The 72,089-nt window shown below is 38.5% G+C and overlaps 4 protein-coding genes and 1 long non-coding RNA gene across 5 annotated transcripts in view; 3 read left to right on the plus strand and 2 right to left on the minus strand.

The window, feature by feature from the left end:
* Positions 1-23,389: 23,389 nt before the first annotated feature.
* On the minus strand, positions 23,390-26,335 carry LOC134749856 (uncharacterized). Its single transcript, XR_010128525.1, has 5 exons — positions 26,259-26,335; positions 24,928-24,958; positions 24,407-24,439; positions 23,924-24,007; positions 23,390-23,639 (listed from the first exon to the last, which is right to left on the minus strand). It is a non-coding gene; the product is annotated as an uncharacterized LOC134749856 (long non-coding RNA).
* A 4,109-nt stretch (positions 26,336-30,444) lies between these two features.
* LOC134750159 (probable ATP-dependent RNA helicase kurz) lies at positions 30,445-55,783 on the minus strand. Its single transcript, XM_063685281.1, has 19 exons — positions 55,582-55,783; positions 55,320-55,502; positions 54,697-54,877; positions 52,729-53,223; positions 51,823-52,038; positions 49,311-49,552; positions 47,899-48,045; positions 47,503-47,652; positions 45,760-45,925; positions 45,136-45,355; positions 42,902-43,130; positions 38,658-38,777; positions 37,956-38,096; positions 36,686-36,841; positions 34,801-34,996; positions 33,600-33,824; positions 32,567-32,708; positions 31,761-31,963; positions 30,445-30,592 (listed from the first exon to the last, which is right to left on the minus strand). The coding sequence occupies exons 1-19, from the start codon at positions 55,654-55,656 to the stop codon at positions 30,510-30,512; spliced, it is 3,570 nt and encodes a 1,189-aa protein (XP_063541351.1). The 5' UTR covers positions 55,657-55,783; the 3' UTR covers positions 30,445-30,509.
* A 1,151-nt stretch (positions 55,784-56,934) lies between these two features.
* LOC134749872 (uncharacterized) lies at positions 56,935-59,029 on the plus strand. The gene has a single exon (XM_063684870.1). The coding sequence runs from the start codon at positions 57,047-57,049 to the stop codon at positions 59,009-59,011; it is 1,965 nt and encodes a 654-aa protein (XP_063540940.1). The 5' UTR covers positions 56,935-57,046; the 3' UTR covers positions 59,012-59,029.
* A 2,100-nt stretch (positions 59,030-61,129) lies between these two features.
* Positions 61,130-63,225, plus strand: LOC134749875 (uncharacterized). Its single transcript, XM_063684873.1, has 3 exons — positions 61,130-61,251; positions 62,243-62,529; positions 63,127-63,225. Exons 1-3 carry the CDS (start codon positions 61,182-61,184, stop codon positions 63,181-63,183), a joined length of 414 nt encoding a protein of 137 aa, XP_063540943.1. The 5' UTR covers positions 61,130-61,181; the 3' UTR covers positions 63,184-63,225.
* Positions 63,226-70,644: 7,419 nt separating this feature from the next.
* The window catches only part of LOC134749874 (uncharacterized), a 3,870-nt gene continuing 2,425 nt past the window's right edge, over positions 70,645-72,089 (plus strand). The window contains exons 1-2 of the mRNA XM_063684872.1: positions 70,645-70,743; positions 71,543-71,829. Of these exons, the coding sequence (XP_063540942.1) occupies positions 70,674-70,743; positions 71,543-71,829 (357 nt within the window). The 5' untranslated portion in view covers positions 70,645-70,673. The remainder of the gene's footprint in view (positions 70,744-71,542; positions 71,830-72,089) is intronic.

Raw genomic sequence — 72,089 nt, forward strand, 5'->3', positions numbered from 1 at the left:
CATAGGCCTCCCCCAAGGCTCGCCACTCCGACCGATCCTGTGCCGCTCGCAACCACCGAATTCCCGCGACCTTCACCAGGTCGTCGCTCCATCTTGTCATCGTGTCATTTCTTACATGCCTGGGCTCAATCGTAACTAAAAACATTTCTTTTTTGTTTCGGAAGAGTCAAGAGGCAAGAAAAGTTCACCATTTCATTTAAGTATAATAAGTATTATAGAAGTAGAGGCTCCAGTCACAGCTCCAATAATCGACATTTTCAATCATAATGTCATAGCGATAAAGTTGACAGCAAGGTGTCGAATATTGGGTCTTAACATGTCGATTATTGGGGAGTTTACGCTAGGCCGAGATTTTCAGTGTCAACGTTTTCAAGATAGGCACTTTCGAAGGTATCAGTGGTCGTCAACAACTTTTCGAGTTTTGACTTGTGCTGTTTCATTGTTTTTGCTGTTTGAGTTTTGAAGACATGTATACTGTAGATAGATAAGAGTAAAACCTTTCTTAATATGGAAGCTAATCTAATTATCTGTCTCTCTCTACTCTGTTGTTTAATTTTATTAGTCATTGAGCAGTAATTTCACTCGATGTCGATGATTTGAACCCTAAGGCAGCACTCGCTTTAAAACTGCACTAGACATCTTGTACCAGCTGCATATTGTCCAACAATAGGTCGAAGGTTCTGCCTAATGGATACTGTCATTCAATAGCGTACGTACCGTCAGGTCAGGGTGGGCCCCAGTTACGAAGTTTAAAGGCCTTGGCACTAAAAGCAGATCGAAATAGGAAACCAAGTAAATGAGTACATTTTACTTAACTTCATTCCTTGTATTTGTTTAACCTACATGTCTATCAGTGGGTCGCCTTTTAATCCACTGAAAAAACTCTCTCCCACACTTTAAACATGTTCAGACTAAAAATTAGTTCCAGGCATAGGTGTTATGGGTCAAGTAGGTAAGAAGTAGACTAGTAAAATTGTAAACCAGAATCTTTTTTGGACACAATTTCTATTCAATAAATGGGAAAAATATAAAAAGAATGTAATCGAATAAACAAGACGTGACGTCGCCGCGTAGTATTTATTTCATTTAAGTATAGTAGCTATTATTTTGATAGTGAACCATCTGATTTGAGTTGCACAGAAAATTTATAAAAAGTCGTAAATATATCTATACAATGATATCTTGATTTTTGCGTCCCATATTTGAAATATATATAACGAAAACCCTAAAGTTTTACAACTGTAACTCATCTGTAAGTACACAATTGCATAAACCGAAGGGCATTTCTAACGTGCTACTCGTATATCTACTACATTACTAAGATATGTCGACACAAAAAGGTCAGCATTTTCAAGTCAATTCAGTACGCGTGACCAAATTAGGACAGTTTGAAAATAGCGACCTTCAAATGGTGCACTTGATCTATTATAAACAACTTAGCATAAAAAAGGCGCGTGAATGCGATCAAACTATTCAGGCATTGACATTATTTTACTAATCATACTTTTCAGAGGACTGTCGTTGACTCAATTGAAGAAGGGAAAAACCCGAGGAACGACACTTTACACGTGAAAATTACGGCACAGATCTACAATTCTACACTTAAAAATAATTTAATTGTGCAAAAGGGAAGCCATCACATATATAAACGTTTCATAAGTGCGAAAGAGGCGGACGACGCAAAAAAAAGTTTTCGAACACTTTTAAGCTTCATAGCGGCCGCTAACGGCCGCTTGAATGTACCAAAACGTATTGTTAGTGGACTGAAAAATGCTAAAAACTGTATTGAGGACAATGGGTGGGCGATGATAATATCTTAGAATATAAGTACTGTTGCAAAACCTAATATGAAATATACGAAATCACTGCATTATTTAGTTTCATTATTAATTAAGTCATAAGACTCATTAATCAAAGAATAATTAGTCATTTATTTGGTTATGAACAACAACCTACGATGTGGAGTGAGGTCTGTTTTTCCGTCTGTTTTAAATGTTAATGTTTTAATTAAAATAACGAGTAAAAGTTAAAAAAAAAGTGATAAGCACTTGTTATTTTGCTTTATTTCCAATGTAACTGCTACATAATTAATGGTATTAAAATACGAGTTTGGGTTTATGAAACGAGCTGAAAATGAGTTTGATAAAAACATCACACGAATATTTCAATGACTAATTAAATTATATACAAACTACATACACTTGTGTAGACAAACACAATCATAAGCTCGCTTTACACATTTCGGACGGTGCTTAATAGGAACCGCATGTTACGACCGCCATTGCTGTATTTGAAAACACACTTGTTTAGCGCCACTTGCACCATCCCACTAACCCGGGGTTAACCGGTTAAACCTGGAGTTAACATATTTACCATTCTGGCACTGGGTTAACGGTTTAACCGCTTAACAACGGGTTAGTGGGATAGTGCAAGTGGCGTTTAATAAAACATCGCCTCGATTGATACTAGAAATGAGGTCAAAAAATTCCTTTGGATTTTAGGGATTTGAATGAAAATTTGAATGTCGTTAAATCGATATCGACGTTATTATTACGCAATACGTGTAAATAGTTAAGAATTTCTTATAACAAAACAGCTTATCTTTATGCAGGCTTTATACGATTTTTGAACGTTTATGATACGCGGATTTCACATTTTTTTATTTACATTTCGCATTGTCAAACATTGTAAAATATTTTACAGTACATATGGTGCTACTTTCTCGCACTAGTGCGTAAAAGAGCACTTTTCGTGCATATGTCGAAAGTTTAAAGGGCCATATGTACTGTAAAACGTTGTACGATACACGTGCGAATAGGTAATTCGCAACTCGTGTCCATTTAAAACACTCCCTGCGGTCGTGTTTTAATTTATCGCCACTCGTTTCGAATTTCCTCTTTTCCGCACTTGTATCGTAAATAACTATTTCATGCATGTCCATTAGACGTGACCGGGCCCCGTAGACAACATGCCAATCGCTGACGCTACGTAGCGAACGAATCGCAACTGTCACTGTCACACTAATATGGAAGAGTGATAGAGAGACACAAAGCGATTCGATGGCGAAGCGATAGCGATTGTCACCTTGGCTAGGCCGGCTGACAGAATAGAACAGCTAACTTGAGTATTTCGTTCGCGAGCATCCCGAAGTAGCGAGAAGCAAAACATTGGACGCGGTCTCGTGCCGCGAAGGCTGAATACAATTCACATACACGTGATCATGGAGAGTGTATAAAGGAGCCAAATCTCTATGTATGAAAAGTGTCCATCAAAAAACAGTAATTAGGCGGCGCCACCATACACCGAAATACTACCAAAAACAACCTACGTAATTTGGTCGGGTTATTTGTTGCCTTATATGGTTCATGTTATACTCATGTCCCAGAGCCTAACTAGCGCCACCGGAGAGATTAGGAACTATTATTTAAAGCTTAACGCGGTCACTTTTACAACAATTCTGCCATAAGAGATTGCGATCCTTTCTATACCATCCATACACGTGATGTTTACTGCCGTCTCAAACAAATGCTAACTATATCTTAATTTCAGCAGAACACGACGTACCTATACCTAAATAACTTTATATATGTTTTGGGTTACACACGCGGAAAAACATAAACTTCTGTTAGGTACCGGAAAGTTAAGGTAGCTGAAATCTATTCCTATCCTGGGTGGAGTTTTTTAAAACGCTCATAATTCGCTATATGTTTTTTATTCTCACAAATACGGTTGTTGACTTATATTAGACTTATATAAGCTTATATTATATTGGCCTGTATCAAACGAGAATGGGCATTTGGGGCCAAAACTAGGGAATAAATACAAGCCAGTAAAATTTTTATAATATAATTTACTGAGAACCGATAAATAACCGGTATTTCTCATAATAAATACCGGTTGCATTTCTTAGCCAAAATGCAAGGGGACGATATTAAAAAAAACACCCGGTCTTGAATTTCATAATATGACGAGTCCGCGATGTCACAAGTCATTACCTCATTAAACAACATCGAATAAATATGTCGAATAGGCTCACCGCGACTGTAATATCGAGAATTAAAGTGTTAGATTAAATGCAATGAGGTCATGCATGTGCCTCGGAAAAATCACTTACAACGTGCGCTGATGTTAATCATTGTGGAGACTAATTCGAAAACTACGAATATGAAAAATAACCAGCAATAATTATTTACTAAGTAGAATTGATGGACATCTTCCAAAACATTCATGCATAACTTTTTTGGAGATGTCAATCGAATATACTTCCCGTGAGATTGACACAGGAATTTCCTTTGAACTCATATATTTTCTACTTATAGTATCAATCGAGATAACGTATTATTCGATTTCGTCGGTTGTACTCGTAACATGCGGTTCCTGAACACATCCTAGAAAGCTTATAATATGTGTATATAAACTGTGTACCTGTAGATACATAATTAGGCATTATGTAGCAGTCACATAAACTACTATTATATTTATGACGTCCGGTCTGGCCTAGTGGGTAGTTACCCTGCCCGTGAAGCCGATGGTCCTGGGTTCGAATCCCGGTAAGGGCATTTATTTGTGTGATGAGCACAGATATTTGTTCCCGAGTCATGGGTGTTTTCTATGTATTTAAGTATTTATATATTATATATATATCGTTGTCTGAGTACCCATAACACAAGCCTCCTTGGGCTTACCGTGGGACTTGGTCAATCTGTGTAAGAATGTCCTATAATATTTATTTATTTGTCCTATAATATTTATTCTATCGTCCTTCAAAAAATTTGCCTCAGAAACAGCATCTATATCACTTTCAGTATTAAAAGTTAAAACGTGCTAGTAGGTAATACATCGGTTAGTTGTTTTCGTCCAAGTCCATTGCACAATTGTGCCGTGTAAATGGGACATGTCGACGGGAAATGCATTTGAAGCCAAGAGCGAGCTAACCTAGCGACTGCGATACGGTCGTGTGGTGACACGGTTGTGTGGTGAAACGGTTTCATTCGCCTTGAGGCCAATTCTAACGTACATTTGACATAAAAATGATGTTATTTAGTTATCATTAGCGCGTGCATTTTGCTCATACTTGTACAATAGAGGACATTCCCGGTGAACCACTTGAGAAAAAAATTACCTCGATCTTTACGAGCGAGCAAAACTCCGCCTCCCATAGAGATAACTAATTACGATGCATTTAGGATTCCTTATCTTAGTTTGTAAATGCCGGCCGTCACAGAGCCAATGGACGGCAATAAACTTTACCTGAGCGAACCTTTTTTTAACACCCATATTTTTAAGTGCCATGCTTTTATGATATGGCCTGACCGTCTGCAAGACGTTTAAACGATCTTTGCCCTTAAGGTGGTTCACCGGGAATGTCCTCGATTGTAGGTACATGTATTGGCGCGAGCGAAACGCGCGGGCGAATGACAACAAAATAACATCATTTAGATATCATGTCTGACCGAGCATCAGCGATGGTCTCCGTTTCAGCTTGGCCAAAAATGCTTTCGTATTTCGTGGTGTTCTCCTCTGAAGGTCGCATTTCTCATCCAATTCTAGAGATGAGCGGGTTCGATAGTTAGAATTTTACTGTCATTACGTTTTTTAGAAAATGTTCAAAATAACTGAAATTGGTATAAAGGACTTGAGCGCCAGTAGGTCTATGGCGCTTAAGACTATTGTGAGTTCGCTATGAATGCTATGATAATGACTCAACGAAGTAAATAGTTTATTAATTAGCTTATCGCGAGCCACAACCACTAGTGATGGCAAATGTACTTGTTGGTTGGATGGTTGAGTCGTCCTGCCCAAGGTAAGTAAAATATCTTCAGATCTGATATTGTTTCTAAAATTCTCGAATAAATTGCTTCCAAAGAAAACTTTGACATCGTTGACCGGTGCCCATTCGTCCCCGCCGGGCACAGATGGGAATAGGCGCTGCGTACAAATCATTTGCTCCGCCTCGTGTATGGCGTGTCGGTCACGTAGGTTACCTCTGGTTGGCAGGAATTTTTTGCCCAAAGTTGTAAACAAGGAAATAACGGTACCTAAGTCACGTCTACAGCAAGGAAGCCCGCAAGGCCGTCATGGTCCAGGGCCTAATCTGAGATAGCGGAGAAGATGAAAAACAGAACTTTTTCTGATGCTATGGTTTTTTGTAGCCTGGTTTTAGGGTTAAATAAGAATAATAGTTTCTCTTTAATTTTTCGTCTACCTTTATAAGTCTTAGATTAGACGTACATTGTTTAATTTGTAGTGAGTTCAAATTAATAAGTATTTAATGGTAAAATAATATCAACAAACTGTTTATGATTATAAGGACACTGCCGCACTGGCCGCCTGTTGCTACCTTTATCTACATTGTAAATCTGTATTGAAATTTGTTCTATTTTTGTGGTGAAATAAATGATTAATAAACTTATTATTTTACAATGCACAGTCAAATGGCTAATATCTATTGAACTACAAGCACTTTTTAGGGTACCCAAAGGGTAAAAACGGGACCCTAACGGTCGGGACGGGACAAGACTCGTCTGTCCGTCTGTCTGTCTGTCCGACTGTCACCAGGCTGTATCCCATGAACCGTGATAGCAGTTGAAATTTTCACACTGTTGCCACTATAACAACAAATACTAAAAAGTACGGAACCCTCGGTGGGCGAGACCGACTCGCACTTGTTCGGTTTTCAAGTATTACGTGCTTATTTCATGTATTTTCACCGAATAACATCATGTTTCCGACTTAAACGTATTTTTTGAAGAATTTTGTTTGTAGTAGCTACTACGGACCTACTATAATAAAAATCTGCCGACATTCTCTTGGTCGGTTAAAGATAATTAAAATGGATCAAAGTTCATCTAAATAAATTGATTGTTGAATTACGAAGTGACCATGAACGTGATAAAAACGAATAGTACCGAAATAGAGCAGGACGGCTACGTAGGTACAGTCAGCAAAGTTATTAGCTCAATTGTAACGGTACAATTGTCCCCGGCTCACATCCCCTCCGTTCCGCGTCGCAGCGAGTGGCCGACTTTGTGGTGGGTGGGTCCGGACAAGTATTGGGCTTCATTGTGTATACATATTTCTTTGTAGTTGTGAAGATAATAAGTGTTATTACCGAGTTGACGATGAAAACTATACTTGTACCAATATTTTACAAACATAATAACAAAAAAAATATAATAAATATTCTAAGACGTCTTCCCTATAACTTATCCGTATTCGAACCGGCCACTTGTCACTGCATACTCGCCTTTTTATACCAATTCTAAATTGCGGGAACCAGTGACAAGTAAGAGTCAATTGATACTCTTTTATAGGCTAATCATATTTAAAAGTAAGAATGATATTAATAAAATTATAATATTATTATTTTCTTGTCTTAAAGAAAACAGTTCAACATCCCTTAACCTACCTAGTAATTGAAAATAATGTTAGTTCTAATTTTTTGTCCCTATATTTCACAAGTTTAGTTTAAAACTTATTTTTATACTTACTTTTTTATATCATGCCAGTTCTCAACAATATTTCCTCGGCACGTGACTCGTCCTGCGTGAGCTGTGGCTGTCGTCTCCACGTCCCACCCTTGTCCTCTATGTCGTCTCCACGGTCCGTCAATACCACCATAGTTCTGTAAGGACACACCGATCTAGAATATTACGTTGCAATTATTGCGTGCAAATTTGCTTGCTAATTTATCGTATTAAAGAGTTTTTAGATTATATTATAACAATCTTGTATAAAGCAAAGACATCTACAAACGGCTCTACAATGCTTAAAGGGACCCACTGACTATCAGTCCGATGGACGATATCGGCGTGCCAGTTAGAACAAAAATTTGTCAGTTCCGAGCAACTGACAGGCCGATATCGTCCGGCGGACTGATAGTCAGTGGGCCCCTTTAGAGATAAAAGAAAAGTGGAATAACTCACTGTCCCGGGCTGGGAGAGACTCGAACTTTTGGACGTTGTTGCACTTTGCCATTATACGCAGGATTATTAGGCTAACCGTATGCTGAGACGCAGACGATGCAGTTCACGCTGCGCAGCGCAGAGCAGATTTTGTAAAGTATATATAGCCTTTAGATACACACGCTGCAGCCTGCAGCGCAAGGACGTTCAATACTTTACAAAATCTGCTCTGTGCTGCGTGAACTGCGTCGCCTGCGTCTCAGCATACGCTTAATTAGCCTTACGTTGTTGTATTTGTAATGTGTCAACTAGCTTTTCCCCAACACTTAATCCACGTAGAAATTTCGAATGGTTATGAAGATGACACAGTCACCTGCAATAACATGTATACAACAAAGGCCACAAATATACCTGACACGATTTTATTTGTAGTTTTGGGGCCTTCGAAGGGGGTAATATTATTATTGCAGACCGGTGACTTTGTAGCTCTAGCTATACATTTTGATTCGTCTACTCGTTTTCATTGTTTAAATGCTGATGAGCTTTGTTACATATTTAAAACACACTTAAAATGTTGAAACGTAAACTCACTAAAAATCATAAAAACCACTAAAAACCATTTTTCCATGCTAAAAACTAGAAATAATTGTCCCAGGATGCACATTCCAAATTGAAAAATATGATTGAGATTAGTCGAGACTAAGGAGTACCTCTGGGGGCCGTTTTTTTTATTTCGAGCGTTCGGTTTCGTGTGGTTCCCTTCAATATATATCTACTACTAGGCATTTAAATTCTACTAATAGAATTGAAAACGAGTGCTCAATACCACTAGATTCCCGATTTATATTGCTCGTATATCAAAAATATCAGTTTTCTATAGATTTGAGCAAAGGATATACTAAGATTGAGCGGTGCTGTCATAGTAAATTTTGTAACCACTCTGTAAATTCACTGCCATCTATCGACATGCTTTAAAACTAAAAATGAAGATTTATAAAAATATTGTCTTCGGTTACCGCGATAGTTACTCATGAAATAAAACTATGATTTACTACGAATACGATACGAATTTTTTTTTTTATGAACTACGATTTTGCATGTACAACCAGCCTTAAAGTTTGTAGTCTATGATTGTTCATTATTTTAGTATGTGGGTATTTTTGCACTTTGTAATTTTTCCTCAGTCACCCGTTGACCACGAACGCTGTAAAGGGTTCGAAACGTCGGGATGTATTATAAATTCAATATACGCGATATAATCCGTTTTCATAGTTTTATTTACGTTAAATGTATTTAAATATGGATAAATTATTTTTTTATTTGCATTAATTATTTTTATATGATTTGGATCCATGTTCTTTAACGGATATGCGTTAAAATTATAAATAACAAACGAAACCGTCAACGCCCTCTATACGAGAATAGGCCAAAGCTAGTGGCGCCATCTGATCGAGAATCAAATTTTCGTGATTTTCGAGGCACGTTTTTTCCTTAGACTGTATCCATCTATTGATTTGAGTGACGAAATCGAGCGCTCGAAATTCAAAAATCGCCCCCCTGAGGTAGATAGGTACATATCTCATTAGCGTTACAGTTCTGAGTATGAACGAGATGCCCTGCTACTTATATCAAACATGGTAAGTATTTTTTAAATTGGAGTGCACCCGCGCATGTGTTGGTGATTCACTGACACGCGCGGATTTAGAAGGCGTATTATATACAGCCAAGGGCGGCCGATGCTCTTGCACTGCGGTATACTAGATTTGCTAGCGTATAATAGCGTACTTAGCGTATAATAAAAGGAAAACTACCAACAAAACTTTCTACACAATACGTAGAAACCGTCTAAGCTGGTACTACTACTGAACTAGCGTGAAATAGACTGCCCGTACCATAGTTAGAAAACAAAACAACCTAAAAATAGTCCAATCCGTCCAATGCTGAAGTCCAAAAGTTCAGTACGTAATTAAGTGTTTCCTCCATTTATGAAAATGTTTAACTAAATAAATAAATTTTAAAAATAACAATAAAAAAGTACATATATACCATATTAAATAATAAATAAATATTTTTCATTTTTTTTCACCTAATTAAAATATTCGAGTTACATTTGGACCATAGATGGGAGATTTTGAACTACTGACAGAGTGGGGTGGTTTTATGGTATAGGTACCTATACTTTTTTTTTTTTTATCTACATATTTAAAAGGAGCCTTTATCACTGAGACATGTCGGCTCCGTTACTACCTATACTTAAAGTGAGTATGAGATCGCAATTTGTCACGTCACAACATTATTTGATTTAAGGATTGTTGTGAAACAATTAATGTAGGTAGGTATCTAGGAAATAACCCTTACAAGATGTTAGCCAACAGGGGCAACAGGTAATGCTACGCCCACCCAACTGTCGCGGCCAGACTTCCAACTGCGTACTTTCTATTAAAGTATTTAACAATTTGTATTTATATATGATTGATAAGAGCGTTTTCACACGGTCACGCACTCTACGACAAACGTTATGCCTACACATACGCACACAAACAAATAATATAACAAATTTAAACAATCAAACACTTCTTCGCATATCATTTTACATATCTTCTTCATTATTAACATATAAGTATTGAAACTTTATTGGACATCCTCGTGTTAAATGATTCAAAACATGTGTGATATAAGCAAAGTATTTTAATTTGGATATCAAAGAAAGTTTATTAGCTTACTCGTAGCATAACACAGTTTTGTGAAACTTGTATTCAGACCGTGAAACATGAGAATTCAGTAAAATATCATTCCATCCTACTCACCCTAGAGTGCAATCCCATATGTGCGAATACAACGCACTATCATATCTTACATTTCTGAAATGTTATTATAAAGCAATGAGTAAGATTTAAGAAGAAAAATGAGTTCAGTGACTCGAAAGATATTCCGGAAACTAACGTAATGACCCATTTGTCGTCTTTTTAGGCCATTGAGGCGTGTTCGGTATTGTTTTTGCTTATTCTTCAGAAAAGTATTAGATAAACATTGAAACTTATCCCATAAGATATGTATTACATATGTGAACAGAATAAACAAGTTGGTACACAATACAGTTCCAAATAACTGTAGTAAAGTAGACCATAGACGGTTCTTATCAATTCATAGATGGATGAAAAACCTTCCTGAAAACGGGAGTGATCCTATAGGGGTTTATTGCTTTTAGAGTTCCGTACCTCTAAAGGAAAAAACGGAAACCTTATAGGATCACTTTGTTGTCCTCCCGTCCGTCCGTCCGTCTGTCTGTCTGTGGAACGTGCCTTCAGGTATCGAGTTAAAATTAAAACCATATACTCACGTCTACAGTCCCTTAAAGCTGTGAAAAAATCAAACTTCTAAGTTTACGTAAAACAAAAGATACGGCCGTTTTAGGATGACTCACGTTAGAACGGCCCGGGTCGGGGCAGAGGCAACCGACACTTCGTTTTCTATGACAGGTGACCGGTGATCACGTGATGCTTTGCTCGTGATCGCGACTTGGGTCGTTCTAACGTGAGATCCTTTATGCAGCAAAAAATGGTTATTTCGACTCTCTCAAGGGAATCAAAATACCTATTTCCCGTTGACCTAGTACTATCAAATATTGGAAATTATATCGTCTTATTCATAAAGCTTTACGAGCCTAAATTAGTTAAATTATATTTTATCCCTTTCTTATATTTAAATACATAAGTCAAAATGACAGATAAAGACAAATGATTCATAGCTAATTCAAGCTTGTAATGCGTTTAGTAAGTACCAAAGATAGATATAACTCCGTAATAGATGGATACAGTCTAAGGAAAAAACGTGCCTCGAAAATCAAGAAAATTTGATTCTCGTTCAGAGGGCGCTACTAGTTTTGGCCTACAGTCGTATAGATGGCGTTGACGGTTTCGTTTGTTATTTAACAATTTTAACGCATATCAGTGAAAGAACATGAGTCAAAATTATAAAAATAATTAATGCAAATAAAAAAAATCATTTATCTATATTTAAATACATTCTATGACAGTACCGCTCCAGTATAAGTTACTCTATGGTAAGTACCTATAGGGAAAAATCAGAAACCTATAAAATTGTTAAAAATAAAAGAAAATAAGGTTTTAATTATGTTTTAATTTTACGCGAAGTCCCTTCGTTGTGAATGATAAGATAATGAGTAAAAATTGTTGTAGGTACGGAACTCTTAAAATGCGCGAGAATATTGTTTACACCTTTATCACTCCATCTATATCGTTACATTTTGCTTAGACTTTGCAATGCAGTTTGTTATACCCAGATCCTATACCTACTACATTATTTGTCCCTTGGCTGAATTTCACCTAATGGCCGACATACAAATTTAAATCCAGCGGCTGATATACTACCACAGTCATATGTCTCTTCACACGTGCGATCGCGCTCCAGATATTTATCAAGTTTATTGTGTTAGTAATATCAGAGTAGATTATTATAAGTACATTTCAAGCAAGTGTGAAAAGTGTGCTATTATTTTACGAGTCCCGAGATGTATTTTATGAGACTAAACGACACGGGACAAGTAAATAATAAGTAATAATAACACTCACACGTATATTGAACGACGTTTTCAAATATTTGCGAAAAAATCACATTAAAACAAATATTGGTTACATGAGTACACTTAATACGTTACTAATTTTCCATTATACTTGAATGATATAATGTATATTATATGTATAGTATTCAGCACTATGTGTATGTGCTAAGTTTCATTACAATCCAACACGTAGTTTTAAAATGAGAATGATACTCCGTTTGTATGGGAAGGTGAAATTCGGCCGAGCTTGCCGGGGACTCTTAAGAAACAGTAACCGTGTGATCTTTTTCCGCAATTCCGAGTTACAAATAGTCCTAAATCAGCCTAGGACCAGCCAGATTACGATGATCACAGTATGAACAAGATTTATTGGAACTAAATTTAGTTCAAACGAAATGCCCCGGGCATGGGCAGTACTGTCAGAACAATACAGTACGTTTGAACTGGTGATTTAGGCCTTGGCCTCACTACGAACCTTTGAAGTTGCTGGTGGATTAAAATAGACCAAGTTTATAATGGCAAAATGTTTTGAAATACTTTACTTATGACTATCTGATCTGATGTCAATGTTTGCACATTTTGAGTCAATTACCCGGTGGTCTTAAAAACATCTGTAATTAAGAATAACCATTATATTTGGTGTTGTCACTTGTCACCATCCAGCACGGTAGGCGGATATTGTTGTGCAATTAAATATACCGGGTGTGGCCTCTAACACGAGCAAATAATTAAAACAGAGATTGTACTCCTCAATCGGTGACACTTCCTATTTTTAATACAATATAAATATTATCTTCAATAAAAGCTATTATCATTATGATTGACGTATCACGTCTTTTAAGACGCTTACATAACAAAATTTGCAATACAATGCGTCTTAGAAAAAACTTTAAAGTGTATTAAAAATCAAAACACAAGTTATTTCTATGTCGATAAACAAATGTTGGTCAGTATGAGTACAGTTTAATTTTTTGCTTGTATTACAGGCCACACCCGGTATGCCGGAAAACTGAAACACGACCACGCTGATTCGGACTATCACGCACAATGGTACCTTTTTTTTGTTTACGGAGTGGGAAATGCATTTACGCACGGTCCCCCCGGCCGCGGGAAGGCCATTGATGGAGGTGTATGGGACTCGCCGCTCCTGTCCCCTCTCAGCTGGGGAGAGGGGAGGGAGAACTTGGCCCTACCCACTAAACCCTCTTCGCCGATTCACCCTCTTTGCCGTTTGCGAGAGCGCCATGGGATCGAGTACACGACAATGCAATACAATGGTACCCTGTGAATCCAATATACTGTATCTGCAGTTATCTGTCTATCGTAGTTACAATGTATTGGAAACTCGATAACACGAATCTTAAGGAAAACGCCGAAACGAATTTTCGTCGTATACAGGGACTTGAGAGAGGTCCTTATAAATTTTCGTTCGCCTTAAAGAGGTTTCCAATTCCGTAAAACACAAAACTATAGTCAAATACTGCAACTATAGTGCACAAGTTCAAAAGAAAATTAAGTATAATTTCAAAAGAAAATAAGTACGATGGTTAAAGGTACAGTATGTATAGGTTACTCTATGGTTTACTAAAGCCTACTGTTGCACTCTGGTGGCAGAACATTGCAGTAATATCCCCTATTTAGAACCTTTTTTCACTCTGTCAAAACCACAATATTCTAACGTTTTACACTCGCTAATAGCTATTTTTGCTTTTTTCCAGAGGACACGCGTACACAACTGGCATGAGACAACGATCAACGCCTACCCTCCTGTTTACTATTGTGGAGTGAAAACATGTATATTATTTAGTTTTTTTTGCAAGTTTTAACACGTGCTCTCTACAGTTTTCATAGTAGACGTGTAAAGTAGTAAGGTGCTGTCAGTCTGTTATGGGCGTTTGTACATTCTATAATGTAGTTGTTATCCCAACAATAGTTTAAATGTGAAAAAGTGTTGATGTATTGTTACTCCATCGTGAAAAATGGCTGAAAAGATTTGAATGAAATTTGGCATATCCTGCAATCTGATTTAGATTTACCAGTTTGTTACGGCTTCGATCTAATTTTGATAGGACCTTGGAGATCGCACATGCTGATTGGTGCATGCGAAATAAATAAATAAATAAATATTATAGGACATTGTCTGTCGCATGCACCCGGAAAGGTGGGCCAAAATGGTTACTGAGTGGGACCCACGGAGCACCATAGACGGTGCAGGCCGGGGTTCAGGCAGACCAAAAAGGAGATGGCGGGACGACTTGGACGCATTCTACCCCAAATGGTGGGAAAATGGCGATGACAGGGTCGAGTGGAGAAAACGAGCGGAGGCCTTTGCCCAGCAGTGGGACACCAAAATAGGCTAATATAAAAAAAGGACATTCTTACACAGATTGACTAAGTCCCACGGTAAGCCCAAGGAGGCTTGTGTTATGGGTACTCAAACAACGATATACCTATATAATAAAATAAATAAATAAATAAATAAATATAATAAATACATAGAAAACACCCATGACTTAGGAACAAATATCTGTGCTCATCACAGAAAATAAATGCCCTTACCGGGATTCGAACCCAGGACCATCGGTTTCACAGGAAATGGAGTGAAAGTCGTGCGTGAGATGCGCGATGCGCACCAATCACTAAGACGATCGTCAAGATCAAAACCCTCTCAAAACCATAACAAATTGGGTAGTTGACCATTTTTTTTATGGTATCAGTTGATCAGGTTTGTTTTGAGGATCAAATATCTGTATGGGACCCATTGTCTTAAATCAATACAAAAGTCACAAATGATGGTCAAAGTCTGGCATCGCCATTTTACTGAGCAAACGCTCTTAAAAAATGGCAACACATCGTCACACGTCACTGTGTCACTTTGCTTAGAAGCCGTTTCGATGTATGGAAAACAAGGAAATTGCGATTTTGTCAGTGAAATGTTGCGTTTATGTATATTGTTGCTATACAATATATTTTTTTAATAAAATGTAAGGAATCGAACCGTTATTTATTTTTTCCTTTTTGAAAGTGAAAAAAAAAAGATTTTTTCGAAACTGAGGTCTTGTATTAGAATCGACGTCTTGGAATAACTAATTATTGAATAAGTACTTTATTTCTGCTCGATCACGCAAAACATAATACAGTACAGTCCGACAAACCAATCTGTAAGTATAGGAAGAAATTGTTAGTGTAGAAAAGGCGGCAAATTTAAAATTTCTATAAACGAATTAGTTCGCCAGCCTATACCTATTATGGATCTCCCATTTTTTTCCCCGCTCGGTCATCGTTCACCCCCCAGCGCGGCATAAACACGCCAATGACGATATTCTCTCACAGCCAAAAAGAAAGCAGACACCATGATGAGCATTACCCATTCATCACTCGATTTAGAATGTCCTCTTACTAGCGGAAGTCGTACGCTAAGTAGATGTAAATATAGATCTATCGTCACGCCTGTTTTTAGGTCGATAATTTTGGCACAGTTAGGTGCGTTCGATTTTTCGCTAATTAATTGGATTGGATTGGATACATTTATTGGATAGTTTCACATGAAGTTTTACATACATGACTTCTACTCGTTCTATTTTTTTTTTTGTTTAACAATTGTTCATATCTGCTTGTGTCAAAACTCAAAATTAGTGTTAATTAGGTAACTCTTTTAGAATTAGCGTTCGCTTTTTATTACTTTCAACAAGTTTAGGTACATATTCTTTAAAAACTAAAGCATAGTCAGTTTCTAACGTCTTTCACTTGATTTTGTATTTTATTGCTAAGTTTATAAGCTCTTAAATAGAGTCCGTATTAGAATGAAGCTTGAGTCGTTCAAAGGGTTCAAAGGTCTTGGGGATAACCTCGTCCTGCCAATTGTGGTCACTGATCAACTATAGCTATTTATGCTACAAGTGCGGAAATCATCTTTACGCACGTGTATCATACAATGTTTTACTATAAATTGTGCGAGTAAATAAAAAAACATATCATGGCAAATAAGTTTAATTATTAAAAAATTGAAAACAAAAAGCACGAGTGCGGAAAAGTGCTCTTTTCCGCACTAGTGCGAGAAAGTAGCACCATATGTACTGTAAAAAAAAATTGAAAACAAAAAGCACTAGTGCGGAAAAGTAGTACTTTCCGCATGATATGGCTCCGTAGAAAACGCACTTTTCGACCACATGCATTGTAAATATATTTTCCTCATAATCAGGCTAAAATTTCAATGGTTTAAACCGAGTATGGTGGGCAGGACGACTCGTATAGGTATTAGCAATAAGCATCCTGTGTGTGTTAGTAAACATTTCAGCACACAAAATGCGTAGTTAGCGTGGTTAAATGTCAAGGTTTAAAGTGTTTTGGGTAAAGCGGTTTTGTTTTGTTTTTTACTTTTATTTTGACTATTCTAACTTTAGGTGAAAAGAACAGACTAATTAAAGCAAGGAATCGATAACACCAATCGAAAAGCCAAGGCACCGTTCGGATTTAGGCTGCACCAGCGTTACTACTGCAGTATTGCGACGTAGTATTACTGTCGCAAATGTCAAAACTCCGGCTAGCAACATTGAATTTAACATTTGCGGCAGCAATGCAATTCAAGTTGAAGTGATTCTATAAGGGCCCCCAACAACAAAAGTAAGGTACTTACCTACCTAATAACGACAATGGGTCAAAATTTAAATAACTTCGGTCCCTGCTTCCAAAACCGATGGTTCCAAGTTCAACTCCCGGTAAGGTATATTATAGAAAATAGAAAAACCTGCCAAGTGCGAGTCGGACTCGCGCACAAAGGGTTCCGTACCATTACGCAAAAACGGCAAAAAATCGCTTAAATATATATTTTATTCTGTTTTTAGTATTTGTTGTTATAGCCGCAACAGAAATATATCATCTATGAAAACTTCAACTGTCTAGCTATCACGGTTCATGAGATACAGCCTGGTGACGGACGGACACACAGACAGACAGACAGCGGAGTCTTAGTAATAGGGCCCCGTTTTTACCCTTTAGTTAGGGAACACTAAAAACGATATTAATGAGATTAAGTGTGTAATATTGTCTTCGGTTACCGCGATAGTTACTCATGAAATAAAACTATGAAAACGGATTATATCGCGTATATTGAATTTATAATACATCCCGACGTTTCGAACTCTTTACAGCGTTCGTGGTCAACGGGTGACTGAGGAAAAATTACAAAATGCAAAAATACCCACATACTAAAATAATGAACAATCATAGACTACAAACTTTAAGGCTGGTTGTACATGCAAAATCGGTTCATAAGGCTAGTTATACACTATAATTATTTTTCAAGTAAAGATATATATATATACGCGATAAAAAAATAAAAAAAATAAAATAAACTATGCCGGCTCCAACCCTACACCACGGACCCGAGAAGATTTAATTCCCTCCTAAATTGTAGGAGGGTATCCCAATATGGGACCGGCAACAAACTCGGCGGGACACATCTTTTCAAAACATCAGAATGTCCAGCATCATCCAACACTACGGTCTCACAGTCTATGTCTCGCTTGCTCCTTTATCAGGTGGACTACAGGATCCCAAGCCGGTGGTAGAGAAAAGCCATCTTCCCTATTAAAGTTTGGATATTTCTTAATCTCAATGGCCTCGCGCAGCATTCTGGGTATGTAACGCTTCTCCTTGGCAAGAACCAGAGGCTTATCAAACTTGATTGAGTGATTGGCTTTATCCATGACATGCTCACAGACAGCAGACCTAGGTCGACGGTGCTTGACATCAGCTATGTGTTCCTTCACCCGAGTGGAAATGCTCCGTTTCGTCTGCCCGACATATGATAGGCCACACTCACAGTCCAGCCTGTACACTCCTGCAGTCTGTAGAGGGGTATTGCATTTTACAGGCCTCAGGAATTGTGACATCTTCTTCATTGGCTTGAAATATGTTTTTATAGAAGCACGCTTCAAGATGTGGCTGATCCTGTCCGTGACCCCCCTGACAAAAGGCAGAATGGCAGGCCTGCGCTCAACTGTGGGGATCTGGGGATGTGGGGAGATTAAGTGTGAATGAAATAGCAAAAAAAAAAACAGATATGAAGAAGAAACAGCACGAGTTTCACGAATGGTTTCATCTCAACGCAAATTTTCCAATGCTAATGCAAATGGTGAAAATATAATAATATTAGGACATTAGTATACTAATAATGAAAAAAAAATAGTTATTGTCCGACCGAAGCTTCGGTTTTGGTTTCGGCAGGTTTGGGAATAAAAACCGGCCAAGTGCGAGTCGGACGTTTTTTACGCAAAAAACGGCAAATAAAATTACGTTTGTTGTATGTGAGCCCCACTTAAATATTTATTTTATTGTTTTTAGCATTTGCTGTTATAGCGGCAACAGAAATACATCATCTGTGAAAATTTCAACTGTCTAGCTATCACGGTTCATGAGATACAGCCTGGTGACAGACAGACAGACGGACAGTGGAGTCTTAGTAGTAAGGTCCCGTTATTACCCTTTGGGTACGAAACCCTAAAAATCATATTTCAACCGAAACACAAGCAAAATCAATACTTCGGTTTCGACAAAATAATCGGTTTCGGTCGGACACTAATATTAATTTCTAATTTATAGGTAGCCTATTAATAAGTAATTACCATGACCTAGACTTATCTAGATCTCCAGTCACACAACTGACGAAAGAACTTGTAGTCGACTTTCTATTTTTAAATCCGAATTTGAATTTCAAATTATCCCGCGGACCGTTTTGTGCTAAATGCAGTTGCCAGTGCGGTGTTGACACATTTCAAACTGAATTTTGTTTTATTTAGTAGATGCTAAGTAGGCCTAGCTTTTGTTTACTCTTAAGATGTACAATATACAGGGTGTTTTAAAATTGTACTGTGTTGCTTACCTTAGGAATACTTAAAGTTTGAATTTCTTTTTTTGGGACGCGGAGAGAAATCTTAAACACTTCAAAATAAGGGACATTAAAAACACTGATGTCATCTTTACACCTTTATGGTGACAAACAATGAATACGAGTAGGTACCTAATACTCTGTTTTATTTGGACCTTAAAATAATGTAAACAAACAATACCATGCCAAATGGTAGCTCAGCCAATGATACGTTTCCACAGATAGGTAGGTACAAAAAGTTGTATCACATTGGAGAAATGACTAAGTTACGTGGATTGGTTTATTTTATTTACATTATATCACAGACCACCCCATTATATTAACTTCTACCCGCGACTTCGACTGCGTGGAATGATGATGATGATGATGAACTATCCTATGTTCCCCGAGCCTCGAACTATCTCCATACCTAATTTCATCCTAATCAGGTCAGCGTGAAGAGGTAACAGAGAGAAAGTTACTTTCGTGTTTATAATGTTAGCAATATCGTAAGTATATGTTGGTCCAAACAGAAAATTGTAAAGTAAAATAAGAAATTGACTACGGGAGAATGCATGGTGGCGACACTAATAGCAACAAGTGCGGAAAGTGTATGATTTCCGAAGAGTGGAATTTTATTCACGAGCGAGCAAAGCGAGCGAGTGTATAAAGGAATACGAGTTGAAAATCATCTTTACGCACGTGTATCATACAATGTTTTAATATGCATTGTGCGAGTAAATAAAAGAAACATATCATGGCAAATAAGTTTAATTATTAAAAAATTTAAAACAAAAAGCACTAGCGCGGAAAAGTAGTACTTTCCGCATGATATGGCTCCGTAGGAAACGCACTTTTCGAGCGCATGCATTGTAAAAGCAATGGCAACACACGGCGTGGGTAAAAGAATCATGTATTTTCAAGGATGTTTGACACCTGAGTCCAGCGCCACACTAATGCACACAGCCATTCTCGTGTAGAACTGTAAGTAATGTGCTGTAGCTGTGCACTATAAGGCCGCGGCCTGGACGCACTCGACCGGCGGGGCGGCGAGCGGCAAGTCAAGCCCATTCAAGGTCTAACGCAATGTATAAATGGCCTTGATTTTTGCTCGCCGCCCCGCCGGTCGCGTGCGTCCAGGCCGCAGCCTAACAAAAATGCATAAAAACATTCACTAATGAATGTTTCATCATAAAAAGCGACGCTTTGAAATTAAACAGTTGCAAACGTCAAAACCTATAATTTAAATAAAGTAATAATCTATTATCAATGCAAGAATTCGGTCTAAAGTTAATCTTAATCCAACTATATAAGGTCCAAAATCAAAGATTTTTATTTGGGAAGAATTTTAAAAGGGCAACCTATAGAATAGGTAATCGAAATGTATTAGGAGCGGACGGTTTGAATCGTAAGTTTGAAGATAGAATTTGGAATTATAGAACGGCATGTTTTGATTCTAAATTCGAAATTTGAAATTCTATTGTCCGTTATTCCAATGTGGCCACTAAGGTTTAACGCCTCAGCTATTCAGCTATCCAGTAAATTCTGTGACCAATTTTCTTCTAAGGATTGAGTTATCATAGCATGACATCAGAGTACATGAAGTACATCGTACAAAGTTGTGTTGGTATTTAGTTCCATCTTATTAGGCATTTAGTTTATCTTAAAGTTGTGTAGAGGCTAGTAACAGTAGAAACATCTTCAGCAATAGCTGACCATACATACCTACCAAGATTTTTGAAGCAATAGCTTCAAAGCTCTTGGCTGTATGTTTTTTGGTAAAATTTATACCTGTGTTGGTTTTGTAAAGTAATTTACATTAAACTAAACTAATAGTTGGAATTGTAGTTTACTTTACAGTACATATGTTCTACTTTACCGCACTAGTGCGATAATTAGCACAATACGTGACTATGTCGAAAATTGAAAGGGCCATATATACTGTAAAATGTTGTACGATACATGTGCGAATAGGTAATTCGCAACTCGTGTCGGTTAAAAACACCCTTCGGTCGTGTTTTAATTTATGGCCACTCGTTTCGAATTTCCGATTTTTTGCACTGGGCTCCTAAATAACCGACAAAAATACAAAAAAATAACCCTGTTTCCTGCGCAGTCGTGTTAAAGCAATGTCCATCATCTTCCATGTTGCTTGCGTTATACCGACTTTTTGCCACGGCTCATGGGAGGGGGTCCGCTTGGCAACTGACCTTGGAATTAATCCGGTTTCCTCACGATATTTCCTTCACCGAAAAGGGACTGGTGAAAATCTAATGATATTACGTATAGGTACATAAGTTCCGAAAAACTCGTATAGGTACGAGCCGGGGTTTGAACCCGCGACCTCCGGAATGGAAGTCGCACGCTCTTACCGCTCGGCCACCAACGCTTTTTAAAACAGTTAAAGCAATGTTCACGACCCAAAAATAACGTTTCAGTTCATTCACATACACATAAATCTTGCGTCGATAAAACCCACAATTGTTTTCTAATCGGAAGCTTGCCAAAATCCCTTTTAAAATGTGACAAGCAGTCAAGTGCTGACGAGTGTTCATCTAGAAACAAAAACAGGAAGATTTAAATGGGCATTTTCAATAAACAGTGTAGTGTATACCATTTACTTTTTTTGAGAATCCATCAACCTTTGGGTTATTTCTACTCAGAATCACGAGGACTACTACCGATATAAAAAGAAAAAAATATATGTCCCCAAATAAATGTCAGTTTTGTAAGGCATTTTCACATATATTTTGTATGGACCGTTACGAACATTTGTATGAAAAACTGGGGCTACTTTTTTTCTTTGTCTCATTCTATAGTACTCGTCATTCTGAGTCTAAATAACCCAAAAGTAGATGGTTTTTCGAAAAAAAGTAAATGGTAGGTACCATTTTTTCTGAAAACCTCCAAATACAAGAAACTGTTTTAGTATCAAGCCATGGAGATGATACCTATTACTTATAGGTTTTAGGAATATTTTTTAAACGATAATAATGCCAATCCCTACTAAAATTATTATTCAGCGGTTTAAGCGTGAAGATGAAGAGGTAAGATACAGGCAGTTACTTTCGCATTTATTCGCCCCGAGTTACACACAATGTTTTTCATCACACTTGCGATACAAAAATGAAGTATAAAGACAAAAAACTGTTAATTATAATACTAGAAACTTCATAACTCCCTAGGGAAAACGCTTTTTCTGTAGTTCCCGCTAAGCCTGCGTGCAAATCCACATTTACTGAGCGAGTGTGATGAAAATAATATATGATAATATAAGCTCTCCGAATAGTATTTAGGAAGAGCTCTTAAGCTATAGGTACCCTCTTATAAAACATTAAATATATATAATTACAGATGTATTTCTAATTACCACTGTAAGCTATTTTGCCGTAAACAAATTCTTGTGTAACATGACAGTTCGTTATAAAATTTGCTGTAACGTAATAAGATGCGCGACACGTGGTAGCAATCAATCATCTCCAAACAGTCGCCCCCCAGATAATATTCCAGCAAATTTTCAGCCCTCCCAATGCGATAAATACCGAAAACTCATTGGGACAGCAATTTGAATGTCACGTGTAGGTATTTTCATTGAAAATTGATATCTAAATAACAAACAAAAAAAATGATCTAAGCTCGTGTACGCCTACGTGACTGAAACTTTTTTAACTTTTTAGTATTGCTGTACAATTTTGTGCAGGCGTTGAAAATTTCTTTATTTCTTATAACATGAATATTGAGTAGGTACATACATAGAGACAGTCTCGATAATAAAATATATTTAACAACATCAATTTGATCCCATGTCATAAATAAAAAGATCTCTTATCGTAGGTATTTGCTTAGATTATTTAATAAAATGTTTCCAAGTGTTTAAAAAATCATTTAACAGTAAACAGTAAGCAATATTTGTGAAATATTGCCATGTGTGTCAAGTCAAACTGACTTCGTAAGGATATGTGATTCTAATTTATAAAGGGATAACGATAATTTATCACACAAGACAAGTGTACTTAAGTATTTAAAATTAATGCATAATTTACAATCAGGTACACGATTCCGAATTGGCCCTTAAAATTGATCCTCACAATTTTTGTTACATCCTGTATATTGCTTCCACATAAGATAAAAAGATCTAAAATAAAACAGCGTAAGGTATTGTTAAATTTTATTGTAAAATCACCCAACCCAACTGTAGAATGCTTAATATTAAGTGTTTCGAGGGATGTAGGATTAACGTAGATATTTTCTGAACAGCTCTTTCTCCGTGGTTATTACAGTCAGCCTGCGACAAAACATAATATTTAAAAACCAATACATGTTCAAAAGCTAAAGCGTCAAGTTACTGTACAAATAATACATTTAGAACGTAAGAAGAAAAAATATTTCTTGGAGTCAGAAATTCTGACCCCAGACAGAAGAAATAATTTCACTTATACCTACTCGTATACTAAGAGCTAGCCCCGGAAAATGGCTAGGTAACGATTTATAGAGCAACGTAACCTGTCTACTGTCTAGTTAGTTTTCTATGCTATCCTTGAACATACAAAATAAATTAATAAATGGTACCTGAGCCACCCGCACCCGCGCCCGCTCCTGCGTTGCCTCCTACTCCGGCGCCAAAGCTGAAACCTGCGCCGGCGCTAGCTCCTCCTGAGGATCAAACAACATAAGTTTAAAAAAAACGGTCAAGTGCGAGTCCGTTTAACTCGCTCACCGAGGGTCCCGTAGAACTTTAAATTATCTCATGTAATAATAAACACGAAAGGCTTTTGACCAGAAGTATACTAAGCATATAAATTTGTGAATAGCGCCATCGATTGGCTAACTAATAGGCGTTATCTAATGTAGGTATGTATATTGGTTTTCTTGGGATAATTCTTTATTATGTGAACCGATTTCAACAACTTTTGTTTTGTCTACAGTAAAAAAGTGGATGTTGGAGTTGGCTGACTTTGCTACTATATGAATGACTGATTCTATAAGACGTTGGTTACGTTGAATGGTGCAATAGTAGAGTTATAAGAAAAAAAAGTTGGCAATATTACAAACCTCCTGCATTTCCACCACCACCACTACTGGCACCTGCAATATAAATTATGGATGTTATTATTGCTTTCTGGTACTTTGAACTCATTAGTTGTTTTAACTGCCGCGGGCCCTAAATTTATAATTGCGGTTTTTAGGTACCTACTAATGCTGGAAAAAATTATAAAATAAAACACATCCATTTTTAGTTCCGCTTTAGTATTAGAAGTTACATTGGCTAATTATGTAAATGTAATAGGTAATTATGTAGTAACCTACTGGAAAAAGACGCATGAAAAATCATTTGAAACACGATTTGCGATACACATCTTTAATAATGTATTTGAACGTAAAATGATTGTTCACCTACTTAAGTACCTATCCCAGAAAAACCCGTCTAAATCACATAATTAACTAGAAATCATCGAATTATGGCTGCGGAAATAATCAATATGGAAATTTATAAGTTTTGTATTGCAATGTTTTGCACTAACTTGTGCTATTGTAAGTGTATGCGTAATATTGAAAACCGTCGCCGAACTGACCTGAAGATGTTGACTGCGGTGCTTGATGGCTCTGAAACAGAAAAAAGTAAATAGGTAGGTAAGAAAAAAAGTGTGTTCGTCCTTGTTCTGTTAATATATCTTTCCTATTTGGTTTTACATGACGGTGGATCAAAGATCGACCAGTCCTATTCTTGTAGTATTTGATGGGCAATTGACACCAGCACCTAATAACAGATAAGTAAGATAAGACTACGCGTTAACAGTTTCTACCATTCCCTCATAATTTTGCAAAAGAAAGTAAGTATGCTTGGTAATTGGGCATTTCTATTCAAAACTATACTTGCATTTTAGATTTTGGAATTTTTATATTTTTTCCACCCAGAATCACGAGCTCTTTCGATCCAATACGAGAAAAAAGTGCCACCAAAATTTCATACAATTTTTTCTTGTTTGTTTTGTTACGGTCATAGAAGGTTGTATAGAAATTTTCTATTAGAAAACCGTAACCAAACGACCCAAAAATTTTGGGGACACTTTTTTTCTCTGTAAAAATGGAGAAAGCTCGTGATTCTGAGTAGAAATAATAAAAATTCCTAATTCTAACTAAAACATTTTTGGTACAACTTTAAATATAAATGCCCAATTAGAGTGCGACCGATACGACCCTATTACAATAGGGAATATACGCAAAACTCTGCGTAGGGGGCGCTACTACCACAATCTGAGGGACTATCGCGAAACAAGAAAGTCGAAATTTCGTTATCAAACATCTCTGTCACTTACATATTCGAGCAATAAAGAGGCAGATAGCGAAATTTCGGAATCGCGTTTCTCGGTAGGTCCTTTGTAAACATTCCGCCTTCATGTATCTCTCTCTCAAATTTTTCCTTGTATATTGTTTCTAATTTGTGTTAATTATTAGTTACTGCCTTTACTGTTCTGAGCTATCTTCTTGCCCTGGGCTCCACGGAAGACCAGCGCTGTAGCATATACCTATATGTTAGAGCATATGCTGAGTGGTGTCCATTTGTAGCCTCTATAGCAGCATCAATATTGTAATTATTGCATGTTAGTATAAGCTACTTATAATTTTACGTGTTAGTGTATAAGATCTTCTTCTTTTAAACTTGTATGGTGCTGTATGTAGATTTATACAATAAACGTTTTCTATTATATTCTATCACTGTCATATTTTATTATCTCTGAAAACTTGTCAAAAAACTGTTAAAGACATACTGTGCATGTAAAGTTACTCTATTGTTTATTAAAGGGGCTAGTGCTGCAATCTGGTGGCAGAACATTGCAGTAATATCTACCCCCTATTAGACGTAGACAAAGAAAACAGAACAGCGATAATATTTGAAACTTACACCGCCAATCAGCAGCACAGCGACGAACAGCACCAAGAAGGACTTAAACATGTTGACAGTTAGCTTGTCACTTTGGATTGACACAAGGATCGACGCAGGCGTCGACATTTTATACCGCCCGCAGGGCTATTCCCAACTCAGCCGACGTGGACCTTATTACAATGGTAAAGAATTCATTTTCTATTGAACGACTAAAAGGGAATGACGCGATTGTACGGTGATGATACTGATCAAAGAATATAATACTCACTACTGATGATGGGTGTTTAATAGTCCCACAATTTTACGCTTACTTGTTTCTTTAAATTGTTGTTTACTATTTTTAAGGTCACGGAATTAGAATAATCATGAATATGAACAAGTTTGGGAACAAATCAAATTATTTTATTAAATATTTTGATTTGTGTTTTTTAAGTAGTCACACTACTATAAATAAATTAAAAACTGTAATAGATGTCATATATTAAAGAAAAAAAAATTTTTTCTTTAATATATGACATCTATTACAGTTTTAATCATGAATATGTTTAAATGAAATAGTACACTTACCTAAAAAGCCGACAATGTGCGTGTAGATGTAGACTCCTGAGGGTTCCGTCCATCATATAATTATATAATTTTTGACGTTTTTTACAGGATTTACAAGTGTACTAGAAAGACGTTTAACCGACTGCAAAAATAAAGTACCTACTTAAGAAATTTATTAAATAATTTAATGGCACAAAACACGTTCAGTAGGCCAAGCACATGATTGGCGCGACAGTATCTCGCCGCGAGATAGATTGCCCGTCTTTTTCTTAAGAGGGACGGGTAGTCTATCTCGCGGCGAGATACTGTCGCCCCAATCATGTGCTAGGTAACCTGACAGAAGCTACTAAATTTTTTTTTTTTTTTTTTTAGGAAACAAACAGTCACATACAGATAAGTTTAAACTTGCAGATATACAATAAGACCTATAGTTCCATTAATTATAACATACTGATATTGATAACAAGTAGAAACAGGGCTTGTTCGGCACTGCCTATAAATAGGAAGATACACAGAAGTAACAATTGGATACACAACTAATAAAGTATCTAAGTATCAAACATGCTTACAAACATACATACGTTACATAAGACTATAGAACAATTACAATTTTTTTTTTTTAAAGCAAAGACTGCTATGGAAAAAGTAAGCTCCGCAGACCACTACTATATTTACCGAAAGACAATGAGAAGATATCTAGATTTATGAAATTAACATTGTAATCATGACAGGCTCGTCTAAAAAAAGTATTTTTGGCGAAATTAGATCTACAAAAATCGATATGGAATGTTTGGGGGTGGCGCGTGGGAATACGAGGCAATTTAAAGACAATTTTTTCAAGAAGAGTGGAAGAATCAGTAAGGCCATTTAAGAGTTTATACAGAAACATTTGGTCTATATAAACACGTCGTGTATCTAGTGGCCCTAGACTACGACGAAAATGCATGTCATTACAATGTAGGTAGGTACTCCGCTCCCCTTCAGCCAGTTTTACGATGGTATTCGTTATTCGTAGGTTGTCATAGGACTCATAGTAGGTACACTGTACAGTCGAAGGCAAAAATATCAATCCAGACAAATGGCTCAAAAATATGTAAACACGATTTTATTGTCTAAAGTGTAAGAGCGTACACATATTTTGAAAGTTTGGGAATGTAATATTTATGCCCTTGACTGTAGTTATCCCTTGACTGTAGGTATTATTTATCCAACTAGGCCTAAGCAACACGCAATTTTTAATTGCCAATAACAAACATCATCTTAAACTAATAATCAGTGCAATTTATTAATGTAATTATTATTATTCTTAAAATAAAATATCTCCAGTTTCATAATTATTAAATTACATATACAACTTTTACCTAAGGATTTCAGATTAAAGATTTCAGCTTTGCAAAAAAAAAGTGTATGTGTGTGTAATCTTCACGCGATTGAAGTAAAACTTCTTTGACGATGACGTTTATCGCTATGTTGGCACTTTGACGTGTGTCCTATTGTGCGTGTGTCACTACTGAGGGTTACTTCCGTCAGAATAAAAATCTGAGTTACCCTCTAGCCGCGCCTAAAGGAGTTTTACTTCAAAAAAAACTTACCAAGGACGGAAAATTGATATAGAGCCAGATTCGGATTTAACAACTCGTAACGGTTTTGATCTTAATATGCTACGACCTTGAAGATCGCTCGCTCCGATTGGTCAAAGAGAATTAAGTAGACACAGAGTGCTCACTCCATACATCAGTTTTGTTACCAAAACAACAATTATTTTCGTAGTCGACATCTAATGTCAAGTAGCGGAATTATCAGTACTGCTACTCGACAATAGATGTCGCGACGAACGGAAAGTCTAATGCTCAACGATTTTCAGCTAATATTATAACCGGATTAACCGGAACTATTTTCAACTTCTGCTTATAATATTAGATGTAAATTCGAGACACACGGGACGGGACATCTATTGTCGAGTAGCAGTACTGATAATTCCGCTACTTGACGCTAGATGTCGACTACGAAAATAATAGTAGTTTTGGTAACAAAACTGATGTATGGAGTGAACACTCTATGTCTACTTAATTCTCTTTGGATTGATGCATGCGAAATGAAGCTAAAGTTCTGCGTGAGATGCGCGCCAATAAAAATCGTATCAAAACCACAACAAATTCTTAAACTATACTAGACTTACATTGACCGGGATATAGACCTCAGTCACCCGTGAACAAGATGCATGTAACTGCGTCGAAATATCGGGAGCTCATAAACAATACAAAAGGTAATCACGGTCTATATCCCAGTCAATATAAGTGTAGTGAAACTAACCGTGAATCATTCAAAACTCTTAAATTCTAATTTCCCGTGTTTTCTGTCGGATATTTTCTTTGGGCATAACAATACCGTTTACACTTTACAGTAACAACAACTCGTGACATAAAAATCAACATTAAAGTAGCAATTTAAAATATAATTTGTAGTTAACTCTAATAATGACTACTATTATCTAAAAATAGCGTACTTGTTTGTGTCCATCATACAAGACAATACTTAGTTGCCATTTTTTTTTCTTTTTTACGATCGTAAAACTACCCTATTTGAAAATATGATATATAAGTTATTAAGTAAAAAAAAAAAAAACATTTTTATTTAAATTTTTTATGAATTTTTAAGGTGAATTTAAAAAAATCTAACTTCAAAAATTATAAAAAATTAAAAAAAAAATGTTTTTGTACTTTAAAACTTATAAATCACATGTTTAAATAATGTGAAACAGATACTTACATAAAAATCGAAAAAATAAACACATTTTTTTATATTTATTCAACATAAAACATTTCAGTGGTTGAGCACCCCCTTGTAGTTGTAAAAAAAAGTTACAAAATGTTGTATTTTATCAGCATAATAAGTGTATCAAAATAAGGGGGTGCCCCGTCGGAAAATTTAAAAATAGTAGATTGCCAAGGGATGAAAGGCACTCATTTCGGCCGAGGTATTTTGGCGCTCGAACGCAGTCGATTTCGAATACGAGGAAAGTAAAGCCTGATCAGTAATATATTATCATTGTCAAGAGGGCGCTGTTATTCTCATGTATAGGGTGACAGGTCAGTATAGTATGAAAAAATTAGTTCCAGTGAAATTCCGCAACATGGCGCGTGATCATATATTTCTGGTCAGGCTTTAAAATGCATGTGTTTTTTTTAAAAAACATGACCAAGTATAATTTTTTTTAGTATTTCTTAAGAGTACTTTCAGTTACCAATTTAGGCAAAAGTATCGTTATTTATGGAATGGAGAGTCAAATATCAGAATGGAAATTGTATAACAAATCCATTTAAACTCAAATTTCAACTGCTTATCGTAAAAAAATTAAAAAAATCGTACTTCGAACGTAAAATGCTCTAGTGCAGACACGTATCATTTTCTGCACACCTTTTAGAACAACAATGACCCTCTTTCATGCATGAGAAATGAAAAAGGTTTTTTGAACCAGCCTAAAATGTTTGAGCCGCGCACGCACGCGTCACGCAAGCGGTGTGCAGTCTCTCATAAGAATCTGTATATTACAACGCGCACGTCCACGTCTACGCACACGCACCCGGTGTGCACAGGCCTTTAGCTAGAGAGACAGTAGGGGGCGACCAGATTAAGAACAGAAAGAAACTACTTTTATGACATAAACTAATTTAATTATATTCCTACTATTAACATATACATATCTATATACACAACACATCTTCACGGCTTTAGCGGCGGCCAAAATAATGTCACCTCGTTATGCGCTGATTCTGGCAGCCATTTTAAATACTCGTCAAGCAAATCTGAAACCAAACAACATTATAATTAACCTCTTGCCTATGACAAAACTTCCGTGAGACACAGACATATTAAACATATTAATAACGGGTCTCTCACGTATTTGTCCCGTGTATACGTGAGTGACCCGTTAATAATATGTTTAATATGTCTTGTCTATGTGCGATAACGCTGCGTCTTACGTAGGCAAGCACTCGCGAACGCGAAGAGAAGCTACATAGCGGAAAATAATTGCTATCGGTTACGAGCCTAGCGCGTAACTCGCGCTGGCAGTGAAGGCGTGAATAAAAATAGGTAATCATCCGCTCCAGTGAGGCGGAGGTTGAAGTTAAGAGTCTGGCTTAATCATAGTCAACTCATTTATCATTTGTGCCCGATCTTTGTTCAATGCCGTAGAATGAGGTTACTTTGATTTTTGAGGTAACACTGATGAACTAATTTTAAGCTTTAGGATGCTGGTATTATTTTAAAAATTAGTTGATGCAGTTGGCAACCTTAAGACGAAAGTGGGGGGACCCGCGCAAAATCGCCTTTTCATCATTCATTTCATTTTCTTTTCATTATTTTCTGGATATTAACATTATTGAAAATATTTTGACACAGTCTATGCCCCTACGTGATTTTTTTCATGTTTTTGATTATTATAAGAGTTAAGATCATTTTAAAATTTGTATGAAATCTGTTTTTCGTTCCTAGTTTTTACAATAATTAAAAAATCGAAAAAAGTCAAACGTAGGGGCATAGCTACGGTTAATATGCATCAAATTATGCAAAAATATTTTACATTATGTCAATAACTGCTCTGCTCTTCCCACGTATTGAACAAAGCCTCTCTGTGTCCCACTCTCTTCATAATGAGCACCTGCACTGCAATTTGGCCCAGCTCTTCACCATGGTGGAGAGAGGGGAGAGTAAAAAGCCCGCGTATTGCATGAGCTTAGGACTATAGTCGGTTTTACGGTACCTACTTCTAATTCTACTTACAATTGCTCTACTCTTCCCACATATTGAACAAAGCGTCTCTGTGTCCCACTCTCTTCATAATGAGCGCCTGCACTGCAGTTTAGCCCAGCTCTTCACCATGGTGGAGAGAGGGGAGAGTAAAGAGCCCGCGTATTGCATGAGCTTAGGACTATAGTCGGTTTTACGGTACCTACTTCTAATTCTACTTACAATTGCTCTGCTCTTCCCACATATTGAACAAAGCGTCTCTGTGTCCCACTCTCTTCATAATGAGCGCCTTCAGCATTATCTCCGTACGCGGCTGCAGCTTGGCCCAGCTCTTTACCATAGTGGAGGGAGGGGAGAGTAAAGAGCCCGCGTATTTCTTGAGCTTGGGTACTACGGTGCCCTCTAGGAGAAAACGCGCGAACCACCTGCAGAAGAAACGAACGTTTGAACATTTTGAGAGCATATACCGTTTTCACAGTGTCATAATAATTTTACTTTTTAAATCAATATCATGACAATGACGTAGCAAATGTGAAAAGCTTGCACAGCTCTTAGGTTAGGAATGAAGTTGTTCGAGAGTACATACCCCGTTTCTAGTTGTAGTGGTATTATGAATGACCACGTCAGGTTGAACATACAATTCTTAAATAGGGTTTCATTCAACAGATATATATATAGAATATCCAAAAATTAAATGTAGACTCTAGGGAAATCAATTTCGATCATGGCTGTCCATCATCCCTGCCACAGGTGCCCTTAAAGTGGCACTTCACTCGGCCGGACTTATCATCGAACCTTGGCCCCGGGTCCGTGAGAGGATCCCTGTGGGAGTTAATATAAATGTTTGTTGTTACCTGTATCTCTCGATTTTGTCCGGGAAGTCTATTTCGACCATGGGCAGCTCCCAGCCAGCCGTGCCGAAGGTGCCTTTGAAGTGGCACTTCACTCGGCTGGACTTATCATCGAACCTTGGCCCCGGGTCCGTGAGGGGATCCCCTGTGGGAGTTAATATAAATGTTTGTTGTTACCTGTATCTCTCGATTTTGTCCGGAAAGTCTATTTCGACCATGGGCAGCTCCCAGCCAGCCCTGCCGAAGGTGCCTTTGAAGTGGCACTTCACTCGGCCGGACTTATCATCGAACCTTGGCTCCGGGTCCGTGAGAGGATCGCCTGTGAAAGACAATAAGAAATATTTCTGTTTGCTTTCCTAAGGCCCAAAATACACTTGTAAGTTTTACTTACGTAAGTAGGGACAAAGCTATTTATTAGAATGAGATAATGATATTGATCTCTCATTTTGTAGCATAGCTGTGTCCCTACTTACGTAAGTAAAACTTACAAGTGTATCTTAGGCCTTAAATTAAGCGTACAGTCGACGTCGCAGATATGTTTACGCTTTAGCACCATCATGTAATATAGGGAAAAATAAACATATTATTATCTTTGATGTCGCTGTACATTTAGGCAGTGTAGCATAAGCGGTGTGACTTCCAAATTAGTGGTCGGTATCGAATTCTGGTTCGTACAATGAGTTTTTTGGAATCTACACTACCGCTCAAAAGTATTTAGGCACCCGCAATTTTCACCGTACAATTGTATACAAAAATTATTTTCAAAATGATTTCTTACATGTTGGATTGAATTTTTATTTAGGTAAATAGCCTCAAATTGTTGCCAAAGACATCCTTTAAAATTTCGAGTTTACTTTATGCAACGATTAAAAAAACCCTTATGTACTAGTTCATACAAAATAAAACGACTTTGTACTGGAATAAGATTTATGGATTTTTTTACGCTTGCCATTTGGTAAAGGCAATGCACACGAATATTCTGCACATCATTTTATAGCTCGATATGTCTGTTATATTAAAAAGTAAACGCCACAAAAAAATGTTACCCGACTGCGACAGCGATATAATTCTGAAAGTCGATTTTGCATACAATTGTATGGAAAAAATTACGAGTGCCTAAATAGTTATGAGCGGTAGTGTATGTGCGAAATTTCATTTGATATTTCTTTACAATGACAAGAAATTAGTAAGAATAGGTAGAATATCTTACCAAGGTTACACAGCTGCGGCACATAGTTCGGGAGCCACTCCGGCTCTATAGCCGTAACGTTCTTCATCACCATTTTCCTCTTATCCTCGCCCCCAGTTTCGTATAGCTCCTGATACACCACCCATTCGGGGATCGTGCGGCGAAGTATGGATTCGGAATGGAGGTGGACAGGCTCTTCTAGGTCACCGCAGTGGTACGCGTATTTGAATTTTCGCTTGTCTTCGCCTGAAAAAAGTGAAAACTATGTAAAACGATTTTTTTAAGTGTTATAAAATTTATAAACGCCTTACTAGCAAGACTAATCTAGGTAGTTATTATCTGCTCGGCAAAGGCCCCTTCTAGTACGAGTCCTTAACTTAAAATACGGTCCCATCCCGAAGAAAGCGTGAAACTTGGCATGAATGTAGCTGTCATATATGTGCTTCAATGTCGATATGGAAGCACGTCGAGAAATTATTTTTTCCCCCTTTCCCCCCCTCCCCCTTTTATCTCCATCATTCTGGTTTTCTGAATTTTCTACAAAAACGATACGACTGAGGAGTTTACTCTTCAGAGACCAAATCATCGTCGATAAATTGCCTACAAAACGATACTACATTTTATAGTGGTAAGATTAATATATTTCTATATACAGCGATCAACGTATTATGAAATTGTAAAAACAGGCACACTTTTTTCTTTCTTGCTTCATTTATAGGAAAACGACAAGAGCCCTTCATTTATAGGAAAACGATAGAGCTCCCGTAAAGAGCCAGCAACGCAACCCAGCTTAGGACTCTTAGAGCGTTTACACATTGTCCAATATGGGAGTATTAATACAATGTTCTGCTACCAGATTGCAGCACTAGCCCCTTTATTAAACCCTAGAGTAACTTATAAATACTGTGCTTATAACAGTTTTTTGACACGTTCTCAGAGATAATAGAATATGACATTGAATTATTGATGCATCAAGGCGGTTTGTTTACAGAGGACCTACCGGGAAACGCGAATCCGAAATTTCGCTATCTGCCTCTTTATCGTTCAAATATGCAAGAGTGACAGAGATAACGAAATTTCAATTTTCTTGTTTCTCGATAGACCCTCCGATCGTGGTAGTGGCGTCCCATACGCAGAGTTTCGCGTAATATTCCCTATTCGATATCGGATGTCGAATACGACCACAAAGAGAAAAGTCCAACTCATTTTCAAGCCGGCTTACCTTCCTTCACCTCATCGAGTCCAATCTTTCTTCCTACTTGGTCTCCAAGCCCACTAAGTAACAGTTGTCGTAATAAACGCGCCTGTCTATCGTCTGGTGGCGCCATCTTTGGCTCTACGGATGCGTTTACGTTAGCCACACTTAGATTGATCTCTGATGTTAGCTGTTTTCGAAGTTTGCGGATTTCTTTGATGGCCTGAAGAATAATTATTAAGATTACAAACAGGGTTGTTTTCACAACTTTGGGAACAAATCAAATTATTTTATTAAATATTTTTTTTTTTTGTTAAGTAGTCATACATAAATTATAATTTGAAATAGATGTCGTATATATGTATAGAGAAAAAATATATTTAATAAAATAATTTGATTTGTTCCCAAAGTTGTGTATAGATGGCAGCACCAATCTCTCTAGCTATATCGTAATTCCGTAAGGAATTAGTATAGGAGGTGCAAGCGCATACTGCTCGCCCTTAGAGTTGGTCAAAGACGCCTAGTATTAGTAAGATGGCATATAGTCGAGAATCTGGGACGGGTTATGACGGGGTGGCCTAGGGGTTCAAGGCGTTAGCCCGGATTGCTAAAGACGCCGGTTCGAATCCAGCCTTCACCACTGGAGGGCTTCGTCACGTTTTCTTTAATATATGACATCTATTACAGTTTATAGGGTTTAAGGTTTCTTTTAAAACGTAGATACAACTACAAAATGCAAAAGAGTCTAGATCACTCCAGCGCCCATTTTCAAGCAAAGAATAAGACCTGACTAACATATTAGACATGCCATAAGTGTAATACACTAAGAAACTATCACACTAGGGCCAACCCTGAAATGGCTAAAAAGTTGCGAAAAACAGTTTTATTTGTGTAGGTAGTTACAAACCGAACCCTACTTTCATATAAAATGACAGGCAGGTCACATACGACCGGAACAAGGTTGGCCAGTGGAAGTATTTAGCAGATGGCGCCAGCATAGCTTGCCCTGTCAATGCAAAAGTACGGAACCCTCAGAGGGCGAGTACGACTCGCACTTGGCCGGTTTTTAGTATTTGTTGTTATAGCGGCAACAGAAATACATCATCTGTGAAAATTTCAACTGTCTAGCTATCACGGTTCATGAGATACAGCCTGGTGACAGACAGACGGACAGTAGAGTCTTAGTAATAGGGTCCCGTTTTACCCATTGTGTACGGAACCCCAAAAAGGGGCAAGCTATGATGGCGCCATCTACGCAAACCTTTGACAGTTGCCATCCCCATTGGAATTATGCCTGTATGAAGATATTTAGATCAGTACGGTTTTTACTCGCTATTATTTTTAGTCGCTTTTAGCCTCCTTCTCAGGCCTAATCCTTCCTCAGGCACGAGTGTCCGCGGCGTTTGCACGTTGTGCACTGCCCGCGCCGCCCGCGGCACAAAACATTTCTCCCGTACCGCGTAAGATTCGCGAGGCGATTGAAATTGCTCGCCGCCCTAATTTCAATCGGGACGGAGGCTGGATGTTGCCACCTGCATGGAAGCCTATAATACCTAGGGTCAAGCGGCAAGTGTGTTGTGACGATCGCGGGGACATAGTGAGTGCAGTGTGCTTGACTTCGTTCGATACAGCCGCCCTACCAGACCTTCACTTGACGACTCCATCTGCGGACTGCCCCGCGCCCCCCGCCCCCGCCCCATCAGCGCGTGCGCAACGAGCGACGAGGCGGGCGGCGCGGGCAGTGCACGACGTACAACCGCCGCGGACACGAGCGCCTGAGGAAGGATTCCCAAAGAATCCGAAACACGCCGCCAAAAGCGACTAAAAATAATAGTGAGTAAAAACCGTACTGATCTAAATATTTTGAAATATGTCTCACGATAGCTATAGCGATTGTATGAAGATGACTCACCTTCTCTCTTAATCCGTGTTTGGCACAGAAAAGTTCCTCTTCGCCATTGGAGTGGGCGTGTTCTGCTGCGCCCACAGCTCGCAGCAGCACGCCCGGGTCACCGAGTAGTTGTAAGTTACCAGTCGCCGGCCAACTGTCCGGTTTGCCTGACATCACCTGAGAAACCTTTTATCATTAAGGCCATTCCATCGGTTTGCCGCTATCACTGTCGCATTTCGCAAGAAAGAACGAGAAAGACCATGCGCGCCAAGTTTTAATTTTGATCGTTCTTTTTTCAATTTTATTTATTTTAAAAACGTTGCCTTATAATATCGAAAGTCGAAAGCTGTCAAATTACTATTTAAGTTAAGATTGTTTTTTCTTCTTTTTCTGTTTATAGTGTCATATAAGAAATAAATGAGTAAAGTTTGATTAAAAGTCAGAGAGAGGTTACTTTGGGAATTAATTGTATCGAGCGAAGTGTTATAATTCGTGTATCGGAAGCTGTGTTATTAAAGATAATATAATCAAAAACTACATATATTTTTTCCACGTCTACGAATATCAACGTCTCTTAGAAAAATATGATCATATAAGGAGATTTTTCGCCTTCTGGCTCAGGACACGGCCTTAAGAGGAAAGGAGACGATCACTTCTCCATACAAACGTAGCCCTCATTTTCCTCCCTGGATAATATTGACATTATGAAAAATATTTTTACACAATTTGATGTATTTTAAACACAGCTATGCCCGTTTGTTCGATTTTTGTAGATTTTACAATTATTATAAGAATGATGAGCGAAAAACGAATTCCATGCAATTTTCAATAATGTTAATATCCAGAAAGGAAACTGGGAACTATGTTTGTATTTATTCTACTTAAACCAGGGAATATTAGTTAGAAAGAGACTGGTAGTTTATCTCGCACCTTTATGAGGGCATGCGATAAAATCGTGACATTTACGACGCGTCACTTCGATTCCGCACCGTCGGCGTGATTAAAGCAGTGGTGTGGAGAGGACGCGATAAAAACGGTACGCTTACGATACGATGCGTCACTGCGATTCCGTACCGTCACGTCACCGTATTTTAAGCTGCAGTGTGGTCGCACCTTTAAGTATTGTAACTGCTTATAGTTTGTCAAAGGACTGTTTCATTTTAAACATAGACAGAGAGAATCATACTATCTTTGTCTTACACTAGTACTAGCAACCAAAAGAAAAGTATATATATATGAGTATAGTTTTTTTTGTTCGTATTTACTGACAATTTGGTTTGACCAACTATACCTCAGGCACAGTAAGGGCGGACACTAACAAAATAGTGTACGGCAGGAGATTCTGTTGGTGGCTTAACGCCAGCATTTTTCCGTAGCGGGGAAGTATCGGGAACGCTGACACCGCCTTACCAAGAGGCGTCACTTTTAGAACCTGAAACCGAAATAGACTATTTTATTCGGGTTTTAGGGTTCCGTATCCAAAGGGTAAAAACGGGACCCTATTACTAAGACTCGTCTGTCCGCCTGTCTGTCACCAGGCTGTGTCTCATTAACCGTGATAGCTAGACAGTTGAAATTTTCACAGATGATGTATTTCTGTTGCCGCTATAACAACAAATACTAAAAAGTACGGAACCCTCAGTGGGCGCACTTGTCCGGTCTTCTATAATTTATAACAGTATTATCCAAACACCATGTGTTGGGGCTTATAATTTTATATTTAAACATAGACAGGGTTGGAGAATTTACCGTTTCGGTCGAAACTCAATTTCGCAGCTCCGGGATAACTGGCCCATCACTCTACCAACTTTACTGAGTTACTAATAGGACCTTTTACTTACGCAGCTAAACTTTTTTCTGAAGCGGGGTCTCTAGCTGAATCTAGTGTAAATTGTAAAAGCTTTTCCTTTATTTCAAAGATCGTGAATTCATCAGTGATTGGGTCTTCGTTGTAACTACTCACATTACATTATAGGTATATAAAAATACTCACTTCCTCGTCATCTTTCCTCTTTGTATCAACCTTCTCCAGAATACCCAGCACCTCCAGTCGCTTCTCCGCCAACCGGAGCTGCATCCGATCCGGTGCGGTCGGGAACGGGAAATTCACCACCTGTTAAAATAGGTTTTTATTTTCAGACAATTTTTAATACAAGCTTTCGGCGACTGTACTTTTCTTTACCAATCTACTACTATCAAGAAGATCTTCAGGATACTAGATGAGTTTGGGTCACTTTATTACAGTTTCTATGGCCACCGTTCTCATTATCATATAAGCAAGATGGGATCATAAAATTGGATTGCCATAGCCAATAAGTATACCAAATTTCAGCGCAATCAGACATCGAGAACCGGTTGGAATCTTGCTTTCATGAGCAGATGCATGCATACGAACAAAGTGCATATGCGACAGTCATAGAGTTACCTGGCCATAGGCCTGCGGCACAGGTCCGGCGGGTGCTGGTCCGGACAGTCGTGCTGGAAGACCGCGGAGCTGTAGTCTGTAGTCCCAGTGACAGTCTTAGTTACCTTGTCAATGCCCATGCACTTCATCTGCAGCACCAGATCGTCGACCGGCCTGCGGCACAGGTCCGGCGGGTGCTGGTCCGGACAGTCGTGCTGGAAGACCGCGGAGCTGTAGTCTGTAGAGTCCCAGTGACAGTCTTAGTTACCTTGTCAATGCCCATGCACATCATCTGCAGCACCAGATCGTCGACCGGCCTGCGGCACAGGTCCGGCGGGTGCTGGTCCGGACAGCCGTGCTGGAAGACCGCGGAGCTGTAGTCTGTAGAGTCCCAGTGACAGTCTCAGTTACCTTGTCAATGCCCATGCACTTCATCTGCAGCACCAGATCGTCGACCGGCCTGCGGCACAGGTCCGGCGGGTGCTGGTCCGGACAGTCGTGCTGGAAGACCGCGGAGCTGTAGTCTGTAGAGTCCCAGTGACAGTCTCAGTTACCTTGTCAATGCCCATGCACTTCATCTGCAGCACCAGATCGTCGACCGGCCTGCGGCACAGGTCCGGCGGGTGCTGGTCCGGACAGTCGTGCTGGAAGACCGCGGAGCTGTAGTCTGTAGAGTCCCAGTGACAGTCTCAGTTACCTTGTCAATGCCCATGCACTTCATCTGCAGCACCAGATCGTCGACCGGCCTGCGGCACAGGTCCGGCGGGTGCTGGTCCGGACAGTCGTGCTGGAAGACCGCGGAGCTGTAGTCTGTAGAGTCCCAGTGACAGTCTCAGTTACCTTGTCAATGCCCATGCACTTCATCTGCAGCACCAGATCGTCGACCGGCCTGCGGCACAGGTCCGGCGGGTGCTGGTCCGGACAGTCGTGCTGGAAGACCGCGGAGCTGTAGTCTGTAGAGTCCCAGTGACAGTCTCAGTTACCTTGTCAATGCCCATGCACTTCATCTGCAGCACCAGATCGTCGACCGGCCTGCGGCACAGGTCCGGCGGGTGCTGGTCCGGACAGTCGTGCTGGAAGACCGCGGAGCTGTAGTCTGTAGAGTCCCAGTGACAGTCTCAGTTACCTTGTCAATGCCCATGCACTTCATCTGCAGCACCAGATCGTCGACCGGCCTGCGGCACAGGTCCGGCGGGTGCTGGTCCGGACAGTCGTGCTGGAAGACCGCGGAGCTGTAGTCTGTAGAGTCCCAGTGACAGTCTCAGTTACCTTGTCAATGCCCATGCACTTCATCTGCAGCACCAGATCGTCGACCGGCCTGCGGCACAGGTCCGGCGGGTGCTGGTCCGGACAGTCGTGCTGGAAGACCGCGGAGCTGTAGTCTGTAGAGTCCCAGTGACAGTCTCAGTTACCTTGTCAATGCCCATGCACTTCATCTGCAGCACCAGATCGTCGACCGGCCTGCGGCACAGGTCCGGCGGGTGCTGGTCCGGACAGTCGTGCTGGAAGACCGCGGAGCTGTAGTCTGTAGAGTCCCAGTGACAGTCTCAGTTACCTTGTCAATGCCCATGCACTTCATCTGCAGCACCAGATCGTCGACCGGCCTGCGGCACAGGTCCGGCGGGTGCTGGTCCGGACAGTCGTGCTGGAAGACCGCGGAGCTGTAGTCTGTAGAGTCCCAGTGACAGTCTCAGTTACCTTGTCAATGCCCATGCACTTCATCTGCAGCACCAGATCGTCGACCGGCCTGCGGCACAGGTCCGGCGGGTGCTGGTCCGGACAGTCGTGCTGGAAGACCGCGGAGCTGTAGTCTGTAGTCCCAGTGACAGTCTCAGTTACCTTGTCAATGCCCATGCACTTCATCTGCAGCACCAGATCGTCGACCGGCCTGCGGCACAGGTCCGGCGGGTGCTGGTCCGGACAGTCGTGCTGGAAGACCGCGGAGCTGTAGTCTGTAGAGTCCCAGTGACAGTCTCAGTTACCTTGTCAATGCCCATGCACTTCATCTGCAGCACCAGATCGTCGACCGGCCTGCGGCACAGGTCCGGCGGGTGCTGGTCCGGACAGTCGTGCTGGAAGACCGCGGAGCTGTAGTCTGTAGAGTCCCAGTGACAGTCTCAGTTACCTTGTCAATGCCCATGCACTTCATCTGCAGCACCAGATCGTCGACCGGCCTGCGGCACAGGTCCGGCGGGTGCTGGTCCGGACAGTCGTGCTGGAAGACCGCGGAGCTGTAGTCTGTAGAGTCCCAGTGACAGTCTCAGTTACCTTGTCAATGCCCATGCACTTCATCTGCAGCACCAGATCGTCGACCGGCCTGCGGCACAGGTCCGGCGGGTGCTGGTCCGGACAGTCGTGCTGGAAGACCGCGGAGCTGTAGTCTGTAGAGTCCCAGTGACAGTCTCAGTTACCTTGTCAATGCCCATGCACTTCATCTGCAGCACCAGATCGTCGACCGGCCTGCGGCACAGGTCCGGCGGGTGCTGGTCCGGACAGTCGTGCTGGAAGACCGCGGAGCTGTAGTCTGTAGAGTCCCAGTGACAGTCTCAGTTACCTTGTCAATGCCCATGCACTTCATCTGCAGCACCAGATCGTCGACCGGCCTGCGGCACAGGTCCGGCGGGTGCTGGTCCGGACAGTCGTGCTGGAAGACCGCGGAGCTGTAGTCTGTAGAGTCCCAGTGACAGTCTCAGTTACCTTGTCAATGCCCATGCACTTCATCTGCAGCACCAGATCGTCGACCGGCCTGCGGCACAGGTCCGGCGGGTGCTGGTCCGGACAGTCGTGCTGGAAGACCGCGGAGCTGTAGTCTGTAGAGTCCCAGTGACAGTCTCAGTTACCTTGTCAATGCCCATGCACTTCATCTGCAGCACCAGATCGTCGACCGGCCTGCGGCACAGGTCCGGCGGGTGCTGGTCCGGACAGTCGTGCTGGAAGACCGCGGAGCTGTAGTCTGTAGAGTCCCAGTGACAGTCTCAGTTACCTTGTCAATGCCCATGCACTTCATCTGCAGCACCAGATCGTCGACCGGCCTGCGGCACAGGTCCGGCGGGTGCTGGTCCGGACAGTCGTGCTGGAAGACCGCGGAGCTGTAGTCTGTAGAGTCCCAGTGACAGTCTCAGTTACCTTGTCAATGCCCATGCACTTCATCTGCAGCACCAGATCGTCGACCGGCCTGCGGCACAGGTCCGGCGGGTGCTGGTCCGGACAGTCGTGCTGGAAGACCGCGGAGCTGTAGTCTGTAGAGTCCCAGTGACAGTCTCAGTTACCTTGTCAATGCCCATGCACTTCATCTGCAGCACCAGATCGTCGACCGGCCTGCGGCACAGGTCCGGCGGGTGCTGGTCCGGACAGTCGTGCTGGAAGACCGCGGAGCTGTAGTCTGTAGTCCCAGTGACAGTCTCAGTTACCTTGTCAATGCCCATGCACTTCATCTGCAGCACCAGATCGTCGACCGGCCTGCGGCACAGGTCCGGCGGGTGCTGGTCCGGACAGTCGTGCTGGAAGACCGCGGAGCTGTAGTCTGTAGTCCCAGTGACAGTCTCAGTTACCTTGTCAATGCCCATGCACTTCATCTGCAGCACCAGATCGTCGACCGGCCTGCGGCACAGGTCCGGCGGGTGCTGGTCCGGACAGTCGTGCTGGAAGACCGCGGAGCTGTAGTCTGTAGTCCCAGTGACAGTCTCAGTTACCTTGTCAATGCCCATGCACTTCATCTGCAGCACCAGATCGTCGACCGGCCTGCGGCACAGGTCCGGCGGGTGCTGGTCCGGACAGTCGTGCTGGAAGACCGCGGAGCTGTAGTCTGTAGTCCCAGTGACAGTCTCAGTTACCTTGTCAATGCCCATGCACTTCATCTGCAGCACCAGATCGTCGACCGGCCTGCGGCACAGGTCCGGCGGGTGCTGGTCCGGACAGTCGTGCTGGAAGACCGCGGAGCTGTAGAGCCTGTAGGCGTGTCCGGGCGCCGTGCGGCCGGCGCGGCCGGCGCGCTGCGAGGCGGAGGCCTGCGATGTCCACACTACGCGCCAGGCGCTGGCGCCTGTCGAGTGGTCGTAGACACTAAAACAAAATAGTACATTTTACAACTAGTGTGAAAAGAATGTCTTTTTACCACTAGTACCGAGGTATCTTGCCACGAGCTGAAAGCGAGCATTTCACACGTGTTGTAAACGACGTTTTTTAATACAATTGCGAAAAAATAATAAATTAATATATCATTAGTAGAATCATACCACCAAACCAAACCAAAACCAAAAGTACCTATACAGCCCGCGATACGCGAGCTGCCGCAGCCCGCGATACCGCGGGCCCGGCGCGGGTTGGTCAACGACACCGAGGAGTAACGAGTGAGGCCCTGGTACCTGCTCAAGCTAAATTCAATTTTAACTGCGTTTCGAAAGTATAGTTTGGAACTAAAAAGTAAAAAGCACTAGTTCGAGAAATTGAGCTTCTCACACGCTACGCAGCCACAAAAAGTACCACTTTTTGAGCAACTGTATTAAAAATATATATCCTCCTCATTACAGCGCATTCCTATAGTTTCTTCCGGAGTCCTGGTTCGCTTTTGACGACCAAATCACAAGAAAGTGTGCAACTGTCCTATCCTTTCAAGTATTTCAACCCACGGAAAACAGAGGGCCTTATTATATAATAAGTACCTAGTCGGCTCATAAGTTCTGTCATATACATAGTATCAAATAAAATCAAAAGTTTAAGTTTATTCCGTATAATTTGTACAGCGTTTGAAAGCTTATAAACTAGAGAATCTAAATGTATAACATTTATTCAAAATGACCGCCATAATTATCTACACAGGCTTGAAGTCTTCGTGGCCAGTCGTCAATGGATTCACGCACCACTTTCATGTCGATATTGGCCACTGCCGTAGCAAGAGATTTTTTCAGCGAGTCTAGATTTGCATGAGGTTTTGAGCATACCTTTTCCTCTAAATACTGCCATATTTTATAGTCTAAAGGATTAAGATCTGGGCTAGAGGAGGGCCAATCTTCATGCCGTATAAAGTCGATTTTATTGGAGGCGAGCCAGGCTTGTGTAGACTTTGCCTTATGGGCTGGAGCAGAGTCCTGCTGGAAAACCCAATGCTGGTTTAGAAACATCGTATGGGATAGTGGTTTCACAATATTAGTCAACACCGTGTCTTGGTACACTAGTTTTTACTCCTTTCTCACAAAAATGCATACTAGTGACGCCCGCATAAGAAACTCCCAGCCAAACCATCACAGATGAAGGGTGATGACCTCTTTGAATACGGGGAATGCTATTAGAGGCTTCTTTACTATTGCGAGCGTACACTCTATCATTTTGTTTATTACAGTTTTCTTCTATGTCAAAAATGTTCTCGTCCGAAAACATTATACAACGGTGCTTATTTTTAGCGTACTTCTTCAATAAAGCTTTAGATCTTTTAAGCCTTAAAGCTTTAAGCCGACCATTGAGAAGATGGCCAGTTTTTCGTTTATAAGCACGAAGTCTCAGGTCTTGATTAAGCACTCTTTTCACCGTGTTTTTGCTCAAACCCATCTGGAGGGCCATAACTTTTTGTTTCCTAGCGGGATTTCTGGCAATGCGTGCCCTAATTGTATCTTTCTATGGTACGATACACAAATCATAGAGAGAATTTTAAATTTTCAAGTAGCTTAAAAATTTTAGTCGGCGAGTGACCACAACGATATAGTGCAATTATTGCGGTACGGCTATCTTTAAGCGTCCACTCCATGTTGAAGAAAACAGAAAATTGCAAAATTATACTACTCAAATATTTAATAACGATTCGAAATTCAAATGCAGAACGGTTTTTGTGTTAGGAGTTCCAAATTTAAATTTTAAAGGCCAGTGACAGAACTTATGAGCCGACTAGGTAGATTAGACAGATTTCCTCGCGATGTTTTTATGCACCCAAAATCAAATTGTAAACTTCAATGATATAGTCTAGCACCAGGGGGCGCTGGCTCGAACACTCGGTTGCTTTGACGAAGACAGCATGGAGTATAGAGGCACCCCCAGAGGCTGATAATTGATCGAACCAAAGTCACTAGTTACTTACCGCATTTTTTTCTTCCCACTATCAACAATATATTTAATCGCCGGTATAGTGAGCGAGGTTTCAGCAACGTCCGTACTAACAATACATATTCGAGCACCAGGGGGCGCTGGCTCGAATACTCTCGCTTGCTTCGCTGAAGATAGCATGGAGTATAGGGGTAGCACCCATAGAGGTTGGCGGCAGGATTTTATTGCTGGTGCTAGGGTGTCTTCCTCCGCATCTGAAAAAGCATTTCGATTTTAAAATATGGGCTCGTAAAGTAGTCAATATATTATAAGCGATATAAAAATTATAGATCGCTTATTATCTTATCACTATCAACCGCAACGAATTATTAGATAATATTTACAGTCCTACACACATATTTAATATATACGCTCGATGACGCAAATATCACGATTTGTATTGAAACCAAGCGTGCCAACTTTTATTTATTTATTATTTATTTTATACAAAATTTATGCATAATATTATTTTAAAATCCTCCTCCGCAAAAATTGGTAGACTTTTTTGTACAGCAAATTACAGACGTGGCGGCTCCGTTGGTTATATCCTCCTAGTCCATCATCAGTCATCGTCTATCATCGCCGATAGCGTAGAGGAGCCATAACACTATGTACATACCTGAATCGCTCAAATGCCCCTCGCTATCTTCGTCGCTGCCAACCAAGTCCGCCTGTCCATCGTCCTCGGGCATGTCATAATCGTCCAAGTTTACCTTAGGCAGCTCTTTAGACTTCTTCTTTGCTTTTTTTCGCGCTTTGCGAGCTCGTTTCATTTCTTTTTCAACCTAGAAAAAGGAAATTTATTGTTTAATGACTTCATTTCAGAAGAAGCGCTGGTGGAGCGTGCGACTTTCAATCCGGAGGTCGCGGGTTCAAACCCCGGCTCGTACCAAAGAGTTTTTCGGAACTTGTGTACGAAATATCATTTGATATTTACCAGTTGCTTTTCGGTGAAGGAAAACATGTATATACTTTATTGTACATAAAAAATAACAACACGAAAAACACAGTCACAGAGTAAATTAAATACAACAAGGCGAACAACACACACAACAACAACAACATCGTGAGTAAACCGGACTAATCCCAATAAGGCCTAGTTTCCCCTCTGGGTTGGAAGGTCAGATGGCAGTTTGCTTTCGTAAAAACTAGTGCCTACGTCAATTCTTGGGATTAGCTGTCAAAGCGGATCCCAGACTCCCATGAGCGATGGATAACGGGGATAATGCGAGAAAGAAGAATGCCTTCATTTCGGTTAGGATGGTTTAGCACAAGAATTACCGAATAATACTATTATCATGTAAACAGGTAATGTATTATTAGAGCGTTTCTTTTTTTTGCCTTTTTTGTGTTATTTCTACTTAGAATCACGAGCTCTTTCGATCTTAATGGGATAAAAAAATGTCCCAAGGTTTTTTCCTATTGTGTTATTACCATTTCCCCATACACTTTGTATGGCGGTAACAAAAAGGAAAGTTAGAAAAATGTATGGAAATTTTGTAACACTTTTTTTTTCCTATAAGGATGAAAAGGGCTCGTGATACTGACTAGAAATAACACAAAAGTAGCAAAAAATGTCTCATAAAAAAATGACAAAAAAAGATACGCTCATTAAACATAATGTGAAACTCTAAGAACAAATTAAATTATTTTCTATGAAAATATTTTTAATTTGTGGTTTTTCAACACACATTTACATTGACATTCAGTTGTCAGTTTATAATGTGAAAGTAAACCTGCCGGTCTATTTGTATAGGCCTCCGCCAATCTCCATAACACCGATCGTCCGCAGCCACCACGTTGATAAAATCATGCCCAGTGGCCATCTGGTGGACCCACTAAGAAGTCACATTGCGAGGAAATTGCCGCGCGAAGCAGGAAGCAGCCCAGTCTACGCAGACATGCCACGGCGGAACTACGGCAGACGTGCCGCGGCATTATCCTCTGTGCGGACCGGACCCTCCTATTGATTCTAAAAGAAAATATAAGGCTACGCGCGCACTGCGGATTTCTGCCGTGCGTTTTTTTTCCGCAAAATCTGTGAAGTATGCAACCTCCTTGAAGTGCGCGCATTGCGGAAAATAATCTGAATGCGGATTAAAATCTGTGGTTTACTGCAGATTGGTTGCGGTGCGGCGCCGCACGAATTTTCTGCATCCTATGGACTATTGAATAAATCCGCGCACTGCGGAATAAAATCCGTGCGGACACCGGCCGGCAGCCATCCAGTGACGCAGTTGTTCTCGCGACATGGTGCAGCGCGGTCATGTCGTCACCTAGCATAGTAGTCCATTATCAACGTCCGTTCTTAACTTCAGTTCGGACTAGAATGGCAAATTGAAAATACAACATCAAATCATACCTCATCATCATCAGATTCGATGTCCTCAGGCTCAGAGTCCAAAGCCGCGTCTTCTTCGCTCAAAACCTTCTTTTTAGTGATTAGCTTGGTGTAGTCCACGTCCTTACGGTAAGGAAACGAGGATCGGAGTTTCCGGACCAGGTAGTTTACCTTAAAAACAAAAAGTATACAAATACAAAAATACGGATTTAAAGTTATAATTATAATTGTCGAGCTACTTTATTATATGTGACATTTTCTATCAAAAGGTACCACATTGTCGCTTACCATAAGGACGAATATTGCTTTTATCTTTATACGAAGAACCTGTCAGAGCGTGCTTATGGCAAGCGACATTGTGGTACCTTTTGCTTGAAAACGACACATATTTGGAAAAAATTACGTCTTTTGAATTACCTCTTGTTGTCCAGTGACGAAAATCAGAATGCCACCTTCAGGAAGCCTGGTGTGTATTTTGACAGTCTTTTTAAACGCTTCTTTTAAGTAATCACTGTATGTGTTTTTATTGAAATGCACTGTCACCGGAAACTGTCGAGATTCAATCTAGAAAACAAAAATGTTACAATGGTTATATTACAACACACAATGCAATGGTTACATTAATGGTTATAGAGTACAAGTATAACCTAATATGTCCAAAGGCAAATAACACGTTGTACTGCAAAAGCGCCTTCTATACTTCCATACGTGTATTTAATGCCCTTAATTTTAAATGATAACAAATTTAAGTACCAGTTAAAAAGGTTTCTTACAGACAATGTTTATGGTTTAAAGGAATTTTTCGAAGCGATGGAAACAGCAAGTGATATGTATTAGATGCTAAGACCAGTTGTTACATGTATATATTAGTTGGTAATTATTTTTAAGGCTATAAATTGTACGCTCGAAACGAGCAACTGTTGATACCTTTTGATATAATGAACACCTTTATGTACCTACACAGTTTACAATAAATAAGTTACTTACTTACTTACAAATTAGTTTAAATAAAAACCGGCCAAGTGCGAGTCGGACTCGCGCACGAAAGGTTCCGTACCATTACGCAAAAAACTGCAAAAAAATCACGTTTGTTGTATGCGAGCCCCACTAGAATATTTATTTTATTCTGTTTTTAGTATTTGTTGTTATAGCGGCAACAGAAATACATCATCTGTGAACATGAACCGTGATAGCTAGACAGTTGAAATGTTCACAGATGATGTATTTCTGTTGCCGCTATAACAACAAATACTAAAAACAGAATAATATAAACATTTAAATGGGGCTCCCATACAACAAACGTGATTTTTTTGCTGTTTTTTTCCGTAATGGTACGGAACCCTTCGTGTGCGAGTCCGACTCGCACTTGGCCGGTTTCTTTAAACATTTATTTAGACATAATTCAACTTTTACTTTCGCTTTCAGACCAACCTAGGAATCGCGATTATACATTTCTGCAGATCAGGTTTCGATGTTTTCTCTGGTCTAGGGATGACCACATCCAATACCAGAAAACCAAGTCAGAGTAGAGATATTTGTGTGTTTTCAATTTTTATATATCTTGCCCCGCATAAACCTAACCTTACATCAAAATACAGAAATGAAATAAATATAGTTTGTCAAAGGACTGTCTCATTTCAAACATAGACAGAGAGAATCATACTATCTTTGTCTTACACTAGTACTAGCAAATCATTTGTTTTATAGTTGGACTATACTCATCCTTTTCTTTTGGGTAAAAGAAAAGGATGAGTATAGACCAACTATAAAACAAATGATTTGCTCGTCGATTATGACGACAGATATACGATGTCGGTGCTTTAACGTACCTTAATTACCGGCGGTGGTTCCTTAAAAAGCCTAGTATTCTCCGTGAAATCCTCGACCCGTAGCGTAGCAGACATCACAATGAGCCTCAGGGGGCTACCCCTCTTTCTCCTCAACGGAACGATCCTTGAAAGTAGTCCCAGTAGTATGTCCGTGTACACGCTGCGTTCGTGAGCTTCGTCGATTATTACGACAGAATATTTGCTTAAGAGGAAATCTGATTGGATTTCTTTCAGGAGAACACCTGGAAATTCAATCGTTACACGTAGGGTTTCTCATTTTTCGACCTATTTTTTTTTCCTTGAGTTTCGAGAATTCTCGAGCCCATATTCTCGAGTTGTCTCGAGTCTTTTTGTATAAACCGTAATATTTTGGTGAAATAAAGAAACAAAATATTTTTATTGCACCATTATGATAAGAAATACGTAACAAAAATGAATTTCTTATTACAAACAAAAATTAAAATTTTACAAGCAAAGAACAATTATAATGGGAAGGACAAATTGGGGCTTCAAGTAAACAAAAAGAGTCAGTGGTAAGTTCTAAAAGGCCGGGAAGTCAAGCCGAAAAGAACAAGAAAAGAGAGAATGACTCTTGTCTCGAATGACGCCAAAATTCTCGAGTTGTCTCGAGTTCGAGAAATCTCGAAAAGAAACCCTAGTTACACGCAAATTTCATTCACGCGTAGCGTTGCCATACATCAGGGTTTCCCCTGACACATGAAGATTTATGGTCCTTCGTCAGGATTGCGTGGGGACTTGGCGAGTATCAGGGTTTTTCAGAAACCTCAGCTAGACACTAGACGCTAGCTACAGTTTGGAGTTGGCTGGAGGATTTTGGAGAGACGAAGTGCAGAAAGACCTCAGCGAACTCAGCGTCATCGACTGACAGAAACGGCTTTGGACAGAGTAGCATGGCGGTCTTTGGTGTCGGAGACCAAGATCCACTTCGGGTCGTTGCGCCACAGCAGTAAGTAAGTAAGTGGAGGATTTTAGAAGAAATGACCGTCCAGGAAATGTCAGGATTTTAGGGTGATGTCCAGACTTTTGTTAGGATATTTAAGAGTCCCCAGCAAGCTCGGCCGAATTTCACCTTCTCATAGAAACGGAGTTTCGTTCTCATTTTAAAACTACGTGTTGGATTGTAATGAAACTGCACATACAATGACATGAAGTGTATATCTAGTGATGTAATTAGTTCTGTGGCTTGCTGTACGAGCCAATATAAGCTTAGTTGAAAGCATAGACAAAGTAAACTATTTTATTTATAAAATAAAACTATGAAAACGGATTATATCGCGTATATTGAATTTATAATACATCCCGACGTTTCGAACTCTTTACAGCGTTCGTGGTCAACGGGTCAATCAATATACGCGATATAATCCGTTTTCATAGTTTTATTTCATGAGTAACTATCGCGGTAACCGAAGACAATATTATTTTATTTATACCTATTTTTGTACAATAAAGTGATAACTACTACTAAAGTGATATCTATAGTTATCAGCTCATTCCACAAAAAAGGACCACGAGTCACGATTGCATTGCGTGTTGTTATCAATTATCTCAATCAATGATGCAAAATTTTATTTATATCTATATCCAGAGATAAAGTGCAAATCTTATCTAGAGATACAAATAAAAAAACACGCAATGTAATGGTGACTGTCATTACTTTTGTCGTGGAATAATCCATTCGGTTTACAGGGTCGATTGAAAAAGGGATGTTTTGCGAAAGTAAAAAAGGGGAACATTTTGCGTGGGTGCATCTTAACCATTTTTTCTGTTCGATATTATACTATTATGTTTTCTTCGTCTGCGTGGGATGATGATGACTGATAAAAACTATCCTATGTCCTTCCTCGGGCCTTAATCTATATCCAAACCAAATTTCATCTCAATCACTTCAGCGGTTTAAGCGTGAAGAGATAAGAGACAGACAGACAAGGTTATTTTCGCATTAATAATATTAGTAGGGATATCATTGTCTAGTACCCGCCACACAAGCCTTATAGAGCTTACTGTGGGACTAGATCCGAGTTATGTAAATTGTCCTATAATATTTAATTACTTATTACTGGTTTCCACATGCTGATGGGACTGCCACGTTACTGTAGCGCTTCGGGTATGTTTGCGGAGGCTAGAGTGGACGCGTTCAGGGCTATAATACGCAAACGTACTGCCTCCCTCATGCGCCGGGTACGTGACAGTTCCAACAGTCTGCTTCGCTCATCCATGGAAATCCAGCTGGTACACTTTGGGGGCACTGGAATGACCTACATATGGGTTCTAGAGGCACAGTGTATAATTTAATGTAAATATTTACTTGTAATTTAAATCTAAATTTGATTTTTAATGTAATTGTAACGTAATGTAATTTCAATTTATTTTATGTATTTTTAAGTTTAATTTGTAATTTTTATATTTGGGTTTTTGCCTGAAATAAACATATTGATTGATTGATTACACAACTATTAACATCTAGATGCCCAAGTAAGAATTATTTGCTCACCATCAGTCATAAATTTGATCCTAGTATCCTTACTGACGTTGCCCTCAAACCTCATCAGATACGACACCTCCTTGCTGCTCAGACCCAGCTCGTAACCAACTCTGGCTGCCATGGCAACCGTCGCCACTCTTCTCGGCTCTGTGACCGCTATCATTTTGTGCTCAGCGTACCCCGCTTCATACAGAAACTGGGGTATTTGAGTGGTTTTACCGCTTCCTGAAATTAAATAAAATATTTGCGTCAATTAATAACATGCTACGGGTAAATAAGTAAACTGTATTTATTTGTGTTGTTTTCAATCAAAAGGTACCGCTTTCGCTTACCACAAGAACAAAATAGGCTTGTATCTTTATACAAATAACCTTTCAAAGCATATATTGCAAACGAAAAAATGATACCTTTTGCTTGAATTATCACCAAATATAATGCCTTGGTTGACATCAGAATTGGACATGGTTGATGAAGAGTCAGTGTTAGATGGCAATTGTCAAGATAGTGAAAAAGAGGCAACTATGGCAACAAGTCATGTTATTTTTTTGCCAGTAATAGCACATACTTCTATAATAATAAACGCTCTCGTAGCTCGTGACACCTCTGAAGGACCGAGTTTTAATAGTCTAGTGTCCGCGACCCAGACGGGCAATAAACTTGTGTACCACTATTATGGTAAAAAAAAACCGGACAAATGCGAGTCGGACTCGCCCACCTAGGGTTCCGTACTTTTTAGTATTTGTTGTTATAGTGGCAACAGAAATACATAATTTGTGAAGATTTCAACTTTCTAGCTATCACAGTTCATGAGATACAGCCTGCCAACAGACAGACAGACAGATGGACAGAGGAGTCTTAGTAATAGGGTCCCGTTTTTACCCTTTGGGTATGGACCCTAGAAAACAATAAACTTACCAGTTTCACCAGCGACTACCAAAAATTCATTCTCATTGACTAATTCCATGACTTTTTGCTCTTCGCCCAAAATCGGGAGTCTGAGCCTTGCTACCTGAATCTTAGGGTCTCTATTAACTTGAACAACAATTGTGGGATGTTCTAACACTGGTTTCTTCACTTCTTCTTTAACTTTCACTGGTTTCTTTGTTTTTTCTTGATTTCTCTCATTTCTTGACACTTTTTGTCCTTTTTCTGTAGATTCTTGGATAATTTCAGCATCAATTTTATTTGCTTTTTCATTATTGATTATTACAGTTTCATCTTTATTACCAACATTTAAAGTCCCATTTTGAATGTTCTGTTGTTCTTCTATGATTTCTGGTTCATCTTCTGATTCTGAACTTGATTCCTCAGAAGACGATCCTACAAGACCAACTATATTGGGATCATATTTAGCTTTCTTTTTTTTCTCTTCAATATCAAGTTTTAGAAGGCGCAAACGCTTTTTTGCTCCTAAAAATAATTATATGGAATATTAATTTCATGTAGTAATTTGCAACCTACGAAAACAGTTAATTGCGCATAATAAAGTATTAAAAATTACGTATTATTTAATTATTTATCAAATTTGCACCTACACCTGCAATCTGCAATCAAATGTACACCTGCAATCTGTGGGCGCAGTATACGCAACGGGCATACAGGGCTCTCAGGGTCCAGTACAATAATGCGTTCCCGGTGCTGATGGGGCTGCCTCGGTTCTGTAGCGCATCGGGGATGTTCGCGACGGCTCGCGTGGAATGTTTCTATACTACCATGCGTGCACGCGCAGCATCCCTGGTGCGCCGGGGTGCGTGGCAGTCCCAACAGCATCCTACGAATGATAGCGGACAGGGTAGACTGTCCCTACTTGTCGCACTGTGAGGGATTGCATTCCCCCATCAGTGTTATATTATTTTAAATCTAAGTTCGTTGTACATACTAACCCCTTAGTTTGTAAGTTCTACTAATAAAAATATGTGTCCATGTGTTACACGCAATAAAAATATTCATTCATTCATTCAAAAATCATGAAAGTTAAACTTTAACGAAGTTGAAATTGCAATAACGTAGCACAGCCATTTCCGAAGACCTCTAGGGCTCCGCAAAGCCTCTGTTGGGGCTCCGCGAGATAACTTGTAATAATAAGAAAAAACACCAGCTCTTCTATGTATAGGTATATCTGGTCCCCAATGACGAATGAAAATTTTAAATTTGCTGATCGTCAAATATTTTGCTATCCAAAAGGGTTCCATCACCAAAAACCTTGGACATTCATATTCATTCAGTCATACTCAAGTAAGCCGTCTTGTACCACTTTCAATGACAAAATGCCTTTCTTAGGGACAATTGCCCACTAACCCAGAGTTAACCGGTTAAACCGTTAACCCAGTGTCAAATTCTAGTGGTAACCATGGTAACTCCCGGGGGTGAGATACGTAAATGTATTTACCCCTGCGAAAAACAAAAAAAGGTTTACGCGGTTAATCCCGGGTTTGTGAATAGTGCAAATGGCCCTTAATGAGTTAAACAATTGCAATTTCAACCTTGAATTAGAGAAGATGGTAGCGATTTGTATGCAATTTTTGTAGGTCATTGCGCTAGTTTCTGTCCATGCTCTAATTTTCGTCCACTTGATGGATGAGGAAATAATATATTTCATTTTCAATTTGCTACTTGTGAAATATATTTTCTATATAGATAGATAAATTGTTAAGACATTAAGGTTGCAATAAATGCAAATATGTGCAGCAATGTAGTTTTATAATCAAATTTTGTCAAGTGGACGAAAACTAGCACAATGACCCTTGTTATAAGTGGTAGCCTAAAACAATGTCATTGTTCACAAGATAATCTGTCAAGTGCTAGATGGTAATTTTACAAATTTCAACTATACAGATTGTTTAGTTGAAATTTTTAATTTTTAAAACAACAATTCTTACATACCTGCAATGCTACTAAATTTCTTCTCGCTTCCGCTAGCATCAGCTTCTTGCACATGCGCAGCGGTACTTAAATCTGTAAGCCTGCGTAGACCCAGAGTCTGTACGGTGGAAATAGTTGTCATCTGATTCACCTCTTCCAGCGACGCTTGGACTTGAGCGAGAGATTCTAGAAGTGCTGATCGCTGTAATTTGAAGTAATAAAAATATGTTATATCTGTAACATTATTCAAATATGTTACATTTGTTAACTTATTTAAAGAATAGATCAATAAATAATAATTTATATGGTACCTACTACAACAACCTAAATTCTCTTGTTTCTTAAAAATTTAATAAGGTATATGAAATCAACCTTTACATAGACAAGTATCATCATAATATTTTGTCTTACAGACTAATACTAACTAGAGATTTAATGGCCCGAAGCCTTTTCTTCGAGTATGCCTAGGCACTATATCGGGAGTCGTGGAAGACAAGGGGAGAGGCCTTTGCCCAGCAGTGGGACACCATAATGGGCTAGTAAAAAAAAAAAAGAAAAATGCCTATGTTACTTCCCAACATTACATCGCCACAGCTGTGAAAATACAGGCAACAGAAAAAATAATAATTCAGAGCACAACTTACGTTTTCCTTCTTCTTTTTTTTGTCAACAATCTTTTCAAGCCGTTTCCTCTGCTGTTTTGAAAGGAATCGGGTTTTCTCCTTCTTTTCATTGATAATTTTTGTCTGTCGCTTCTTTGCGGGCAGAGCGAGGATATTACTCGCATCATGCGATCCATATTCGCTGTTCGCAAATTCAAGTTTTATCTGAAAATATGAATCAGAATAATCATTATTTGGATAACATTTAGAATGTAATTATGAATATAGCTAGAAGAACCTTTACCTCGTTGGTTTTTCTGTTATCTATGCTAGTTTTAACAACTTGGCGCGCCTTAGCGTTATAAACACGCTTCCCCATTTTAACCACAATATTGTAGACTTTCTGGATGGATATTGGGTTTTACATTTTCTCTTATGGATGCAAAAATATTAATTAAAATACTATCAAAGTACGTTGTACGTCAAAGAAACGTGTTTTTGTTATGACAGAGTACAGACCAGTGATGCCAGAGCACTGAAAACTAAAATACGACCCCGATCTAAAAAAAGGTACGATTTTACTAAAAAAAGTACAATTTCATTTTTTGTTTCAAAAAACAATATAAAGAGCAGAAGTGTTTTAGAAACGGGTGATTTTTTTAAACTGATAATCCACGAAAACTACATTAGTACGCAAGATAGTGAGGTACAAAAATACCAAAACAAAGAAGTCACAAATTTTTACGCAAATAAATCGTACTTTTTTGGTCTGTCAATACTATTTCTACGCCATTTTAGCATAATTTTGAACCGCTCATACGAAAAGTACGTAAAATCGTACTAAAATGTGCGGTTTAGCCAAAAAGTACGATTTTAGTACGGTTTTGGGCGGAGTACGTTTTAAGTACGTATGCTGATCAAAAAGTACGTAAAATCGTACTAAAAGGTACGATCTGGCAACACTGGTACAGACATTACATGACAGTAACTTAACTAACTTATTTTAAATAATATAAACGCCTTGGCGATATCAATGCTCGATAAATATTTGGCAATGTTATTTAGATAATGGTCAGAAATTCATTGTCTATACAGATCATGCAGCTCTGAAATGGTTTTTAAGTTCAGACAACCCTACTGGGCGTTTGGCTCGTTGGAGCGTCCGTTTGTCTTCATTTAATTTTGAGATAAAACACAAAAAGGGTAAAGATCATGTGGTACCTGATGCTTTATCGCGCTCGGTACCAGTCGATTTGGTTTATGTTACGTCCAACTTCGATGCAGAGATCGCCACGAATCGTGCCGGGTAGAGAATCAGCTGGGTTAGTAGAGACATTTATATTTAAGACAGTTTGAATAAAGCAAAAATGAACATACATTTGAGCGTTTTGGAGCCAGGCTCAAATGTCTTGCAAGAGCGTTCAGAAACATTTAGTCAAGAAGTTTATTTTGGCCCCAAAAATTCATAAACAAATAAATTTTGCAAGAAAATGAATGTAAAAGAAAATTGTAATTTACTATGAATTTCTAAAAAATAGATTTAAAAGTACCTTCTTATCAGCAGCTTTAAATTAAGAATCCTAAATGATGTGTTTCTATAGAGGTTTTTGAACGCTTAAAATGATCAGATCTGTCATTTTTGACATAAATATTTGAGGTTACAGGTTACTCATTTATTGTAGTTATTGTACTTACCGTATCGTTTTGCCAGGCGTTATGACTAATTCAAGGGTGATTTAAGAGGATTTCTCAACACTATCAGCAACACAATGGCACAATCTGCTTTAAGTGAAATATCGCGATTGAAAATTCCCATGAATAAAGGTGCTACGCCTTTTTTAAGCTGGGAAAATTCTATTTTAACCTTGATCTCTGAAAAAACTGTTACCATTTTCAAATTCACGCACAATGTTCAATGCATGGATAAGAAAATTGATTGGATTATAACTGACATCCCGTGCCCAAAGACAAGCCCGGCCACAAGCTTGTTTTCCATGAAACTAATGAAGCAAAGTAACATTAAGAACATAGACTATATACAAATGATGCTGGACCCAGCATTGTGGCCCCACAACGTCCAACTGATGGAGGAGTTGGCTAGCGTGGTGTCTGTTCAGTGGTCACCACCTAATTTTGTGCATAACAATGAAAGTGTTATTGCAATTTTGAATAATGTTGGGAATATTGAGCTTTTTGCACCTGCCAGCTGTGGTTACTCTAGTCTTCTCAATATTTCATCTATAATTGAGAGCCAATATAAAGATACTTTTCAGGATAACTTACCTCACAATGTGGAAGAAGTGAAAAAAATTGCAGACTCAATAGAAACATGCGCCTGTTGTTGGGGCGCTCAATATAATGACACATTTAATTTTGTCACTGCACAGAAAAATGGTGATATTCATTTCTGGAAACTTCAAAGTGCTGATGATGAAATAGGTATTGAAAAATTAACAGTGGAACATAGTAATGCGAGTGAAATTGTAACTATGCAATGGATTCCAATATCAAATGATGTATTTCTATTAGTATCAGCAAATATATTTGGGCAGTTGTATGTTTATAAATATCAATGGGAGAATAATTGTCCTAAATTAATTTACTGTGACTCCCCATGGCCGCACAAGGACAGAATGGTTGTGAGGCACCTCAAATACAGAGTTGTTAATGAGAAAATAATGTTAATCTGCAATAAACATAGACATTTACTTGTCCTTCTAATCGATGATACTTGTAATAAAGTATCAGAATATTTAAACAACCTAAATGATTATAAAATTACAGTTATATCTGAAAGTAACAAACATTTCTACATTGGTACAATAAACTGTTCAATATACAAAGTTGATATCACACTTACGGATGGAACACTAAACGTGAATGTGGAACAGAAAACATTTAAAGAAAATTTAGCTAATCATGATTTATGTGGACTTTGTTTTTCCAAAAATGGTGTTATATGTGCTTTAGCTGTTTTTAACAGAAAGATATTGTTTAGAAAAGAAAATGTTGCACTGGATGTCATTTTCCTTTGTGAAGAAGAAAGTTACGGGAGAGAATTGACATTACTGCTTGAAAACCCAACACGAAAGTTGACCAATTATTGGGACTGCTTGGAACTACTTAGATGTAAAGCCTTGAGACTAAAAACACTGCCGGCTGTAGACTATACTCAACTTTACTTAAATCAGAACATCTATGGGAATAAGTTGTATTTAATTCTTTTGAATTATTACGATACTTTAAACAACCTTCTTAAAAATAAGTCCAAAGGCTGTCTTCCAGAGACTTCTGTAGAGGTAACGAAGGAGTGGATTTTTGCTTTACATGCAAAAAATATGATTTCAGAATTTGCAGATATTTGCAGAATAAAACAAAACAGTGAAGTTTTGACCGATTTAGATACACAAACATACTCATGTGCCAAGAAATATATCAAGTATTATTGCGAGAAGTATAAGAAAAACCTTACTGAGTTGGCGCCTTCAGTTTTTGATGATACTAAAGACAATTTTCAGTACACATGCCAATGTTGTGACGAGAACCTTAAAGGATTCTCATGTTCCAATGGCCATATAAATATGTTTTGTGGCTTGACTCTGACTCCGATAGAATCCAGCGACTATCTTAGTTGTTCTGCATGTGGTCTTATAGTAAGAAAAGAACTGGAACCAGAAAATCCGATCTGTTTGTTTTGTGACCTACATTTAAATAATTATTTTTTACCCACTTAATAAACATACAAATTGTAATTTTGTTTTTTTATTATAAATTATAAATCTAAAATATATAGTCCTCAGAATACAGTTGGCATCAAAAGTATTTGTAGTGAATGTGTTAATATTAAGTTCACTGAAACTGACTCAGCGAAGCAACGCAACAATAAACCAGGAATACCCACTTCTAATTGAATGCCTACTATAGGTATATTATGATGAATCATGGATAATTTCTTCACGCCTTGATTACTTAAGCACTTACTAGATTCCTAGATTGTGTGAAGTGGACTAGCTACTAGGTAATAAAAGTAATAGATTAGATTTATTTATTTAATACAATTCTGGTTAAACGGCATTACAGCAAACACCAATGCGCCGAGAATAGATGTGATGAGTCATCACTGATGACACTACCTACAGGCCACTTATGTGCCTATTGCTATTGCACCTATCCGTTATGACTACCAATCTATAACCTCTAGCCACCCAGAGACTAGATACCACTACAAAGAAGTGAAGAGCGAAAGGCCTGAAAAGCCTTTTTATTTGGTAGAGTCGCCATCAGATATATCGGAGCGGCCTAGGTGCTCACAAATATCTGAACACGCCTCTATTGTCAAGGCGTTAGAGTGCGTGTTTAGATATTTTTGAGCACCTCGGCCGCTCCGATATATCTGATGTCGACTGTACCTACATTAAGGATCGGTTGCACTAAACTGTTTGTTATCGTTAAAGTTCCTTCCCTAAATTTTATTGTATGGAAAGTTTCATTGTATAAACCAGTTTCAGAGTTTGAGGATCAGTCTGTCATGTGCGGATGGTGCAACTGACACTAATTATTGTTTGTTGTTCAAAGGAAAGCGTTAAACTTTTCAACGCCGTGTCAAATACAAAAGCTGTCACTCGGACGCCACGTCACAAAAATCTCAAAACTGAAATTGAACTTTAAGCATATGCACGTTAGGTCTATGTTGCTCTGTGGTCAGTGACGGATTAAACCGTCGTTGGCGTTAGACCTGTGGTTCGGATATATCCGTCGTTGGCGTCGAAAAGGTTAATGCAAAAATAAAAAGACAATATTGTAAGGCATTTTCTTGAAGCTTTTTTTTCTCCAAAGGTCATCCTATATGGGATCGGACAATGTGAATACGCTCTAACGCTGGGTTACCACTGGGTTTTGTAGTTACCTATATAATTATAACTTTGCTTTTGTTATAATACAATTTTATTAAGTATTTATTTCAATTAAGTTTAAGCAGATAGACGTAAGATAGGTAACATTGCTTGCGATTAAGTACCTCTTTATCTAAATATCAATATCGGTTCTTGATTAATTATTATATAACAGGTGCGTACGTGTCACGGATGTAACATAGCGTCGGGTAAAGTCGCAAACCTCGTAACTTCATTTTAAGGAAATTAGTAATAAGCCCTTAGCCAACAATACCTAAAGTCGCAAATCTCGTAACTCCTCCGGAGGAGTTACGAGGTTTCCGACTTTAGTCGACGAATTAGGCTAATCTTCGGCTATCACAGTACAAAAGTACTTAGATTACATGAAGCCATAAACACAAGAATAACAGAAAATACTAATGACAAGTCAATAATAGAAATTGGAGTTCTCCAATACGTACAAATTTATAGTTCAAAACGAGCGTCCGTCGCCCGTCGCGTAGCTGTAAAGTACCTAAATGTGAAACAAGATCACCTGAAACGATACATTATCATTGTCAATCAAAAGTCTCAGGGAGCTCAACCAAGTAAAAATCGTTGATAGATCTCGCCAATCGAAAATAAATTGATGTAAGGAAATGATCACGTGACTTTTCGTTATCATCTGTCATCCCGATACATTGTTTCTTTTTACACGATTGTCATCTTGCTAGGCCCCCAGATCGCCCCCCCCCCCCCACCCCTCCATAACAGAGAAGACTCCCATTCTTATTAAAACCTTCCATACCTACAGGACCCTCTAATTAGCTTTTTGGTGATTGATTGTTTTGTATGTAGGTAGGTACAAGGTTCCCATCACGTCACGGAACATTGATTGTTTTTATTATTACCTTGTCTCTGCATGCAATAAACTAATAAATATAGATTAATATTAGGTACTTTAATATTAAGCAGGTGTTCTTCTGAAGTGTAAGTTGTTCAAGTTTATCGGAAGAGCAAAACGGTCGCCAATATGTCGTTCTTTGGGAAGCAGTTCAAGAAAGTTAAGGCTGAAAATGCTTCGGAGGTCATTGGAAAACTAAGTGAGTTGGAAAACAAGGCGTTACGTAAAATCTTTTTTTTTTATTATTAAATAGAATACTTGTATGTATTTTCACGCCTATTTCCCGGAGTGGTAGGCAGAGACCACAGATTTCTACTTGCTGCGATCCTGACATATTTACCTACCTTTTTCGCATAAAATCATACACGCTCGCTCATTTCGTACATTTTATGATTATACTTTGCTGAACATTATTGTAACTTTTAGGTAAAAATGGTCACTTGGGTGTAACGTAGCTTTTAGGTAGGGGGAGGGGGGTTACACGAAAACGTTACGGCGCGTTACACGGGGGGGAGGGGGGTCAAAAATCTTCGAAAATTGCGTTACGTAATATTTGAACGCCCCCAAACGTACCTTTTGATTGAGAACGCCACAAATACAGAACCTCCTCCTTCTTGGAATTGAAGTCGGTTAAAAAGCATTCGAATTCGGAATTTATTGCGCTATTATTATGACAGTTGTACGAAAGTGGTAGGGCAGTAAATCTATTTGTATTCCTCAAGTAAGTAGATAAGTATATATAGGTATATACTCGAGTAAGTAATTCATTGTTTGAATAGGTATATGACATGGCTGAGCCCCTGGCCTGTCAAGTCGAACAAAATAGGCATTTTCTTTAGACTACTCGAAACTTTCAAGAAAACAACGTTCTCCCATCTTAACGGTCGGTAACGCAGTTGCAACTTGCAACCCCTCTGGTGTCGCAGGTGTCCGTGGGCGACGGTAATTATATGCCATCTGCGGTGTCAGCATGGTTGCATTTTTATAACCTGTCACTATGCCTGTCACTTTCGCACTTACCTACTTGTTAGTACGTGACAGGCGATAAAAATGCTACCGTGCTAAGCCCGCAGGCGATCCGACTGCTCGTTAGCCTCCTATAACGTAAAAAAAATTAAGCCACAAATTTCAGTATCCAAATAGCAGTTACAGTACCTAACCTAAGTATTTTAAACATTTTCCAATTCCAGATCTCTCCGCGCAAATTGTGGCACTCCTGCGCAACCAAGACACCGTTACCTCCTTCACTAAAAACGCCGACGGCACCCTCCAGTACGTCGTCAAAGACAGCACCGGCAAGGTTCTCGTCGACCAGAAGATCGTCCTTTCAGCCCTCTCTGACTATAAAAGCCCTGATGGCATGGAGACTAAAGTCAAGTTTGAGTTGACGGGAGATGTCTTGAAGTCGGAGATGCATATGCCTGATGGGAAGGTCGTCCACATGGATAGATATTTTGAAGCTAACAGCTTGAAATTGGTGAGTGGAGTTTTTATTAAGTACCTTTTAGTAAAAGTGGAATTCCTATGCACATTCTTGAAAATGTCTTTAATACTTAGATTTTTAATTAAATGTCCGAATGTTATTTAAGTAAGAACTCTTCCTCTGCCTCTAGGAAGTAATTTAATGACCAGCCGTTTTTAAAACTGATTTGCAAAAAAATAGCCATTAAATAATTTGGACAGCATACAAAAATTATGCTGGCAATAAATAAAAAGTGTTTGCTATTTCAGTCAGTCTCGGTACAAAAAGTACTGCCGTTGACAGAAGTACCATGACAAATACGAACGTTTCCGAGAAAATACGATGGAAAACAATTATGCACTACATCTTATCTTGAAATCTTTAGTACCTAACTCTTGCTTTATTGCTGAAACATGTTTCTTGGTAAAAAAGTTGTACACATATGTAACCTACAAGCTTAAATATCTTCTTCATAATTTTAACTTTCTCGATTTTCGAGGCACGTTCTTTCCTTAGACTGTATCCAGTTATTACGGAGTTATATCTATCTTTGTTTTAACTAAACACTTGTTGATGAGCTAGTTACTTATATTTCTTATTATTTTGTTTCAGGAATTGTACGTCCAAGGTGTCGCTGAAAAAGCCACTGTTTATTATGAGGCCCTTTGAATAATCTTCGCATAATTACTAAATACTTTAATTTATTAAACGTTATTACTTTACAAACATTTTTATTTTTATTACTCATGTTTTAATCTGCTCGCTAGCCGTCGTAATTTCATACAAATATTGAAGGTAAGCGGACTAAACAAAAATCTTACGATACCCAGTTTCCTTTCGGTTGTAAAAATTAACCTAATATTTTATCGCCTAAATTGATAGAGCTAACGTAATCATTAATCAGATATCAAACCCCAAAAATTTAGTATTTAGGTAAAAAAAAATCACCTATCTAAAATAAATATCACCCTTATTTGCTTTCCTCGACAACAGTCTAGTGATAAATAATTGGCCAAGCCCGAGTCAAAGCTCATGGCATTTAGTGTTCCGTGCGCATGATTTGTTAGATAATTTTCACAAACGCATTTTTTCTGAGTAGCGAATTTTCACATTGCGGTTTTTCACGATCGCAAATTTCTTTTTTCGTCTTTTTTCATGTAGCAATTTGAGTAGCAAATAAAATAATCTACTGGTAAAATAAGCGAAAAAAAAATAAACGTGAACATTATAAAACGCTTCATGAAAAATCGCCACATGAAAAAAGACGAATAAATAAATTTGCAATCGTAAAAACCGCGAATTAAAAATTCGCTACTCAGAAAAAATGCAAATAGCATAGCAAATAGAGTAGTAAATTATCTAACAAGTCATTATTTTGATTTGATTATGTTTCTAGTTCCATGCCATATATATATAGACTTTAATATTATTTAGAACTGCTAAAAATGTAGAGTTCGTCTAAGCTAACAAAGTGAGAGAGTGTAAGTAAGTATTGTAAGAGTGAGATAAACGTCATATTCTCATAGAAATTTGACATTAATGATAACATAGTGACACTCGGACTCTATCAATAATTTAACGCTGTTTATGGAAAAGGATCCAATCCACAATGTGTTAAAAAAAATCTTTCTTTCAAACAGAAAATCAGTTAATTTAAATGTCATATTTTATGCATGAATCCTTTTCGCTAAACTACGTTCACTTGATACTGAATTGAGTCCGAGTTTTTATAATGTTTTTATAACAATATAAACCGCATTAATGTTATTACTCTACTTAAGCTGTCAAAGAAGTATAAGATATGAGTAAGTTATTTATATTTTCTGCACGCTTTGAATTAGGACGAGGAATAGTTATTTGTTATACAAGGGTGCAAAGTTGTATTTTACCCGCGAGTGTAGAATTGAAACACGAGTAAGCGAAAGGATTCTATAGGTGAACCACGAGCGAAGCGAGTGGTTCTAAAATAGAATCCTGAGCGTAGCGAGTGTTTCAACACACGAGAAGTAAAATACATTTGCGCCCGTGTATAACACAAAACTTTTCACCTCACTATAGCGAGGAAAATGCAACATCCACAGGCATTAGATCATCTTCATCACTGGAATCACTCATTTCTTTACGATATTATAACAGAAAACTCTGGAAGTTGTGTATTTTTACGCGAGTCGGTGAGAAAAGTTTTTTAGTAAAAAAATTGTTGACAATGTTGACATTTCTGACGTATGAAATGTCAACGATGCGTTTTGAAATTGCATCGACTCGACTTGTGCGTTCAGAATTATATTTAACATCATTATAATAAAACAAACGTTTCTTATGGAATTTTAAGGTTTATGACTTAAAATCATTAAATGAAGCTAAATTTGGTATTTTTCATTAGATTCTCAAACCATTTATTTAATGATAATTAATATCGAACGAATCATTATCATAAACGATTTACGTTTTGTTATCTGTCAAGCTACTTAATCACGCTCCATCCAAGGTCAAATTACTTTCCCCACTAGTGGATAAAACGCGTTTTTCCCCGCTTGTATTGAAGGATAAAAGACAACTTTCCGAGCTAGTGAGGGGAAAAAATATTATCGTGTTTTCAAAGAATTTAAAAAAGAAAATCTTTTCCATTATTATTTTTAAAAGCAAAAAATATTTTGTAGAACTTGGATTCATGAGTACCAAATCTTAACTGATATCTAGAGCTATGAAATACCTAGTTCATAAAAAAATTTAAAATAAGCTTAAAGGATATTACGACAAATTGTATAAGATATGTAAAATACTTCCTATACATCAAAAGGTGCAATATAGGATGGCAGTAGAAAATTGTTTTAATGATAAATTTAAGGTGCTGAAACAAAGTAGATATAGAACAAAGAGCATAAGGCAAAAAATTTTTTTACAAAACACTGCTAAAAACTATTATGGCAAATAGAAATAATTTGTTTTTGATACCAAAATTGTATAACGAAAATAAACTACTTAAGGGAAGAAAATAAATGTAGTATGGCTAAATTTAAAAAGGAGTTTAAAAAAAACGTTATTGGAAAAGATACCCTAATATTTAAACTGTAAACTATATATGTATTTACCTTAATTAGTTGGTAAAATAGTTTAAAAGGTGTAGTGACAATTAAACAAAAAGATAAAATAATAGATCTTTTTTTTTAATAGTCATCATAAACTATCGCCATGCATGTTCGCTTTTCGGATAGTATCTAAGGTTAGTTTTTTAAGTGCATAAATGTTTAAAATGTAAAAATGAGCGCTATCTCGCCAACAAACTGCGATTGCGAGGAATACAATTATAAGAATATTGTTGTGTTGTACACTTTGTGATAAATAAATTAAAAAAAATATTTTTGTCGCTGGCTCTAAGGTTGACGAAATATACTGCCCGATTCGAACTAAGATACGTCAAATATTACGACTAGATACGATATGTCAGTGTCATAAGTGACGTTTGTTCAAACAAAAACGTATCGTAATATAATCGTAATATTTGACGTATCTTAAAGTTCGAATCGGGCCGATAAAGTGAGCCGATCTCTCAAACAAGTTTGAACAACATCGGCTCAATTTCGTCAACTTTACCTGTATACAAAAGATAGAATAATTTTTTTAATAGTCATATACTATAGGTTTTCCAAGATTATTTTGTCGTAACAGAACGGGATCTGGTTGCTTCTCTCACCGATCCTTTCAAAAATATACATACTGTATACAATTATACACAAATGTCATCGTACTTAATGCAAAGGGATATTGTGTATATTGTTTCGACGAATTAGATACTCTCTAATAAATATTAAATGACTTTGTTATCTGACTGTGTATACGTCTTACTAACTCTATGTGCTTTATTGTGTAAAAAAACAAAACGACAGTGAAGAACGGAATTCTTAATTGAAAAATTTCAAGTTTACTCCAACAATAAATATGATTCTTACTGAGCACATTGGTTGGAAAGCCCGTTCGAAATTTAAGCTTATTTGCATTAAAACAAGGTTGTATTTTGTAGATCGTATATTCTCTGATGCGTTTAGTAGACTATTACAAAAAAATGAAATAACCCACAAAAATAAGCAAGTTGAATTAAACTTTGTGTCACACACAAGTTATTACATTAATTTCAATGCCAAAGTTTTAAGTAAAGATCTTTCTCGCTAAAACGACTTCCTAATATGAAATGACCAGTCTAAGAAGCTGATCCAAGCTAGAACTTAACCTAAGTAACCAAAGATCAGGCTGCAGTTAAAAACCGAATAAAGATAAGGTTAACCTGATAATTTTCCCGCCGTCTCCATACTCGATTTAGTTGGTTACTCGCTGGTTAGCTGCCAGTTAGCTGTAGTTTTTGCGAAAATCCCCAGGACAGAGGAGAATCTTTTTGTATGGAAACTTGCAACTTTAATTGCATTTTTTATCGAAACTACTGCAGTCTAAAATGAAGTCAAAATCAGTCCATCTATTCAATTTTTTGCAAGCTTTCTAATGGTACCCCACTCGACTCTTACAAATAAAATAAAAAAACAGGGTACCCTTCTCAACCCCCTAAATTACCCCCTAAAATAAGAAATAAGCGGTTTTGACTTATTTACAATATTAGTGGTGGTAATTGGTATAACTGTTTCAAATTTTAGGTATCTATGTCAAACGGTCTCTGAGAAAAACGCATTTAACTGATTTGCAAGACCGAAGTGATCCCATAAGTGTTCCGTTTGTCAAAACAAAGTTTTGCACGAACACTAAAATTTGGCCAAGCCTGCAGTCAGGACTACGGTAACAAGTGCTCCGTACAGTTAGCAGCAGAAGTTGCTAAGCGGGCGAGGTGTTCAAAATTACCTTGACACGCACAAAAAATTACCTGTAAACGGTGGCCCGTAGCAAAAAATTGTCTTATACCTAAATAATCCGTACAAATTTCCTACAAAATAGATATACAGGATGTCCCAAAAATAGCACGTCAAATACAAATACAAAAATATACAAATATATTTATTTGCCAATAAATGTGGTATATACAATGGTGTTACATTATTATTTATAGAGCCATACACATTTAGACTTTAAAAAGCCATGCAAATTGAAAACTTATACCAAATTTAAGTTTAATTGACATCATTATTTTAATCAAAACATGCATTATTAACCTAGTTATAAAGCCATTAGTTATTAACGTGGACTGTTACTAACAAATTATGAAGTGATGACAGTTGACAGACAAACCGACACTGGAGGTTCCGACAAGCATAGAAACGGCCAAGCCGTACTGTTTGACCAAAATGTTGGCTTTATAGTTATACAGTTAGAGCTTATAAAGTTAGGACTTACATTGTAAAAGTCTTGGTACGGGATCTGATCTTTTTAATGTAATAAGCTTTATGCGCCTAGTCTTGGCAATACTTTACATGAAATGTTTTTGGTGGGATTATTGTTTGCTGTTCAAAGAAAAGTGCCGTGTCAAACACAAAAGCTGTCAATCAGACGCTACGTCACCAGGCTAATGTCAAAATTGAAATTGAACTTTATAATATGCAAATGCACGTAGGTCTATGGTGCTCTTTGATCAGTGACGGTTTAATTCGGTCGTTGGATTTGGACCTGCGGTTCGGATATATCCGTCGTTGGTGTCAGAAAGGTTAATGCAAAAAAAAAAAACAAAAAAAAAACAAAAACCGACTTCAAAAAGGATAAAATAAAATAATATTATTCCTATTTACGTTTAAAATTATTATTTACGTTTAAAATTGGTGCCAAGCCAAATTTGTAAAGCATCAACACCGTCAAATCGAATGCAGGCATTAGGTATACATACATATCACTTATTGGCTTGGCACCGACTTCAAACATATCAGTTGCTAGCGCATAGAAAAGGAATATTATTATTTTATTTTATCCTTTTTGAAGTCGGTTTTTCTTTTTTTAAGTTTTTATTTTCTACTTTTTAGTTCAAATTTTTTTCATGTCCACTGTCAATTGGCACTATTTAACTGTTAATGCTTAGTTTATTGATGAAAATACAAAAATCGCTGTATGTATGCTTACAATATTTCAGGAGTTCCCTCAATCCCTCACGGAATCCATCATCAGACTAAACCTTCATAAAAATGTTCTTTACAAATCTTAGGTACTACTGGCTTAGTGATTAACGAAGAGGACAAATCGCTAAAGCGAACTATGCATCGTTAAAGAGTTCCGTTCTGGTCTTCATCAGCAGTTCCACTTTATCAAATGACACTTTTTAATTGTTAATGCTTAGTTTGTTGATGAAAATACAAAGATCGCTGTATGTATGCTTAAAATATTTGAGGAGTTCCCTCAATCCCCAATGGAATCCATCATCAGACTAAACCTTGATAAAAATGTTCCTTATAAATCTTACTGGCTTAGTAAACATAACGAAGAGGACAAATCGTCAAAGTGAACTATGCATCGTTAATGAGTTTCGTTTTGATCATCATCAGCAGTTCCACTTCATTAAATGTCACTTTTTCTGAGCTTAAATACTTGATGAAAATACAAAAATCACTATATGTATGCCTATAAGATTCGAGGAGTTCCCTGGATTCCTCGTGGATCCCATCATCAGAACTGGGTTTTGACAAAAACGGGACTAACTTGGGACTATACACATTCAAACAAAAAAACAATTTTCCAAATCGGTTCACCAATGACAGAGTTATGAGGTAACACACATACAAAAAAAAAATATACGGTCGAATTGATAACCTCCTTTTGGGAAGTCGGTTAAAAAACAATGTTGTAGAGCATTTTCTAGAAGCTTTTTTTTTCTCCAAAGGTCATCCGATATGTGATCGGACAGTGTGGATACACTCTAACGCTGGGCTACCATTGGTTTTGTAGTTACCTACGGAATAATTATATCGCTGCTTTTGTTATAATACAATTATATTATTTTATTCAATTAAGTAGGCAGGTAGGTACGTAACACGTAAGACGTAAGTTAGGTAACATGCATTGCTTGCGATTACCTCTCTTTATCTAAATATCAATATCAAGGTTCTTGATTAATTATTATATAACTACGTGTCACGGATGCAACATAGGCTAATCTTCGGCTATCACAGTACAAAGTACATTGATTAGAAGCAATAAACACAAGAATAACAGAAAGTATGGATTAATAGGTATTAAAGACAAGTCCATAATTAGAGATTGGAGTTCTCCAATACAAATAGTTCAAAACGAGCGTCCGTCGCCCGTCGCGTAGCTGTAAAGTACCTAAATGTGAAACAAGATCACCTGAAACGATACATTATGATTGTCAATCAAAAGTTTAAGGAGCTTAACCAAGTAACAATCGTTGATAGAAAACGCCAATCGAAAAATCTATATCCTTCTGGTATATCTTCTATACAGGACCCTCTAGGTTGTTTTTAGGGTTCCGTACCCAAAGGGTAAAAACGGGACCCTATTACCAAAGATAGATATAACTCCGTAATAGATGGATACAGTCCAAGGAAAAAACGTGCCTCGAAAATCACGAAAATTTGATTCTCGATCAGATGGCGCCACTAGTTTTGGCCTACACTCGTATAGAGGGCGTTGACTGTTTTGTTTGTTATTTATAATTTTAACGCATACCAGTGAAAGAACATGGGTCAAAATCATATAAAAATAATTAATGCAAATAAAAAAATCATTTATCCATATTTAAATACATTTTATCATATTTTTATAAATATTTATTTTTAGTTTTAAAGTGTGTCGACAGATGGCAGTGAATTTACTAGAGTTACAAAATTTACTATGACAGTAACTCTATGCTATTACTAAGTCTCCTCTGTCCGTCTCTCCGTCTGTCTGTCACCAGGCTGTATCGCATCAAACGTGATTCCATCAATTTTCACAGATGATGTATTTCTGTTGCAGCTATAACAACAAATACTAAAAAGTACGGAACCCTCGGTGGGCGAGTCCGACTCGCACTTGACCGGTTTTTTGATGATTGATTGTTTTGTATTTAGGTACCTATAATTGTCTTTCTCATCACGAAACATTGATTGTCTTTATTATTACCTTATCTCTGCATGCAATAGACTAATAAATATAGATTAGTATTAGTTTATATAAGCAGGTGTTCTTCTGAAGTGTAAGTTATTGTTCAGGTGCATCGGAAGAGTAAAACGGTCGCCATGTCGTTCTTTGGGAAGCAGTTCAAGAAAGTTAAGGCTGAAAATGCTTCGGAGGTCATTGGAAAACTAAGTGAGTTGGAAAATACATAAAAAGTAGTTATAAACATCATCATCAGGGATATAATTTCCATCAAAAAACTGCTGCATGGCAGATTCACTCCATCAAATTGAGAGGAAATTCATGGTGCCTTTAAAAATGTAGGAGTTCCCGCAATTCCTCATGGATCCAATCATCAAATCAAAACCAAATAAATGTGACGTTCTCAATCAAGAGGTACCACCATTGTCGCTTGGCATAAGGATGCTCTGACAGGTTATTTGTATAAAGATACAAGCAAATTTACTCAAATTGGAAGACGAAGCACGGAATAATCGGTGAACATACGTATAAAGTGTTTTTATCTCTGAAGCACCACCCCACAGTAAAATACCATATGGCATAATGCTAGTAACTAAAATATACTAATCGAGTTGTTTTGCTCACTGCAAAAGCTGCAGAACTCAGTCTATTCGAAAGAGTAGCAATATGGGGACCCCACTGGAGTTTAGAATCAAAAGTTATACCAAGAAAAACTGTACTATCGACTTATTCCAATTCTTCATCCTTCACAATGTACCAAAATAGTAAATTACAGTACCTAGCCTAAGTACATACTTAAACCATTTTCCAATGCGTTCGTTCGTGGCCCTCAAATAGTCTCGCCGGAAGATCAGCGTTGACTTTTGGGTTAGCATTATGCTGAGGCGGGACCATTTCGGGGTAAACTATTTATTTATTTTTATTTTTATATGTCTTTGTTGTTTTTATTCTTTTGTATGTTATAGTTTATCACGAATAAATGCGATGATTTCTGATTTCTGAATTCCAGATCTCTCCGCGTCAATTGTGGCACTCCTGCGCAGCCAAGACACCGTTATCTGCTTCACTAAAAACGCCGACGGCACCCTCCAGTACGTCGTCAAAGACAGCACCGGCAAGGTTCTCGTCGACCAGAAGATCGTCCTTTCAACCCTCTTTGACTACAAAGGCCCTGATGGCATGGAGACTAAAGCCAAGTTTGAGTTGGCGGGAGATGTCTTGAAGTCGGAGATGCATATGCCTGATGGGAAGGTCGTCCATATGGATAGACATTTTGAAGCTAACCGCTCGAAATTGGTGAGTGGAGTTTTTATTAATTACCTTTTAGTAAAAGTGGAATTCCTATGCAAATTCTTGAAAATGTCTTCAATACTTAGATTTTTATTGAAATGTCCGAATGTTAACAACTTTGGGAACAAATCAAATTATTATTTTATTAAATATTTTGATTCGTGTTTTTTTTTGTAAGTGGTCACACTACTATACCTATATATAAATTATAAACTAATAGATGTCATATTTTAAAGAAAAAGTGACGGCCAGTGGTGAAGGCCGGA

This window comes from Cydia strobilella, chromosome 19, assembly GCF_947568885.1.
Source record: "Cydia strobilella chromosome 19, ilCydStro3.1, whole genome shotgun sequence".
In the NCBI taxonomy this organism is placed as follows: Eukaryota; Metazoa; Arthropoda; class Insecta; order Lepidoptera; family Tortricidae; genus Cydia; species Cydia strobilella.

Excerpts from the sequence above, each read along its gene's own strand:
- LOC134750159 (XM_063685281.1), bottom strand. The coding sequence starts at position 55,656 with ATGGGGAAGCGTGTTTATAACGCTAAGGCGCGCCAAGTTGTTAAAACT. Across the intron at positions 49,553-51,822 it reads GATCAAATTTATGACTGATG|GTGTTCTCCTGAAAGAAATC; the intron begins GTGAGCAAATAA and ends TTGAATTTCCAG. Across the intron at positions 47,653-47,898 it reads TCGTCACTGGACAACAAGAG|GTAAACTACCTGGTCCGGAA; the intron begins GTAATTCAAAAG and ends TTTGTTTTTAAG.
- LOC134749872 (XM_063684870.1), top strand. The coding sequence starts at position 57,047 with ATGGCACAATCTGCTTTAAGTGAAATATCGCGATTGAAAATTCCCATG.
- LOC134749875 (XM_063684873.1), top strand. The coding sequence starts at position 61,182 with ATGTCGTTCTTTGGGAAGCAGTTCAAGAAAGTTAAGGCTGAAAATGCT. Across the intron at positions 61,252-62,242 it reads GGAGGTCATTGGAAAACTAA|ATCTCTCCGCGCAAATTGTG; the intron begins GTGAGTTGGAAA and ends TTCCAATTCCAG. Across the intron at positions 62,530-63,126 it reads AAGCTAACAGCTTGAAATTG|GAATTGTACGTCCAAGGTGT; the intron begins GTGAGTGGAGTT and ends ATTTTGTTTCAG.